This window comes from Arachis stenosperma, chromosome 3 (genome assembly GCF_014773155.1).
Source record: "Arachis stenosperma cultivar V10309 chromosome 3, arast.V10309.gnm1.PFL2, whole genome shotgun sequence".
Lineage (NCBI taxonomy): Eukaryota > Viridiplantae > Streptophyta > Magnoliopsida > Fabales > Fabaceae > Arachis > Arachis stenosperma.
In genome coordinates, this window is record NC_080379.1 from 3,526,303 (window position 1) to 3,582,170 (window position 55,868).

A 55,868-nucleotide genomic window follows, 5' to 3' on the forward strand; every position below is an offset into this window, starting at 1 on the left:
GTTTCTTTGATTTATTTTCTAATTCATCAAATGTGACTAAAAACAAAATAATAAACTTATAATTAATATAATATAATATTAGAATTAATTTAAAATATATATACATTTTTTAGTCTTTTTAAGATATACATGAATCAGATGAAGTCGAGTTTGCCTTGACTCGAACTCGACTCTAAATAATGACTTGGACTTTTTTTGAGATCCTTATCCGACTTTAGACCAAATACAATCATGCCAAATTAGCTCCCAAAATATTTAAATTCAGACCGGATGTTCGAGAAGACCGAGTCATATGCACCCCTATATATTGTAATGTTAATCTAAATTTCTTTTGAATTTTGTTAACAAATTCCCTTAAAAATACAAAAGTAAAACTTTTTTTACAGAACAAAAATAATTTAAAAATTTGAACAATATTAATTATTTACTCTTAGCATATTTGTTAGAAAATCTCAATTTTTGTATACAAAAATATTAATTTTTGATAACTATGTATAAAAATTTAACTCGAAAAATTACTAATTAACATGTTTTACATACAATTGGAACCCCCTAATGCAGATCTATAGTAAAACCCTTCACAATAAGATTTCAATTGTGTTTTGTGTCTTTTATCAAAGACTGATAAAAGACCCACTTGTCTGAACAGTTTACAAACTTCAGGTTGCGCCCTTAAATTGAGACACTAATTAAGGAAAATCACTATTCAAACTTGGTGGGGACGTTAACCAGTTAAACTTGCAAATTGGGCTAAATAATCCTCAAGCTTAAATTATCATGTCTGCATCATTGGATGGTTGGTGGCCATTAGTTAATTAATACTATCAATATTCATTAGGAGCGTTCATGGTCCGGCTCAACTCGAAGACTCGGTTTGATCCCAAATTTTTTAGGGATCAATTTGGTGTGATTTTATTGGGTCTAGGGTCAGGTAAGAGTCTAAAAAATAGATTCGGTTATTATTTCGGGTCGGATCCGGGCCATAGTTCGGGTCATCCGAACTCAATCCGGTGATCCGGTCATCATACACAATTAATATTTTGTGTTATTAGTGATAGATGATGGTTATTCTTATGTGGAATTTAAGTATTGTAAACCTTAATATTTGTGTTATTAGTCATTATAAGACTATAAGTTAATATTTTATGTTTAAAATACATAAGACTTTAGATTAATGCATAATATTATATTATTTGTATTGATTTAAATATTTGGTGTTATTAAATAATATTAGTATTGATTTTGGTTATACTTTAATTTTAAGAAATGGTTGGTTCTTGTTATATTTTTCTATGTGAATTTTACCATATTAAATAATATTTGAAGTCTTGAAAATTTAGATATTTTCACATGCTAACTTACAAAAAGATAATGTTAACAGTCCGATTTTTACCCAATATAATCGTGATCCGAAAATGTATAAGTTTCATCGGATCTAGGGCCAGATTCAAGTCTAACAAATAAGTTCGGTATATATTTCAAGCTGAGTCTAGGTCACATCAAATCCGATATATATTTCGAACCAGGTCTAGATCACATCAAATTTAATTTCACTCGACCCATAAACACCCCTAATATCCATATTCCACCGTCATAGATTTGCTGTATCATTAAAATGAATAATCAGATTTCAATAATATGGTCTTTCCGACAATTCGCATAAAAATTAATTTTTGATGAGCGCTGTCTCAAAGAGTTTATTTATTTTTTATAGTCAACACAAACTAAAAAAAAATGAGATAATGGATTATGCAATAAAGTTGCCACTAAATCTCGTGATATTCACGTGATGATCCACAAAATCACATGTTCTTTCTTTCTTGTGCAAGTTCAATTATATTGATGATTTGGTGAGTTGTGCTAGTTCATCCAGGTAACTTATTTTACACATCATTTTTATCCATAATTTAATTAATTTTTCCCCCTTCTTTTTATCCTCATTCCAAATTCACTCTAAGATTAGATCAAAATCAAAGTTATATAATCAAGATGAAGAATAAAAATGCATGGGTCTTATATGCTCAGCAACATAACTACATATAAGCTGTTTAACAAGAACATATTTAAAAGATAAGAAGGGTGCACTTTCCACAAGAACATAGAAGAAAGATATACATGTAATAGCTGCAACTACTGACAACTGTATCCAAACTATAGGTAAAAAGACAATCCTATCCTGCATGTGTTCACAAAATTAAATATGCCAGATCAAAGCTTGGCAAGTCCAATGATGAATAATCAGTTACATATAAATATACAACAAGCAATAGTGTCACAAAGGAAAAATATTAAAAAAGATGCAATAGTTGTTTTTCTAAATACCAAAAATAGAAAGACCTATATGGCTCACTTTCTAACTGTTTAATTGGAATTTACCCAAAATAGCTACCTCGCATTCTTATTTTTCTGTGATTCTAAGTTTCTAACTCTTCCAAAAGAATGAAGCAACCTGCAGCCAATTAACATCATTAATAGCATAATCTTACATTTCAATTGATGTAACTTTACTTATTAGAGCTAGATGGCCTCAGAAGATAATCCTGATGTAGAGAAGCAGAAAAGAAATTATTGGCATTGAAGATTTTAGCTTATTTCTAATTTCTGATATGCTTCAAAAGATTTATCACATCTAAGACCACTTTTAAAGTGATTCTTTACCAAGTTATTGATTTAGAAGACAAAACAAGTAAAGTAATTGATTGTGATTCAAGAGACAATGAAAGTTTGATAAGAGGATGCTCTTACCTACTAAATTTCATTCATCCACTTTCAAAACGTGGATGATAATTTCATTGGAAGATCTGTAACTAATGCCTCCAAGTGGCACCCAAAGCACTTCAGGAATTCACTGGATACGATAAAAACAGAAAGCATAAGAATGTAATCATCAACTCGTACACGTAAATCCATTTTCTTTTTGCCATGCAAGTATATAATTTTTACATATAAATGCTGTAACGATACGTCAGAAGAATGTCAAAGAACCTTCGACATTCGTCGCATGGATCTTCTAGGCAGGATTCTTGCAACAGTATTCTTCATGCTCCTTAAAATTCTTGTAACAGGTGTGCCACTTGAGGCTTGAATTTCAGAGTCACGTTTTCTCTTTTTGCAAAGCTTCATTTTAGAACCCTGATCATCATAACCTTGGCCAAATTTCTGAACTCGATCATCTAACTGGGAGCATCTGAAAGCACAGTATCAATATGCTCAATTGCATGAAAGCTTTTAAAAGCACCAAAAAAGTTTCAGAAAGAAGAGTAATTACAATGAACTCTCCCTGCCATCCACACTCATCCCCACCTGCAAACACAATGGTTATTTATCATACTACACATAAGTAATACACACTCAAAAACAAGTCAAGAAGCTTGTAAAGGATCATCAAAACTGTCTAAGTTTCCAATAAAAGTAAATTTCATATTTTGGCATATACCTTGTTAAAGGTGTATTTCTGTGCAAATAATTATAATCCTAGGCGGAACATCGAGCAAACATGGAAATTTTTATTAAAGCTAATTAGCTACAGCACAATAGCCATCAAAATATATTTTATGTGGTAATACCAAAAGAAAGAATTCCTAAGTTGAAATAATCCAGCCACAACAAACCTAATATACCATTTCGACCCCAAAAAAAGAAAATCATACGACAATACACACCCTCCCATGAAGGCTAGAGAAAGCACTATACCCATTCTTCAGTTAGTGCTGCGAAATTGTTCCCATCAATAGCTGGGCCACATTGTTCTGTATCTGAAGTATTCTTTGGTTCACTTAAATCCAGGGATCCATCATTTTCACAGAGTGAAACTGAAGGATATTTATGACAACTTGCAGCTTCTGAAATTTGTAGCTCCATAGAACTGCTTAATGAAGCACCTGGACACACCACCCCTGGGTTCACACAGCAAGAATCATTTAGCAGATCACAATCTTGAAAACATTCATCGTCAGGCTTTGAAGATTGATATGCCAGTGTCCCCAGATCTGACAGTGAGTTGCCAACAGAATCACAAAGTGACTTGAAAGGAGTACCAGTAGCATCCGAATAAAAGAAGGCCTTAGACGCATCTTTAGCACAAGATTCAGCACCAAAAATAAAATTGCTAGGTACACCATAACTTTCTTCAGCTGAGAGAGTGGACTGATCTTGCATCAAGTTATTTACTACATTAACATCTGGTTTAGCTAAGGCAGAGCATTGATTTACCTCCTTTGAATTAGCTGCTGCTTTCACATTCATGCTGCATGGAGTTACTGAATCCGATATTAATGGGCTTTTAACTTTATTCCGTTGGTCTAACTTTACAACACTATCTTTTGTGAATTTCAAGCTTGAGGAAGATTTAGCCAGTCCATTATGAGCATCAATTTGGACAGGATTTGCATCCCACAAGGAACATCTTTCTTGTGTAGCGCTCCCTCCTAAGCAAGCAAGATCCTGCCGGAGACTCCAGGACTTGTTTCCGTACATAGTCTCACGTACTTGAACCTCATTTCGAAATCTGTTAGTCCAATCTGATGGGGATGAATTTAAATCAACATGAAGATTAATTCCCTTTTCTGACCAAACACAGAACTCAAAAGAAGAGGGAGTAACTTCAGCAGCTTCTTTTATTAAAGAAGCAAAATCTTTGTCTACATAAGGTTCACCTGCTTCTACAGTTCCACGATTGTTTTGATGAAAGTTCTGCACTAAGCTCTCTCCCATTTTACCTGGGCGAAAATCAAATCTTTTCCCTAGCTATATATTACTATTCTGCAGAGACGTTTGATATATTCTACAGCAAAACTTCCTCCTGCATTTGCTAAAATGATTACATAAGAGATGCTCCAAAGGATTGTACAAAGAAAATATAAAATGCAATTAAAGATGACACAACTCTACCACATCATCCACCCTGAAATGGGAAAAATATGCAATCTATATTCATCCTAAACTCAAGCATGATTTTCAGCTTCCAAACGGTTAAGTACAAAATTAAATAAGACTAAAAGACTGTCATCTCATAAGACTGTCCTGCTGTATAATTCATACATTGTAATTGCAATAAATCTACCATCCCTTCAAATGCTCTAAAGGAATTCTAGGAAACTTGTCACCCTCACCGAACCTTCAAATTCACTCGTAATTCATTATACCCTTTCCCGGTCCTAACAACTCCATCTCATACTTACGATAGCCAATAATTCCTACTAACATTATCACAACACAGCAGCAACATACACACAAACACGTTATAGACATTGACATAGCTCCTAGAACACTAACACACTGCAATTGCAAATTCCCCCCTTTTTTTTCCAGTTCTGTTTTTTACTGTGTCTTAAATTGTTACTACGAAAAAGTAAAAACTAACATACATCCAAGTACACCTGCCAAATCAGATTTTCCTCTTAAAGAAGAGAAATGAAAACATAAGAACACCGTGTGTTCAAATCTATCTTACGAAATCTGAAAACAACAAAAGCATAGAACAAAAAAATGCAGCAACGAGAAGCAATACCTGATCGGAAACCTTACTGAAAATGTGAGCAGAAAACAGCAACATAAAATAAGGAAGAAAGCGGAAAAAAATTGAGGAGCTTTAGGATCTTCAAGCTTAGCTTAGAGAGAGAGAGAGAGAGAGAGAGAGAGAGAGTTGACGCAAGGAATGGAGCGAAGGAGCCGAAGAAGGTTCCAAGTTCAAATCTGAGAGGGTAGTAGTGGCACTTTCGTAAATAATGGGTATATTTTGGGGCGTTTCTGAGTTTGAATGGTTGCGTTCCTGTGCGGACAGACCTACTGAAAGCAGCATGGCTTTACGATGGGTACGGCTCTGGCAACGGGACACGTGTCACAGGTCAAGGGTACGCATGAAACGAATGGATAAGGCTACGTAGTTTCCCAAGTCAAGCGTGTTCCCATGCAAAACGAATTGTGTTCCACTTTTTGTCTTTTACTCTTTTTTTGGGAATTTGGAGTTGGATAATGCATTCTGCTTCTGCTCTTCAAATGTTTGAATTTCGAACACCAGCTCCCTTATCCCGTTTTGGTATCTAGAAATTTCCCCGTCATAAATAAATAAAAATGTCCAGAAATGCTTTTAAGTATAATTTGCTTAAACAATTTTCTTTTTCATTTTCAATTAACAGAAGGGTTTATTGTTACAAAAAGGTAAAGAAAAAATAAGAAAATGTTTCTTCAGATTCTAGAATTCAGAATTTGAAAATGCCTTTAGTATCAAACATCAACCAGACGCTTTGGCCGAGTGGTTAAGGCGTGTGCCTGCTAAGTACATGGGGTTTCCCCGCGAGAGTTCGAATCTCTCAGGCGTCGTTCATTTTTTCTATTAATTTATACTTTCGAATAAATTTTTTTTAAACAAATATAAAGCTCAATTTATAATGTGCATCAACCTATCAACGCGTCTTTGAAGAAAAGTTGTGTTCAAGTTACGTCGCAATAACTTTATATAAATGCTAACCAATTTCAATTAAGAAACCAAAGACGCGTAAAAGTAAAAACTAAAAAGTGACTCAAAATAAAATGCAGCTCTACATAACTCTGATCCCACTACTTTGCCCCTTAATTTAGAATAATAATGGTTTCTAAATATCAATACATATATTAGATATTTAAAAAACATGGTTATTTACGTTTATGTTCATGTACCATGGTTGTCAACTTGTCGAAAATATTTATTTATTTATTTAAGCCACAAATATAATTTTGGTTTCTTATTCACCACGAATAATTGCATACGTGAGACGTGACAAAATACAATAAAGTAGTTATTTAGTAGTTACTTTCAATTCCTCTATATATCATCAAATAAATCACCCTTCCCAAATTTAGAACAAAGGAAGAATAAACACCTCAAATTCCCTATCCCTAGTAGTGATCTTCTTGAATGCCAAATATTTTGCTCCCTATTTTCCTTCTTTATTTTTAGTTCACAACCTCCTAAAATCTCAATTCATATCCTCTCTTTCAATTTGGTACCAAAACAAATTAGGTCTCCTCCTCCTCCTCCGTCGCCTCCTCCTCCGTCTTCCTCCTTCCTCTCCTTCGTCGTCAACTTGACAAATTACTCCTTTAGGAAGTAACAAAATAATAACATTCATAAAATTATGGATTCGGCCGAACTCCAGCGCGTTTTTCAAATGTTTGACCGCAATGGAGACGGCCGAATCTCAAAAAAGGAACTCAACGATTCTTTGGAAAAGCTTGGGATCTATATCCCGGACAAAGAGCTTGACCAAATGATCGAAAAAATCGACGTTAATGGAGACGGTTGGGTGGACATGGAAGAGTTTGGCGAACTCTACATGTCTATAATGGACGAACGCGAGGAGCGCGACGAGGAGGAAGACATGAAGGAAGCCTTCAACGTATTCGATCAGAACGGAGACGGTTACATCACGGTGGAGGAGCTTAGATCGGTACTTTCTTCCTTGGGGCTGAAGCAAGGGAGGACGGTGGAGGAGTGCCGGAAGATGATAATGAAGGTGGACCGCGACGGCGACGGCATGGTTGATTACAAAGAATTCAAGCAGATGATGAAAGGAGGAGGATTCAGTGCTCTTGGTTCAGATTAAATTAAATTTCTTTTCCAATTTTCGTCGTTAATTATAATTAATTAGCCTCTTAATCTCTCTTTGCTACCTTCTTTCTCTCTAATTTCTCTGTAGACTCTATATATAATGCATGTAGTTTTAATATGTATTGCCATGCATGCACATAAATACATACATTTGGGTTTTCAGAATTCAAGTCGTAATTCATCGTGGTTCCAAAACTCAAATCCCATCCCTTGTAAATAATAAGTTTATGTTATCTTAGGTTATATATATTATACATGTGTGTATGTGAAAGAGATTTGATATGATATGATATAATAATCTATACTTATTTGTGGTATTTTTAATTTTTTTTAACTATGCTATGTGTACATATATTAAAATTAGTAACTAAAATTAATTATTAGTATAAAATATATATTAAAATATAAATAGTTAAATACATATTAAAAATAAATTAAATAATAAATATATTTATTATATACAAATATATTAGTAGTTAATTTTAGTGACTGATTTTAATATATAAATAATATTTTTGTTTCAATTAAATTGTTTTGTTTGATATCAAAATATAAGATTTTGTTAGTAAATATGGTTGAAAAATGAAAAGGTAAAAATTAAATATCTCAATTTCCCTTTATTAATACACTCATCATGAGATAACGACCTTTGATGGTCTTTCTTTTTTTAATATATGTATTTCTTTTAGAAAAATTATTTTCTTTTTCTAATTTTATTTCTAGGTCTAATGCTAATTACACTCAATTATATTGTCCACAAATTTAAAAATTCAACAAATATATAGCTCTAATTAAACAATGTAATTTTTAAGTTATTCTACATAATTATTAAACTAAAAGAATTAAAATCAATATTAATATTTAAAGTACACAATAATCATATATCATATTTTTTATTCTATATAAAAAATAAACCATACGAATTATATGTATATAATGCTGACATAATGAAAGAGGATCGAAACGATTCTAATACCATTTATTAACATTATTGAAAATATTGCTAAAGTATTTTTATAAGAAAATTTTATTGAAAACGTGATAAAACATAAAAAAGAATTTTTGTTTTTAGTTTTAACTCTACAATATAAAAGAAATAGAAAAAGATCATCTAAAATGCATTTGAATTTAAAATGATGAATCAGTACTCTTGATTTATGAATTTATTTTTATTATCAATAAATTCCAATAATTTTAGGGGTATATATATATATATAATACGAGATATTAAATTTGTTGATAATAAAATAATGTCTATTCATACATTTTTAGCAAGAACACAAATGATAATTGATAAACTAAGCATGTGATTAAGGACATATGCTCAGTAAGTAAAGTCAAATCATGTTTGAATCCCTCGATAACGTTTTATATTAACATGCTCAACCACTGATTAGAAACATATACTATAATTAAAGGACATTACTCACTAGGCAACTCTGATTTTTAATTTTCTATATATATCCTCTGGTCTCAATTTATACTATTTAGGATGTTAAGAATATATAAAAAGATGTAATCTATTGTGTGATACAGAGCACCAATTAATTAAACAAAATGAAAGCTCTTATATGATAAAATAAAATTAAAGTTCATATGACTTGAATTTATTTGAAATCTTGCACGAGCAGATACCCAAATATTTACATCAATATAAAAAATACCTATAATTTGAGGGTAAAAAAAACTGAATCAATATTTTTCATTTGCTTTCTATTTAACAATTTAAGAAAATAATTGTTTTTTTTTTTTACAATATTAGATATATTTAAATATTTTTCTTATTTAAAAGTAGGAAGAAAAATCAGGAATATATATTATTATTCTTACTGAGTTATTGTATATCTAATGTTTGTTTATAAAAAATTATTGAATAAAAGGTTTTGTCTACGAAAGATGTTTAAATGTAAATGAAAGTATCAAGTATTAATGGATATCAATGATATTACTATATTCCTATAATTAATTATAAATACATTACTTTTTTGTATATTCATTATTAGAATAGAATATTATACATTTTAATTTAAAAAAGATATTATACATTTTAGATCAAGCATTATATTTTTTCAAATCAATTTCATATATTCAAAGATATATTTTCTTTTTTCTTTTTCCTTCTCTCCTTTTGGGTAGATTATTCACCATTATATATTTGTTACTCATGCTAACAATTTACATAGCAATTGCTACAATCATTGCTTCAGAGATTTTTCTCTAATGGAAAACAATGACCCCGTTTCTCCGGTAATTCTTTGATGTTACATAATTTTCTCTTTACATACATTCCATTTAGATAGATATATACATTAACCTTTTATTTATTTTTATTTTATATTTTTTCTTCACAGACTTGTGTTGTTCTCAAAGTAGTGAATCTCCAATGTTGTGAAGCTTGTCCTTCCAGGGTGAACAAAGAGCTTAAGAAAATTAAGGGTATGTATATACATATAAACATGACACTATGATTTATAACTTTATGCACTTCTTTTTCTAATGACATATGATTTAATTAGTCCATCAAATAATGGATGATCTTAAAAGCTAAAGATATGTAAAGACATGAATTAGTAAAATTTTTTGAAGATGTGTAAATTTTTTTAGAATATGTACACATAACATTTTGGAATTGCTAAATTATGCAGGAGTTACTGATGTCCAAATGAACAGAGAAGAGGGACTGGTTAGAGTTTTTGGTGAGGCAGATTCTTCAAAACTCATCAAAGCAGTGAAAAAGGTTGGAAGAAAAAGAGCAGTGATTTATATGGAGCCTAAAGATCAACCTACTGAACCAAGCTGCACCTGCTTAGAACACACAAAGAGCACAAAATCCAAGAACTCAAGCATCCCTGATGTCACAAAGAGCACCAAACCCAAGCACACAAAGGCGAGTGCGAAACATGATGATGATGATTCTGATGATAATTGCTCTGCTGATGCTGATTTTGGTGACGACGATCTGCCTCTGCCTCCACCATTTAGTGATCATGGAGCTCCTTCAAGGTCCAATAACCATGTTGCTTCTAATGCAAGCTATCATCATTATCCTCAAAATAATCCAATAATGCTAGGTACCAATAATGGTGGTGGTGGTGGTTATTTTCAAGGGACAACATTTCCTGTGCCTGCATATATTAATACATATGCAAGATTTTGTAATGACTACAATGAATGTGTTCCTCCTCCAATGGGCTATGGTAGACCACAACAACCACCTTATCAATACAGTTACTATCATCATCAACAGCTTTATCCACCACAACCACAGCCGCAGCAACAGGCTCCTCCTCCTCCTCCTCCTCCTCCTCTTCCATGCTCATATTATGGTGATGCTAATGGATGCACCATATCATGAGCTCTGCTACTTATTATATAGTTGCTTCTTAGTTCAATTCTATATTCTTCTAATGTTTTGGCATATATCCTATGGTTTGATTTTGACCTTTTTTTAGGCAGAGAACTACCTAACTAAGAATATGACATTATTTTGTATTTAAACTACATTTTAATCTATGACTTCTGCATTTTTTTTTAATGAAAAATTTGTCGTGTGTGTCTGAAGTTTGTGGTGACTTTTTGGTATATACTTTAATTTAGGGGTAAAGTTTTATATATATATTATTTTATTTATTTTGTGATGTCTATTTGAAAGATAAAATATATTTTATTTGTATTTTTATTTTCTATTACCATTTTCAATGTTTTTTATTTTCAGTACTAAAAATAAAAATACAAGCTGAATACATCCTAAGATTCCCATAAGACATGGGAGTAAGAAAATAAATAGTGAAAAAATACATATAGAAGTAACGATCATGTAAATAATCAACAAATTCATTCTAATGATAACACCAAAGGAAAAATGAAACTAAAATTCAGAAAGCAAATATTAGGATTATATACTTGAGATCCATTCTAATGTCTTAACCATTTTTAATAGTAGTAAACCCAGTTAGCAATGGATGGTTGAAGTTTCATTGATTACTTCACTCGTTGCAGCAAAGGAAATCATACATAACAGTTTAGAGCAAATCAATTGATGGAAGCTGAGCTAAGGGAGAAAACATGAACATGGATTGGGAGCACAACATGCTCATACAAGTCTCATTATATATACAAAATAGATTAATCATTACTAGACACAAGAGTCAAAGCCTTGGATCATGTTTTACAAACTCATTAAAAAAATGGAACAATTCAACTCTACCATGGCATTTGAATGCCTCTCTTGAGTAATAATATCATATTTCTGGCACAGCTCCACAAGAATCAACTCAGATGAAACCAGGCATTGACAGTAATTGGCTTTCTTCTTCTACCAATTAAAAGTGTCATTCATTCGTAGCATAAATAAGAAAACAATACAATGAATTTCATTGCATGAGAACCCCACCAGACATCTAAAGCAGGAACAGAGAGCAAACACCCTAGGGTCAGCAATTAGCAGAATACTACTAACATTGCACTTTGTATGCTTTGCATCGCAGTATTTTTGAATTGACGGTTGGTTTCTGTGTTTCATCCGGGGGGAAATTATTTAAAGGGTGGCTAATTGAAAGTTCAATTGACTTTGTTCTTCTTTGCTTTCCATCTCCTTTACATTGTCTACTATGTGCTGTATTTTCTTCGATAGGCTCTCGTTATACTCGTCAATGTGCTCGAGTATCAATTCAAGATGTCTTTTGTAGGTGGCAGACCTCTTTTTCTCTGCTGTCAACTGCTGATTTAATTCCCGAATTCTATCCCGTTCGCCCTGGAAAATAGTATCAGAAAACAAAGAGGTAAGTGGGGGAAAATAAGCTGAAAACATGTGAAAGAACCAATATTATCCTGAAAAACTTCATTCTGAAATAGCCTGATGCTAATCTCCAACATTTAGCTTAATAGTGACATCATGATCCATCCAATTTGTCATTTCTAATCAATCTGGCATGAAGTAACTGTGAAGATAACTAATTTAGTAATGCATAGCAATGGAAGAAGGAGAACTGACCGGATACTGTTCGTAGATGAAATCCCTTCTGCCACCTCCTGGACCAGCAAGAGGATGTGTGTGTTCCTTTACAAAACGTGTAACAACCCAGCTACCAGATTTTACTTTCCTTACCATTATCATTGCCTTGCAACCAACCCTTGTCTCAGCCCTTTGCCGTATAACATTTTCACGCTTGTCAGTCATCCTGTATCCCTCTTTGTTGCAGACAAAAATCCGCCCAATAGCAGAATTATCGATCCTTGATCGAGAGAGTTTACTAACACGTACGATGAATCCAACACTCGTGGCATATGCATTGTAGAATGCATGTGCCTCTGCTTCTGACTCAAACTCCTGTCCCACATAAGGTTCAACAGGTGAAACAATTGGGACCGGAAGTGCGGGAACAGCTAGGGTTATGGCCCCTCCAGCAGAAACTTGAGTCACATCTTGACCTTGGCTTTGAACTGACACAATAGCACGTCCATCGATGTTATTTCCATCATCACCATTGTTTCCTTCGTCGGCGTTGTTCCCTTCATCAGCATTGTTTGCTTCATCTGCGTTGTTTCCTTCATCGGTGCTACAATCGTCAGCCATGGCAGCATTTTCTATTGCCTCCCCATTATTAGAGCCATCAATCTCAACCTCCACTGCAAGAACATAACATATATGCTATAAGATTTTCAGAGCCAAGGAAACATTCTACAGAACAGTGCATAGCATAAAAAACAATGAATGAACATGTAAAGAAATAAAACCCTAACCCCAAGATTGTTCTTTTTCTTCTTGATATTAAGAAAAAGCTTACAAACAATAAGGGAAAAATTAACACAATTTGGTTTAAAACAAGTTCTAGAGCAGAGAAGTGACTAATAGAAGAGAAACATGAAAATCACACCGAGAAATTTGCAAATTAATTCATTCCTCCACAAACAATCAAAATAGATCAAGCACTCTGCACCAAAGCATGACTTTCGCATACCCTTTCAACAATCCTTTCTAAAAACACCAAACAATAATGATTCGATTGCTTTAAAGCTCAATACCAAATTCCCAAACCACAAAAGGGGGGAGAAAACCCTCAAATTCTATCGGCATCAAAATCATCAACAGAATTTCCACATCAAGAATCAATAAACAAAATAAACATAAAAAAAAAAAACAAACTTTACACCCTAAAAACGAAATTTTTTAAGAAAAAAGGAACAAAAAAAAAACTTACTCAGAATTAGATTAACGTAGAAAACCGAACGTGACACCGCTTGTGTTAAGAGCTGCAAAGTGAACACAGCGAAGTAAAAAAGGAATAGAATTGGGGGAATGCGAGGCATATATGGACCCTAATTGTCTCTCCACGTGTCTTATTTCTATTGGAGAATCCATAATATAAAAGTCAACTTTTTTACATTGACTCGTTGCTTTGTTGCCACGTTTTCAATGAAGTGTACGCTGGGCCGTAAGATTAGAACCCGAACCCGATCCAATACGAGTGGGTGCACCACAAAGAAAGAACACACGCAGTGCACAACACAATAAGCTGCTTCTTTCTTCTTCATCATTGTCTTCTTCGAATTCCAACCATGGCTACCTCGTTGTTCCGGAGCATTCGGAGAACTTCCTCTCTTCTCAGATTCTCGTACTCAACTACCTCCTTTTCGGTTTCTCCCAGGTTTCTCTATCATTCCACGTGCTATTTTTTTTTTAAATTGTTATATACATGTTTCGTCACTTAACAGTCTTATACTAACCCCAGAAGGGGGAGAAAAAAAAATCATTCTTTTTAGCTCCTGGAAACTGTTATGAACAATTCATTGAATCCCTTAAGTTGGGTTAGCTTGTTTTCCTTGTTTGGGGTTCTAAGTTGGGGAAAGTTTATGCCTTTGAATTGAAGCGTGAATTTGTAATGTGTGTATATATGAGCTATTTTGTGCTGACTGCTGAATCCCTTGTGTTCTAGATCAATTTTGCTTTTTGCGATTTTGTGTTGTGGAAAGTTTAAGGCATTTAATTGATGAGTTAACTTGTAATATGTATCAGTTATGTTTTTTTTTTTTCTCCTAATTCCTTTGTGCTCTAGGTCAGTTGTGAGGTCCCGGATATCGATTTTCTTGCCGTTTAGGCAATGCAATTCAGTTGGGAAGCCGAGTTCGTGGTGGGGTTTCAGAGAGTTGAGCTATGGCACTGTGAACTTGGTTATATCGGAAGGGAAGACCAAGTTTGAGGCTTGCGAGGTTGAGCCGCCAAGGAAGGACAAATATAAGACTAAGAAGAAGCTGAAGATGCAGAGGAAGAGGGAGAAGGAGAAGAGGAAAGCTGCAAATAGGAGAGACCCTCGTTGGCTTGGTGTCAAGGGGAAGAAGAAGCAGAAGTTTGCCAATGCAGAAGAGAGAATCAAGTGCAAGCTTGAGAAAGTAAGCACTGTGATCGGATTTCTTTCTTGCCACAATTGGTGTAAGGAAAAGAGCTAAGCTTAGTGTTGCATAGATGTGTATATTGCAATCACCGGATATGATAGAATTAAGAATGAATGAATTAGAGAAAAAGTTAAGGCTACATCTATTGTGGTGTCGAAATAAGGTAGAATCGCGCCATAAGTTATTTGGTTATACTAGATCAGATGAAAGATAGCCGAATAGGTAGGGTTAGAAGAAAACCAAGGAACCATGGAATAGCACTCCAAGTTGAATGACTTGTCTATACCATGGTTCATAATAAGACACAATTATTATATTACTATATCTATATAGCCAACCTTACCTTTGGTAGAAGTTAGAAGAGACTTAGTTGTTGTTATTGTGCAAGCCAGCACTTTTGCAAGAGCTTCTTCATTTACTCATTCCTATAAATTTTAGGGGTCTTTTGTTTTGTTGTATTGATATGTCGATCTCACAAGTTATTCAGTTTCCCTCTTTTAGGCCGCAAGGATATGTTTTAGGGGTAGAGGTTAAATTTATTAATTCATATCTTTTGCTTATTTTCCCAGACATTCTACGGAAATTTGTAATGACTCAGATTTTAATCCCAGGCCAGAATTAAGGAATCAATGCTCATTGAAAGACTCAAAAGATATGATGTTCCTAAAGCTCAGGGTCCTGTTGCCAAACCTGATGGTTTGACGGGGGAGGAACGATTTTATTTGAAGAAGATGGCTCAGAAGAGTTCTAATTATCTACAAGTTGGCCGAAGAGGATTATTTGGAGGGGTTATTCTTAATATGCATATGCATTGGAAGAAACATGAGACTGTTAAGGTCATATGCAAGCCTTGTAAACCTGGCCAAGTACATGAGTATGCACAAGAACTTGCTAGATTGAGTGGTGGTATTCCAATCCACTTCATTGGAGATGACACTATAATATTTTATCGCGGAAAGAACTATGAACAGCCCGAGGTTATGTCACCAGTAGATACATTATCGAAGAAAAAGGTATGTTTCCGTGTTCCTTTTGTTAATCTCAAATGCATTACTGAAGTATTTGTTCATCACATAAAAAAGCAAAAGCACTGAAAATGAAATTTAGTTTCTTCAACATTTTATCTACATTTTCTGTTGCAGCAAGGTGTTTTAAAGTACATAACTTTTTGCTCTTAGCACATAATTCTTTTTGCCATTCTTTTTGTACATAACATTTTATCTCCAGTCTGCATTTTCAAGTTGTGTGAAGCTGCTATTAGCTAGAAAATGCGGGTTTGGAACCATTTGTTGCTGGTTTAATGTTCAGTATGTAGTTTGAAGTTATTCAATTTTCTTTTTCAAATGTTGTTGTCAAATGTGATCTCTCGCTAACAATATCTTTTCCTATATGTTTTTTCTTGGTCTCACTTAAAAAGTGTTTGGTAAGACAACACACTTGACCATGATTGAAAAATTGAGAGAATCTATATTCCCTGATGAACATTTTGTCCAGAGTGACATTTATTTTGAAGTGGATGAAGTAATATGGAAATCTGTAGTTGACTTTTTGTTTGAACTATACATATTTTTTGTAGCTTGGAGAAAATATTCTCCAGTTTGGTATGGTTTTTAACAGATTCCATGAAGATTTATTCCTAGTTCCAGATATCTCTTATTTGACAAAAAACTCTTCTTCTAGAAGTGGTCAATTTTCAAATTTTATTTTTCATTTCTCCGCAGGCACTCGAAAAATCCAAGTATGAGCAATCTCTTGAATCAGTTAGGCGCTTCATCGCTATCGCTGAGAAAGAACTAGAGCTATATTACAGGCACATCGCACTCTATGGCAATCCGAACGACCGTAATCCCTTATCAGTTCTTGATGGCCCAAGTGGAGACTCCATCGGAAAAGGGTACCATAGGATTCATAAACAAAGTAACCCTGAGTTGATTAATGATCTTGCTGATTCCAAAGAAATGGGGCTATCAGAATCTGAAGATAATAACAATGAAGATGAAAACTTGTCAATGGATGAATCAGATTCTGAAGAGGACAGCATGCTAGATACTAGTGATGATGATAAAGAAAGTGAGGAATGTTTTACTAATTTGAAAGATGCAAGTGCAAGCTCAAGAGCTGGTTCATCACCATCAATGTCTAAACATACCTACCATTATAGTAATTGTAATAATCAATGTTTATCATCCGAACAAATGCCATGCACTATAGATTAGAGATAAATTTATACTATGCCTCAAATTTTGTATATATATGGCAATTAATGTTGGGTCTTTAAATGACAATATAAAGGTTATTCAAGTAATGTAAGTTTTTTCATTCAAAAATATTTTTGAGAAAAAAAACGCATTTCTTATAAATCACGTTGATGAACATTAAATAATAGTAATAAAAAAACTCAACCATAACTAAGTAATGTTGATAGAGTTTGGGCTTTTTCGGAGACAATTAAAGAGCTGTTTGAGAGTTGGACGGAAGTGTCTGGTCGTAATGCTGAGCAAAAGAAGTGGCTGGTAGGATTTTTTGCAATTATCTGAAATATTTGGTTGGAATTGAATGGCAGAATATTCTGAGACAGGTGTTGAGGAAATCAAGAAGAAGATGTTTTTGAATTACAGGAATGGAGTGGTGTTGATCCATTTGGTTGTTGATGGTAATGTCGGAAATGACAACAGATTACATCGTTTTCATACCATGTTTATTGACTTGTTTTTTTTGTTGTGTTTTCTTCTTTCATGCTTCACTTTATTGTGTTGGGCTCCCTTCCTTCAAAAAAAAAAAAAAAAAAAGGTTTTTGCACCTGTGTAGAGGGGAAGGGGAGAGAACAATATAATTAAGTATATAAATTAACTAAAAGTACTTATGTTCGTACCAAATATATCAACTCTTCCATTTTTTAATTATCATAAATTCATACTTATAGGATCATAGTATGTTTAAAAAGTTAAAAAATAATAATAATGCTAGGGGGCCAGCAGTTTTTGTGATTGTTAGCCATCAACTAGCCATCAATTATGATTTGATGGTGTGAGATTGGTATGAGATTTCATCCAATGGCTCACATTTCTCTGCTGGTTACATGCTGGCCCAAATTCAATGAAACTGCTGCCCCCTAGACTTTTCCTAACATAAAAGGCATCTATAATTATAATAGCTAGAATTTTCTTTAGAATGATGTCATACTACTTATTTTATTTGCAATATAATTAGATTGTATTACGAAAAAAATTAAAAGATTTGACTTATTTTAATAAAAAATTATATGTCTATAAATATATAATTGCTTCTTGTTCATAAATTGACCCGCAACTTAGCTTAATCCAAAAGCAGGCAAGGTCCAGCAACCAAAAACTAAGATCCATCTATCGGTATGTTCGACCTTATCCGCTCGATCTGGTGTTCAGAATCTAAGTACTCCTATAAACGTGTTCATGTATTTCAATATGAAATCTCAATAACCTTAGATAAAAAAGGGGAAATAACCTCCCACTAAGATAAGTCGATAAATTACTAAAGATAACTTATCTTTACTACTATATAAATACACCTCATTATCTCAAGTATTTTGCAACTCTAATTTATCTAAAACCTGTCTAAAATCCTTACTAACCTAAATATCGAAATTTCTTGTAGATACCACCCCACACATCCTTACGAGAAATTCGAAAATGTCAAATCTTTCACCTAAAGGTGTCTAGACCTTATGTTCACCCAAAATCACCTTGGTTCAAGGTAAGACTCGAAACACTTCTTGTACAATAAACTATGTTAAATTAGTTTATCTATTTTATAGTTTACTTGAATTTTTTTTTTGTATCATAAAATATTAAATTAAATAAAATAGCATGAAATTTATTTGTTTATATGTTATTTACAATTTCATACCTAGATTTCATTTAGTAGATTTATTATAGTTTAAAATAATTAGCTTGTCTTTTTAATTATAAACTTAACAAATTTTTCTTATAATTATAATATGAAATCAAGCCAAAAATAAATAAAAATAGAAAAACACATATTTGATGATATTGAAAGAAAAATTAAATATAAATATATTGAGTAAACAATTATTTACAAAACTACTACAATAATAATAGAAAAGAATATGGTTACAAATTTATAACAGGAGTTGAACTCAAGAGCATAACTTTGTCAAAAATTTACCAAAAAGGAGAGATCAATTCAATAACTTATTAGTTGCTAAATATTGATGGCAGAAGTTGGTAAAATCTTTATTGGTTACGGATGGTAAAAAAAATATTGATGGGGACATGACCATTTTAACCAACCATTGTCCAAAGAAACCTTCAGTCAAATAAACGGCGTCGTTGTACGTTTAGGGTCCAAATAAAGAAAAAAACAGCCTTCGGTCCTTCGTTTTCTCTCTCTCTTCGAACCATGGAAGCATTTGCACCCACTAAGCCCTAGCCCCTTCACCGAACAGCTTGGTCTTCGTCTGCACTATAGGTGTTCATCGTCTTCGCCTGTCTTCTGCTTGCTGTCGTTCTCGTCTGCCCTTTACTCTCGTCGTCGCCTTCGTCTGGTCGTCGAAGGTCAGCGTTGCCTGCTCACTGCTCTCTCTGTTCTTCGTTTTTTTCATTTTTTTTCATGCTCTCTGTTTCTGGGTTTCTGCTCACTGCTTTGTTCTCTCTTTTTTTAACTGCTCACTGCTCTGTTCTTCGTTTTGTTGTGTTTGTGATTTGTGTTTCTGCTACTTGTTATTGAACTGTGTTGTGATTTTGTGTTTGTAGTTGTGTTTGTGCTGATTCATCTGGTGATTCTGCTCGCCGCCTCAGATCGAAGGTTAGTGCTTGCTCATTTGTTCTTCATTTTTTTTAATTTTGTTAATGTTTTGTTTACTATTCTGCCGTGTTGCTGTTTTGTGGGTGGGTTGTGATTATTTTGTGTAGTGATGTGCTGTTTTGTGTTTTGTTAATGCATTTCTTTGCCAATTTTCTTGGCATCTTTATCTTTGTTCGGGTGATATCACCCTACCATGTTGTTATGGTTGTTCTAAAGTATGTAGGGAACTAGGATACTTTGTAGTTGTGATTTTTATGGTGTAGACTTAGCTATTTTTCTAATGGAAGAACTTTATTTTGAGTAGATGATGGAATATTTGTTATTAGTTTGGTTAATTTAATGATTTTTTCTTTTGTTTTTTTGTGTGACTATCTTAATGAGTTTAATAGTTATATAATGATTAATGAATGATGAGATTAAAGGTTATATTATATTTTGGTTGATACAATGCTTTACATTTGGAAGACATTTTAAAGTTTATGTTAGATTATAATTATGTTGTAAGGTATTTATTTATAATTTTATTATAAAACATTTTTTTCTGATTAGACTACAGTTGAACCAGTGAACTAGTAAACTAATGACTAGAACGGGTCAATGATCGATCCGGTTTTCAGAACTTTAACCCAATCAGTAGTTAGTACGGGAGAGTACTTTGCTTGATTTGGTAAAGCTTTTCGAAGAGGTGCTTGTGCTTTTTAAAAACTAAAACTCCTCATTTTGTGTTTGGTAAATCAAAACGACTATGTGCTTGTGTTCGCAGCTTTTAAAAGATCGGGGTACTTTTGAAAGCACCTAAAATAGAGCTTTTCAAAGTTGGTTTATGCTTTTTAAAATTTAAAAGTCTAATATAACCTCATATGTTAACAAATTTTCAAATTTAATGCTTACATTATGTCAATTATAGTATTTTTTAATTTTAAAAGCTATTTTACCAAACGCAATTGATGTTGGTTGTGTTTATTAAAAGCTATTTTGACTGATTTACCAAACATAAATGCTACAACTCTTAAAAAATTATTTTTTAAAAGTTAACTTTTATAGGCTAATCTTGAAAAGAAAAAGCTTTACCAAAACTAAGGGTCCGTTTAGGAAGTTTTAAAAGTAACTTTTTTGAGCTTTTGACTTATGAAAAGTAGTAGTATTAATGTCTAGTGTAATTTTCAAAATCAAATTGCAATTTTCTAAGAAGCTATTTAAGAACTTATAGAGAAGTTAAAAAAATTACTTCTCTCATAATACTATTACTTTTTATCACATTTCTATAAAATAAACATTTTTAGAACTAAAAATCCAAATACAAAATAATTTATTTATAAATTATTTTTAATATAGCTATTTATTGTTTAAACTATTTTTTCAAAAAAAAACTTAATTAAGCTGTTAATCCAAACTGGGCCTAACTCTTAGTCTTTTTTTTTAGGTTTTGTTTCTTTTGTTTTGTTATTTTTTTTTCTTTTCCTTTTTTTGGGGCTGAGGCCCATTTAGAGTAACAAAAAAAAAGATTAAAACATGCTGAACGCAGCCTAAACTCTAGCTTTTGTTAATTCGATTCCAAAGGGGAGAGAGATTCAAACTCGAAATTGCATCAATGTCTGACAGAGAAGATAGTGATTCCGACGCCCCTGAGGAATTCACAGCTCTGCAGGTCTCTCCTTATTTCACCTTATATTTCTCTTCGTTCAATTCATCAAAATCCTTTTTTGTTATTGGATAAGTAGTTTGTGCTTAATCGAAGCTTGCGCTTCATAGGGTATACAACAAGACGAGGAGATTCGCAAAATTCAAAAAGAAAGTAAAGCTAGGTATGAAACGCTTTAATGCTTTGTTTCTTTCTATGCTTACTTAAATTTGAGCTTCAGTTGTTTCCCTTCCAAGTGAAACTATAAATTATTTATTTATTTGGTTAAATCCTCAAACCATGTTCGGTTGAAATATGTGAGGTTTCAAACTGTTTTGTTTAAAAATAAATCTCTATGTAAATTCTACATATCTGGTAACATTATTTGTAAGATGAGAAGTTACAAATCCAAAGAAAGTAAGGACACTGCTCAAGCTGAAGATGATGATGTATCAGGTTCTGAGCCTCAGCATAATTCGAATCCAGCTTCAGGGTTTCTTCCAGATGACGTAATGAAAATGCTTGCAGCTCGTGAGAAGTATGTGTCACCTCTCTTTCTCTCGTGTGCAGTGTTAAAATGCATAATGGTTTAGATATGTATGTAAGAGTGCATAATTCTTTTGCAGACAAGTTTTCTTGCCTTACTCTGAAGGGGAGGAGGAGAAGGCTAAAACAAAGCCTGCCGCTTCAAAGAAGAGGAAATCAAAGAAGTCAGGGTGAGGGGGATTTCATCCTTTATTTATTTCTTTGAGCAATTAGTTGGATTAATCATGTTGCTTGTTAATTTCTAAAATTATCTATTCTGATAATGGTTTGCAGTTTGGAAGCTGTTATTTTGAGCGAACTAGGCCGTCCTCAATGTTTACAGGGTGCCTTAGAATTCTTGAAGAAAAGAAAAATGTCAGTCCAGAGATCGTCCTCTGCCTTGAATAATTCCAACAGAGCATTTCGGTTCCTTTCTAAGTCTGGTGTGATACTACAGAAGTGATCCTTTTTTCTTCTTTTCTTTTGCCAATAGGTGCTAGCGTTTTTTTTTTGTTTACCTAGACGGTATCCCCCAACCCGACAGGTTAAGGATTAATCCGTCGCAGATCTGAGCTCCATTTAAGGGTCTGTTGCTGGTCAATGAGTTGCTGCATGCACAAGACGTGGTTCGAACTCCCGACACTTGCTTAAGCGAACGAGTGATCTGACCACTCGTGGTTAGGTGCTAGCATTTCATTTGTATCTTTGATATGATTGATTGTTTTTGTACTGGGAGACTTGTCCTAACATATAGGATATCCAAGATATATTTAGTTATAGTTATTTATCCAGAGTGCTTTTTGCTCTACGGAAAAGGCTTCCTGAGCTACATTGAGATGGAATTAAGGGATAACTATGAAAGAATTTCCCTTTTAGAACAAAGCCCAAAGATATTTGAATGCAAAATAACAAAATACAACTTAAGTTCTGCTAATGAACATCTAGTGCTACAATTTTGATACTTGACGCAAATGCAACCTTAGCATTAGCAGCCCACATTAATCAATAATTCACTATTCCTATGTCTCATATACACTTGGTCGGTAGGTTAAGGTCAAGGTGAGGAGAAAGTTTCTTATATTGTCATGTATTGCTTATTTTTCCAGAAGATAGCAGTTTTGTAAAGAAATAATGGAAAGCATGATCAAATCTGATATTGTTGGAGCTGGAGCTACCAAATGGGGATAAAATAAAAGTTAAATGGAGCAAGAAAGAAGATGATACTTCCGATTCCAGACGAATATCATTAAAATGACCTCTGAATACTAAATTGTCCAATGTAAAAATGACAATATAACTTAAAACCCTTTTATGTGTCAGCTTTATCTCATTAGAATAATTTCTATAGATATTTAAAAGTATAAAAAAAATCATACTATTGTTTATTTTTTGTTTCTATTATTTCGTTGAAAATATAAATAAAATTCACCGTGAGTTTATTACTTGGTATGACTTGGTGCACTTGTGGATTTTTTTTACTGGAATAAAATAAAATAAATATGATATTACGTTATTTTCCTAAAATAAATTAGTTATATTCGTATTATATTTTAATTACATGTAATGGTGGTTTAAAACTATAAATTAGAAACATACATATATATTGTGGTTTCCAACAAAATTTTTGAATAAACACTTAAATTGGTTCTCAAATTTTAAATTGACTAATTTGTTTTTTAACAATTTTTTAATACTATAAAAGTCTTTGAAAGTTATTCACTTCAGATAGATAGATGAACCTTTTAATTATTTTCAATATAATTTTTAATATATGTTAGATAAATAAATTTTATAATAAAATAGTTAATTTTTAAACAAAAATAATATTATAATATAAATTAATCTTCTTGCAATACAATGAAGAGACCAAGTCGTGTACAAAAAAATTATTAGAAAGCAAAGTATTTAATCTAAAGTTTGTTAGAACTAATTTATTTATGAAAAAATATATATATTATTTCCATAAATTTTTGTTCTAAACCTAGATTTATGAATAAAATGAAAAACTTTGTCCAAACACAATATGGTACAAGCATTAGGATTTGCTATTTGGTTATAAATTGATTTATATGTATGTTTTTTTTATTCATAAATTGTTATTTAGAACCAAGATTTGTAAAAGTTTTTAGTTTGGTCATAAATAATTATATAAACTACAATTTATATATAATTAAAATTGGATAAAAATATAATTAATTTTATTTTAAAACAATTACATAATATCATATTATCATTGTAATTTTTATTATTTGTGAATTTCACTCTCTTAATTTAAATATAATTAAAACATTAATTTATCATCTTATCAATTTTCTCAGTTTGACAAATTTGATCCAAGACAAATATATACTTTTATATAAATTAAGTACAAATTATAAGAACTTGAAAAATATATTATTTCACATTTTTAAAATATGAAACGAGATCTATGCAATTGTAAATTGATAATGCATTTTCTGTTGGGTTATTAAGACTTGATTAATATAGTTTAGTTCTACTTAAATGGCTACACAAAACCAAAAAAAAAAATGATTTTATTAGATAAACAATAACTTTCATAAATAATAGACTTTAAAATTGGTTAAATAAAATAAAAATAAACTACCTCTACAAAAATTATAGAAATCACAAGTGAAGAAAAGAGATTTCCATATGCATAACTGCATTATTTATTAAACTTATTATCTTCTTGTATTTTTTCAAACAAAATATATATATATATATATATCAAAAAAGAAAACAAAACAAAAATAATATCTTGTCAAATTCGGAAAAAAAAAACTTTGACTTATCACTAAATAAGTGAAAAAGTAGTAAATTAATGATCCTCTAATCTTTACTAATTAGTAATTACTCATGTTTTTATCCTAATCCTCATCCTCGTTCTCCACTGTATAATGTGTATATATACAAGTAAAATTAAATAATAATAATAATAATAATAATAACTTAAGTACAGTAATTTTACTTAAATTTAATAATTAAAAATAATTAAATAATTTAACTGTTGACTAAATTCTTATCTTATAACTCCAGTGGTCAACTTCACTCCTGAATTTCCTTCTAATAATAATCTCTTCACTTTCTGCATTCCGCACACTATACCCTCCATGGCTTCCACTACCGCCCTCCCAGCCACCGGTTCCGGTCTCATCGTAAGCTTCGGCGAGATGCTCATCGACTTCGTCCCTACCGTTTCTGGCGTCTCCCTCGCCGAAGCCCCAGGCTTCCTCAAGGCACCCGGCGGCGCTCCTGCCAACGTCGCCATCGCCGTCTCTCGCCTCGGCGGCAAGTCTGCCTTCGTCGGCAAGCTCGGCGATGATGAGTTTGGCCACATGCTCGCCGGAATCCTCAAGGAAAACAACGTCGTCGCAGACGGCATCGCCTTCGATGAAGGCGCACGCACTGCACTCGCCTTCGTGACACTACGCTCCGACGGCGAGCGTGAGTTCATGTTCTATCGGAATCCCAGCGCCGATATGCTCCTCAAGCCCGAAGATCTCAATCTCGATCTCATCAGATCTGTATGCAAATCTCTCTCTCTCAACTTTCTCGGGAAAGTTTACATTTTCTTTTCATTTTCCGTGAAAATCCGGAAGCTACAGTGTAAATGGATATTGCTGAGTCGGATACAGTGGGGTCCACGGTAGATTTATCATCTATGATACGCTCAACGTTTTTCGCTAGCCTTTCGATAGATTCATTTTTCTTAAAATTGAAAGTTGAAAAAATATCACGTGAGGTGGATCACGTGGTTTTTTCTCTGTTTAGCTGTTGTGAGCTATTGCTATTCCATAGAACGCTGATGATGGCTCTGAGAAAATTACATTCGGGTTGGGAGACACTCTCTACCGCATGGATGATGGATCTACTATTTCTTTGAATCAAAAGAGCACGTGTTCGTCACGTGCTACGATGAGGTTGGAACTTGAAGAAGTTGAAACTTGAAAGTGTTGCTGTAGTCATGTAATTTTGACTTTTGCTTATTGTCTTTCTCGTGCGCAGCATGCACTGTTCATGTCATTGAGCTGCTCTCCCAGGCACTTCTGTTTTCTTAACTAAATTATTATCTTATAATATTTTAAAAAAATCGAAATTTAGTCAAATTATTTCAGGATTAATTGATTTTTCTTGTAGGCGAAAGTGTTTCACTACGGATCGATAAGCTTGATAGTGGAGCCATGCAGATCGGCACACGTGAAGGCGATGGAAGTGGCAAAGGAGGCAGGGTGCTTGCTCTCCTACGACCCTAACCTGCGGCTGCCGCTGTGGCCGTCCGCGGAGGAGGCACGGAAGCAGATACTGAGCATATGGGAGAAGGCTGACGTCATCAAGGTGAGTGACAATGAGCTGGAGTTCCTTACCGGCAGCGACAAGATCGACTATGCTTCTGCTCTCTCCCTCTGGCACCCCAACTTGAAGCTTCTCCTTGTCACCCTTGGTGAACATGGTTCCAGATACTACACCAAGGTAATTATAGTATCCACATCCACGGTTTAAAATTTAGAATTTAATGGAATGATAATGTATGTTCCATTTGAAACCAGAAATTCCATGGACAAGTGGATGGTTTTCGTGTTGACACAGTAGATACAACTGGCGCTGGTGATTCCTTTGTTGGCGCTCTACTATGCAAGATTGTCGACGATCATTCCATTCTTGAAGTGAGTGTTAGCTCCCTTAACTATATAATAGTAATAATTATAAGACTTGACATTGGCTATGTTTGAAGATTGTAACATGTTTTCCTTGTGGATTGCAGGACGAAGCAAGGTTAAGGGAAGTAATCAAGTTTGCAAATGCATGTGGGGCAATTACAACTATCAAAAAGGGAGCCATTCCAGCTCTTCCTGCAGAGCATGAAGCCCTTAAGCTCATCAATGGAGCATAGAGACTTCAGGTACATAATAGTGCTAGTAGTGTCTTTTAATTTTTCTTGTATAGGAAGGATTCTCTTTCCATTACATCTCTTTTAGTCACTTTTCTGTTCGACTTGTTTAGCTATCAATGCATTTTGGAATAACCGTCACATTTTCTTTCTTCCAAAAATTTTATAACCTTAAAAGGCCAAATTGCGGCATGAGTTTTGGCTGAAACCTGCAATTCTATGGCCACAAGGTATTCCAACCGCGCACCTCACAGATCAAGGTGATCATAGTAACATAAGATCAAAACTAAGACTCTTAATTTCCGCCCAAAGAAAAAAAATTGGACTTAATATATCAGGGCCGAAAAATTGAAAAACTCCTACTAACAATATTGTTCTTCCTTGTTTACAATTGATCCAATGTCTTAGGTAGCAATTACCATCTTTTTTTTGTTGGTGCTTTCTTGTGCAAGATTTTGGATAATCAATTCATATTTGCAGTGAGTCAATTCCTAATGCTACCACAATCATACCTGTCTAAGCTGAATTTGAATCATATGCACTGTAATTATATCTATCAGAAATATATAAACAGAACCAAATTGATATGCACACATACAGAACCAAACCAACCACCATAACAGGTATTGTACGGGGATAAGAACCTCTACAGTATGGACAATGATCATAATGAACAGGAAAAAAATTAATTCAATTCTATGCTACTATGAACTTTAAGACACTAAAATTATAGCATTTCATCAAAATCCAATAGTCCACAAAGCATGTGAACACATACTTCTGTTCTTACTAGAGAAATGTTCTCTGTACTCAACTTTTTCCTATACACCAAGCCAACTTATTCTCCTCTACCATAAGAGTGAATCCGCTCGGCATGCGAGGGACGACGATTACATATAACACAACTCCTCTTATTTTCCTCAGAGAAGTATGACCGTTACGAACATACAACTCGTCATCAAATCTAACACTGCACACTAATGAAAACACTACTACTGACCATTGTTGTGGTTTATTTATCTTAGCCTAGATCAGGCACAGTGAAATGCTCATCATCTATTTCACCTAAGACTTCGATCCTAGGCTTTTTGCTAGACATGTAAGATTTATTAGTGGCTTTAAAAGTGTATGGTGCAAGAGTGCTAGTGTGTGACACAGGAAGCTGAGGAACTTCAGCTGCAGCTAATGTTTCCTGAGGAAACTGTTCACCAAAGATACCAACATCTGCTAGCCATTCCAACTCTCCAAATTCGTCTGCTTGTTTCTGAACATATATAAGAAAAGAATAACAGTAAATTACCAAAAAAGAAAAACGTTGATATCATGAAATAATAGCATTGGAGGAATGTCAAAATTAAGTGGCTATTCGACTTTGTTTTTCCTTACCATTGCCCTCAGCTAGATAGATGTTGTGCAGGTGTATGGTTCAAACTTTAGATTTCAAAGACGATCTTATTTTAAAACATAAAAACCAAATTGGAATGAAGACAGTGCATGTTAGTACTATAGATAGAGCAAACATTTATACTTCACTGTTTAAGTACAATTCTCAAATTTAAAAAAATTTCAATCACTGAAGACTTTTAAAAGAACTTTTTTTGTTGAGTTAACATGAATTATGATGATTGGCTACTGCATGGTATTGTCCTAGATGAAAAGTTAAATGAGGTAAACTTATGAGGACATGAAAAGAAATGTTATGTCCTAATATATATAGCAAAATCACTCTTATCATCCTATCTCTTCAATGCAACTAGAATTTCAAAATAAAGCTGCCTTACTTTCTCTGGTGATCCAAACTCTGGTAAATCCAATAGTTGATCAACTGCCCAAAAGCTAGGGGGAGTGAAGCTAGGCGATTGCTGAGAAGGAACTTTCCTTGGAACTTGTTGCGCAGCTGGATTAGATGGTTCCAAGTGGCTTTTCTCATCACTTTTGGAGCAGTCATTAGAACCCAAAGCCACCCGAATTCCAGTAGCGAGAAACCGCTGGTGGTTTGCAGAAAGGCTGCCAGCTAAATGAATTGGTTCGTCGCAATCCTTACAGAAGAGTGCTCTGTCTTCGACACAGAATATGAAAGCTGGCTTATCCTGTAGTTATGAATGGAGAGAACACAATTAGCAATATTTATTTTAGTTAACAAGATCATGCATGATGAACAAGTAGCTTTTCATTTGGGATAAAAACCATTTAATTATGCCATTTAGTCAAGCAACATTTTCACCACTCATTCAACAGAAACTATACACTATTTATCAAGATGGTGTTTTCTGTTTTCGTTTCATGTTTTACCACTTCTTCCTAGAGTCCTAAAAACTGAAAACAGAAACAGAAAACAAGAACAAAATCCAAACAAACACTAAGAATTTCACATGTTAACCTTGAGTTTGTTGGGCATAAAATTATGTGAAATCACATAGTATTTTCTAACAAGCTCACATGAAAAAGTTGCAATGTTTTTAAGAATCAACTAACTTCTTTCAAAAACTTTGCTTTTCATTTTAAAAAAAAATGCAAGATCTGCATAGGCATAAAGAAATATCAAAGACTTTAGACAGTATAAGCTGTCTGGAATATGGAATCAAATTTTAAGTTACAAAATTGCAGTCTTTACCCTGAGATGTGATGAAGTTTTCTTAAATACCATCTACCCAGAAAGATTCTTAATGTAATCTCAAGACTACTACACCAAATCTAATATATTAAATCCTAAGATTTAGATCGAATGTGAACTAAAATGTTGCATGGCCTTATGTTGAATAAGGTTTTCATCTCTCTACAGTTAGCTTATTAAACAAAACACCTAGATTTCCTATTTGCTTCTCATTTCTAAATCCAAATAAACCCAAACTAGACTTGATCAAAACATCCATCACATGAATTTATATAAGAACATTTTTACATGGTAAAAAGCAAAGGATATACTTAGACATAAAAGAAAAGAAAAGAAAGATGAGGAGGGTACTTGGCAAATATCACATCTTGGAAGCTTGTTAGAGAGACATTGAAGAAGAAGCCTCTGGTGTTTGCTTGCAAGCTTGTTAGCACTATGAACCTCCACATCACATTTTGCACACAGAGCTGCTTCATCTGCACAACATATCACTGTTGCTGGAACTTTCTCACACACATCACACTGAATTTTCATTGTTTTTGTTACCTCTTTTTTCTTCCCTTCTTCCCTTCTCTTCTCTGATCTGATGCTACCCACAAAAGGGCATAATCCAAATATCAACAATGTGTACGGAACAAAAAAGATTGGATTTTTATGGAGCCACCAATAACAAAAGACAACTCGACTAGTGATGTTAACTTCTTTTTTCTGGGAGTATCTTGAAATACTTATCCCTTTTCTTTTACAAATTTATCCCAAATATGTCTCAATCTATCTATAATTTCATCCTAATCAAATCATATTATAGCAACAAAAGTGTTAATAGAGGTAACTAATGGTGGAAAAAAAGCTATTGGGACAAGTGGAAAAGGAAGGATTGGAGGAGAATCTAGCAGTTGGTGAAGGTGTTGTGTGTGAATGTGGAGATAAGGATTCTGATCAGATACTTACGTATGAAAATAAAAATCATGGAAGAAAACAAGTCCAAGTGGGGTGCCACCCTTGCCATATGTGTGGCTATGGAAGTTCTAACCTTTAATTCAGCAAGTTCTTGTGGCCACTAATGATTCTAGATATTTTTCCTTTCTACTACATCTTAAGAAATATTTTTTTTCTTAAAATAAAATTTAATCTATATCCTAAACCTTAACTGTTTTTCTACTTTTCTATTTTTTAAAATTTTAATTATTATTCGTTATTATAAATAAAAATAAATAGGTATAATATTCTTAGAAAATAAATTGAATGCATTTAAAATATATATGTATGTGTGTGTGTGTGTTTTTTTTTTTCTATTAAAGAACATGACTTAGAAACACTTTTAGTATGTACTTTAGAAATGATTATAATTAGTGTTAAAAATATCTATATGCTTGACATACCATTAATGATAAAATTTGAATCTAAAATTTTATTCGTATCATATATACTAATATATTAATAAAACGTGTTTATTAATTTATTTTTTATTAATTAAATAATAATAATAAAAAAAATAAATATGATATTAGTTAATGTGATAAATATTTTATGTTTGAATTAAAAAATTCTGAGGTTAAGTCTTAAATATTGTAAAATATTTTTTTTTTATAAATTACATATAATAAAAGTTAGAGAGATGATAATCTTAATCTTAATCTTATTTTGATAAGGACATTTTTACAAATTCATATAAAATACAATACAAAAACAATTTTGTGCATTATAAAAAATGGCATTATCATTTTCTAAAAATATTTTAAAAAGGAAAATTATACATCTTATATATAAAAATACAGTAGATATACATTAAATTATATACAAGTATTTATCCTCTCTCTCTGGAATGTGGATTTGTTTATGGGTCCCTTGTTTTTTATGAGGTGCTAAACTGTTAAATGTGCTGTCTGGCATGAAGCTGGAGCACCTATCAAAGTGTTGTGTACATATGGCTGATAAAATGCATCAAGCTTGGAATGAAACTCACATGGTCCATAATTTTACATCAAATTTATTTCAAGGATGTATACAACATTAAGGACAAGGTTGCTATAATTTCTCCATAAATTATGGGTATAAGTTTCTTTTTCATCAACCATCATTCTTTAACCTTTGAGAAAAATTCTAAATATGTTTTACAATATTACTTTTCTGTGCTTGCTTTTTCCCCATTTTAGTTGAAATATACAATTTTTCTATTGAGAAAATATAAATGTATGCACAGTCATATGGATATTCTTCTTATCATTTGAATTGAGTACAGAATTATTGAAATATATTTTGGCACCTTATTGGTGAATTCCCACCCCCCACAAATTTTGTAGCATTGTCTATATATGTAAGTCAAACCTAAATTAAATTAAATATATAGAATGAAGATTATATTATATGTTATCGAAAATCAACTATCAAAATTATTATTTATTTAAAATACATATTAAAAATATATACAATAATATATATAAATATTTTTAAATATATAATAACTAATTTGGTAACTATTTTTATAAAGTAGTAAGTAGTTGGCTATCTACTTTTAGAGGTTCTCTCTTCCCACTATTGCTTGCTTTTTGTAGGTTCACACATTGTTAAGATTTAAGAAATCATTAACCAGATTTTGGCAAGTACCACATTATTCTAATACGCAGATAGATATTAATTTAGGTAATGTTGCACACTAACCATGATCATTAATTCCTTGAACATGCCATAGGGCCACATATAATAGTGTTGCCGGTTACAACATTTAAAGTTTAAGCTACATTTCAAATTATGCATCTTAGCTTGCATTATTGGTGATACATTATTAATATACACCTTGATTACTAATAGTACTACTATATCTTCAAAGTTCAATATGAATTTAATTATGTTATACGGGCATAAAAATATTAACTATTAAATTAATTATTATATATTTGTATGTAATTATATACGTTATTTTATATATTTTTAATATATATTTAATACGCGTGGCTAATTTAATGATTGATTAATATAGTATACACAGTGTGATTTATATAAATTATGTTAATACATCTTACCAAGACGTCCAACTATCACAATTCTTTGAATTAGATTAGTCAAAATATAAATAATAAAAAAATTATAATAATATTTTACATTCAACTGATTTCTAATCAAGTCCAACCAAGTGATTTAAAGTCACACGGCACGCTATTTATAACAAACGTAAATTTTCTCTTCTTCATTCTTCTTTAACATAAATCTTTCTTTTTTTTATTTTTGTGTTTTTATTTGATTATTGTCACTTTCTCTTCAGATTTTTATTTTTTTTCTTCAATTTCGTTGGATTCTTATTTGATTTTATTCTTTTTCTCTTCAAATTTTTTATCTGTATTTATTTTTTTGAAATCGAATAATATAATTAAAATCATTAAGGTTTTGCGTATTCTAAAATAATGAACAATTCAAATTTAAATCAGTTGAATGAGAGCAATTTGGATCATTCTTCTGAATCGAATCAAATAGACAAAATTTGGATCGTTCTTAATTTTATTTAGGTTTATTCTTCAACAATTTTGAATTGAATGAAATGGAATGGAATCTAATGCAATTAAATAAAGTGATAATGAATAATTTTATTTTTCTTTGTTAAAATCAGTGTTGTTTATGAACACAATTTTCGATTCATTTGTTATTACACAATGCTATTGTTTTGATAATATTTTGGTTCATTCTTCAACAGTTTTGAATTGAATGGAATTTAATGCAATTGAATAAAGTGATAATAAATAAATTTTTTTTTTTTGCTAAAAAACTTGGTTAATACTTATTAGTAGTATCAAGTGAATCTCAATTAACATACAAATAAACCAAAATTAGTTCATATTTAAACAAACAGTCAAAAAGACTCAATCATCAACAAAACACACATCGAATTCGTTTTTGGATCCAAATAAATCTCAATTAAACTAAGAAATGAACCGAAATTACTTAAGGAATAAAAATTTTGGTCAATACTTATCAACAGCATCAAGTAAACGTCAATTAACACACAAATGAACTGAAATTAGTTCAAATTTGAACAAACAGTCAAAAAGATTCAATCGTCAACAAAACACATCGAATTTATTTCTAGATCCAAATGAACCTTAAATAAACTAATAAATGAACCGAAATTATTTAAAGAATAATAAATTTGGTCAATATTTATCAGTAGCATTAAGTGAACCTCGATTAACATACAAATGAATCGAAATTAGTTCAGATTTGAATAAGCAGTAAAAAAGACTCAATCATCAATAAAAAATAAAAAAATACATCAAATTCATTTCTGCATCCAAATGAACCTCAAATAAACTAAGAAATAAATCGAAATTATTTAATAATGACACCAGAGATAATCAAAACCAATAAAAATATTAACAAAATATTAGTGTTGTTGGTGATGACGATAATAAAAGAGAAAGATAACGAAAAAGGAGAAAAAAGGAAGAAGAAGAAAAAGAAGCGATTGTAGTAAAATGGTTTTTCATATTCGGACATGTGTACACACTCTTTTAATAAAAGTGATTTTTGTTGGTATTGAACTATTAAATTTAGATAACAATAAAATTTAGATGGGTAACGAATCTGAAAAAATTATAGTAAAATAATAGACACAATCCTTTGAGACAAACCATAATCTCACAACTCTGCTAGGGAGCGATTTTCTATTGAAGTAATTTACTTAGGAGGTTGAGACATGAAATATATTATCCCTAAACAAACATTACAATATATATATAAGCCTAATTAATCACTAATATTTCGTTACATAATTGCCCTTTTTGTGCAACCATGGTATGAAACATCTCATGATAACAAGAAAAGAAGATGGAAAATTCATAGTAACCCTATAAGCCCTTACTCCAACCACTCTCCTCCTCTTACAAATTCCAAAAACAACTCCAATTGTAGCTTCATGAGCTTCCTTCATTGACTTCTTCAATTTCTCCTTAATGCCACCATTTTTATTATTGTTGTTATCATTGTTTGGTTCCAAGCTCAAATGGTAACTATTGAGGAATGCACGCCTTGCATGCCAAAATTCATGGCCACGTGTACACCACCCTCCATGATCAACTAATTGCAAGCTATTATTAGGTGCTTGTTGAAGTGAGTTATCATTGGAGTTTGCATGAAAATCGTTGGACATGGAAATGGGACAAACTTTGGAATTTCTCATTAGGTATATTGTTAAGAATGAAGTATGTGATTTATGAACATTTTGGAGCGAAAATGTTGGTTGCTACAATAGGATTTATATATATGTATAGATCTACATATGAACCATTATTTATTGATTTATTCTTTTTATTGATTAGCTATGTTTAGATGAGTGGTTAAACCATAAATGAAAAAGGCATTGTTATGTTGAGGTTAGTTACTACTTTTGTTGTACCCAATATTAACTAATTAAACCTTAAAAGTTTGATGTGAATATAAATATATATATAATATTCTTGTCTATTAGACACTTTTGACAACCTGTTCTTGTTATTATAAAGATACTAATAAAAATATACTATTAGTTAATTTTTTATTATAAAATTAAATTTTTTGAAAGAATTTTGAATTTAGAGTTATGATATATGATTTAAAATTTAAAATTAATTATTAAAAATATTTAAAAAATTAACTGATATTAGCTGAAAATAATTAGTTCTCTATTGAACTCTATCTCTATATAGTCCTTATCAACTTATTTAATTAATTTATACGAAGATGGATGGCAATGAATCCTCAAAACTTTTTTAGCGTGGGTTTTGGTTATCCACATTAATATGGAATGGATCATGTAAAACGATAAATATCTAAAGTTATTTTACAATAATATAATATTTATAATTTATACATATAATATTTATAATTATATATTTATTATATTTAAAATTATATAATTATTTTAATAATAATTAATATATATTAAATAAAATAATTTTAAATGATTTAAATTATTTTTTATTGTATCTCAAATATTATTGCATGTAAAATGATTAATATATTTTCATAGTTACTCTTAACTAGCTAATTAATTAGTAAGATTTTTTTTACGATATCCTCTAATCTATTAGAGCAAAGACTAATCCATTATTAAACACGGGAAGTTATTAAACCAAAGTTAAGTAATCCCGCTAATTAAGCACTCTAGAAAGATATTCATCATTTTGATCTAAATCCATTTCTTTTCCCTTTTTTTCCCCCTTAAAATCTCTCTTTTTTTCTTTGTAGAATTTAGATTATCTCTATAGTGAAAAAATAGTAAAGTAATAAAGTAAAAAATTAATTATTATTAGATTTTAACTATTATAAAATGTATATTTTACTATTTTAATTTAAGAATAATTGATTTTTTATTTTATTAATTTTTTTACTTTAAAAAAATTTAATCTTTCTTAACTTTATTACTTTACTAATTTTCTTATTTTATAGAATCAAAATTTTTTAAGTTCTTCATAAATTGAAATTTTAAGTTATGGCTTCTGGACAATGATGCTTCTATTTTAACCACACTTAAAAATGGTTGTAGCACACTACTGTTCAACATTTTCATATAAACAAATTAACATCTTGTAAATAAACAAGAGAAGAAAACATTAGTAATGAATGTAGCACATGTTGAATGGACCAAGTACTATATATGGAACTGAATTCATTCCGTTAAGGCAGATCATTATCCCTCTTTTGGGGAAACCTGCCGACAGAGATTTACATTTACTCGTCAAATGCTTATAAAAATCCAATGCATAAACTTTCAACACTTTTGCCTGAATAAGAAAAAAAATATTTTTTTATTATTTTTTCTTTTTTTTTCATGACTCATAGTTCAAGTTCCTTTACAATAAAGAAGTAAAATAAAAGTGAGAATTTAATCGCTATTCAATTAGTATAATAAAACTTACACATGATGTAAATTATAAAATTAATAATGACTAAATTATAATTTTTTTTATTTTAGAAGTTATTTTTTGGTAGCACTTAACATATAACATGGGTAGAATAGGTGTATTTAGGGGTGGTAATATGCACCCTGCTATTTTTGGGTACCCATCCTGATTTAATTCGGTCGGGTAGAGTTGCCAATCCGATCCGCAACAGGTAGGATAGTGTGTAGATAAGGTTCTCGTACGAGTTGGGTAGGGTTGCCGATCCGATCCACAGCGGACAAAGTAAGGTGCGGATAGGGTTCTCGTGCGGGTCGGATAGGGTTCGAGTTGAACCTGAACTCTATCTGACCAACCCGCACCCTATATATGTATATGTCATATACATATATAAAAATATGTTTCAAGTGGATGTTGAACCAAAAACTTCTCACTAAATGCAAAAGATTTTTAGTCATTAAGAGAAAATAATTAATTGATAATTTAATACTTTTTTATATAAAAATTAATTTTATTTTAAATTATCAACAAGTTAGATAATAATGTTGTATCTTTTTTGTAACCTGCAGGTAGGATTGGATACTCACGGATTAAGAACGAGTAAGGTTAGAGTTGTGATATTCTCAACCTGTGGATAGAGTAATTCATTAGGGTTTATAATATACGTGAACGTCCTAAATGTAAAGAGTGAATGTGAATGTCCTAAATCTATGTAAATTGAATTCATATAATTCGATTTACCTTCCTTTCATGTAAATTGAAGTAAGCTAATTCGATTTACTTTGGTTTCATGTAAATCGAAGCCATTACATTCGATTTAATCATACGCCTATAATTCAAATTTTGATGATTCGTGGGAGACCCTTAATGCATGTAATTCAAATCAATATGATTCGATTTACACATAAAATCTAATCATGGTTAATCGAAAATAGTAGATTCGATTTACTAGCAAAGCAAAGCGTGTGATTAAATCGAATTTACTTAATTCAATTTACATTAGGACCATGTGCTATATAAATAGGATCATAACATGGAGTGTTGAATAGAGGTAAATTCACAATGGCTAGTGAAGAGATACGATTAAAAACAAAATACGAACGGGTATAAAGTTTACTGATAAGATCTGTTGAGTGTCTTTATTAGACTTTTTACGAGCCTTGTTGATTTTCAGAATTCCGATTTCTATTATTCATAATGGAGTGGAGTACGACTCGTTTGTAACAGACAGTGACGAGGATCTGCAAGTTTTATTTCACTGTTGTCGCCAGCTTTCGGAGGTGAAAATCCCTGAACTATTGGTCAGGTTGTGGATGTGATCTCTAACTTAGGAGGATCGAACAGGAATCATCAATAAGTAGCAATGGCCAGTTCAACACATGTTGTTGTGTCTTCATCTATGCATGTACTGGCAATTGCGGGAAATTTGGTGGCATTTTCGTCTTTCGCAGCTGATCTACACCCCGATGAGATTACGGAAATAGGTGCTAATATGAATAATCCTGTTATGATCTCAATTTCTGGAAAGATTGGAGAACCAGATGCGGTGGAAGACGTGTTAGGGGATGATGATGATGTGGAGTGCGCCATGATTGATGATGACAACGATCATGACATAAGGAGAAGTATTCCTGTTGGGGTTGGTGGAGAATCAAGCTCAGAAACTCAAAAGTATCCCACCGTACTTTTTGACTCTAGACTTAGATGCCATGAGACAGCAGGGGTTCCTGGATGTAGAATCTAGTTTTGGGACCAGAAATTCATAGGACACCGCAGGTTTAGCTGAGTTCTAAGTCGGTCAGCAGTTTTAGAATAAAGAGAAAGTTGTCCTATGTGTGAACACTTATAACATCCGCCGTGGAGTTGAGTACAAAGTGCTAGAATTGGACGATGCCAAGTACTACAAAAAGTGTATGGAGTTTAGAAACAGCTACAGATGGTTGATTTGGATCGCTCTACGGTAGCAGAAGGGTATCTGAGAGGTCAGACGGTATAATAGACCTCATACATGTATGTCTAGCCACCTCGATCTCCAGTGATCACAGAAAGCTTGATTATCATGTGATATCTACTTTTTTCCTTCCTATGATCAGAGTTGATGCGGCTGTGTCCATCAAAGTTCTGCAGAATACAACGGAGGCACATTTTGGTGCAAGACCTACATACAAGAGGGTGTGGTTGGCTAAGCAGAAGGTTGTCGCACATATATATGGGATTGAAAGGAGGCTTATGATGAGTTGCAAAGGTGGGTACTTGGTGTGCAGCAAGGTTGCGAGAACCGAACCGGTCAATAAACTGGTGAGGTCACTGGTTCAATGGTTCACTGGTTCGATCGGAGTTTAACCGGAATTCAACCGATTTAATTAAATATTAAATAAAATTATTAAAAATCCTAAAAATAATTTTAAATATATAAATTCAATAATTTATAACTTAATAAAATTTAAAATTTCACATAATAAATTATCCATAACTTAATATTAGAGGTTCACAAACAACTTCAAACATCAAAGTTTATAGCTAAACAAAAAAAACGCACATAATAACAAACTCATAATATTTTACATTCAAAAGAAACAATTACTAGCAAGTTTTCAACTAATCAAAGGTACAACTCATCAAAAATCATAATTATCATTAAGTATTCCAATATCTCCATCATAAACAGGTAATCCAAAGCCACCATCATCAGAAGTACCACCAAAAGAAGCTGTATTTGAAGAATCAACGACATCAAGCAAATCCACATCTCTTCCATCTAATACAATAAAATAAAAAACCAAGAAAAAATTAAAGTTATAACTTTACAACAGATATCTTTAGTAAATGAAATAAGTTTTGCTATTTCAATCACCTTTAGGATATGAAGGCATAGCATTATCCGTGTAAATTAAATTTTCAATGCCTTCGATGTCTCCATTAGTAAATTCAGGATCATCTTCATCCGCCATTACCCAAAAATCTACTGTTTCAATAATTTGAATGTCAATTGGATCATAATTCTTCTTCTTGCGATGCATTCTAGATTGAAGGCGTAGATTATAAGTCACATAAACAATGTCACTTAGCCTTTGATGCTCTAATCGGTTCTTCCTCTTTGAATGGATTTATTCAAAGAGGCTCCAGTTCCTCTCACATCCGGATGATCAAGATGTTTGATGAAGAAGACGAATCGCCATTTTTTGCAAATTAGGAGCACTCCCACTGTATAGCCTCCACCATTCACCTAACAGGATATGAAAGTCAAACATCAATTCTCATTCAATATTTAAAAAACTTTCAAAGTAAATTGAATATAGAAATATAATAACCTACCAGGTTCGAGTCTCTTAATTGCTTTCAAAGCACTTTCCCTTCCAAAACTTTCTTTTCGATCTCGATACAACTGTATTTCTTGCATTGTGGCAACTAAGTCATCGCAAAGAGTTTCAATATCAAATAAATCAAGTAAAGACCTTAAGATATTTGCCTTCTCAACAAACCCCTCACTATAGAAGCAATCTGGATTTAAAAAGTATGCTGCTGCATGGAGGTCACGCTTCAAATGCTTATCCCACTGCATTTTTAAGATACTTGCATAAGGTGTGTATGCAGCTTTTCTATTTCTAAACATTGTCTTGATAGCAATTTTGGTTCTTTGCATGCCCTCATACACGGATCCCAGAGAAGGTTTCTCATCAGCATCAACAAGCCTCAATAACTTAATAAGAGGACCAACAATCATCACAGTAGTAAGACAATCATCCCAAAACTTACTATCCAAGATAATTGAGCTAACCATCTTTCCATTGACACTCTTGGATAATTTATGAGAAGTGAAATATTTGTCCACCACTAATGTTTGCAAGTCTTTTTTATGATCATATATACTTTTCAAAGTAATGAAAACGGTAGCAAAACGTGTAACTCCTGGTCAAACAATTTCTTTCCAATCTTTTCTTTTTCTAAACTTTGACAAGAAAATCATATGATTATAAACAAACACAGTCACTTTTGAAGCATGAGAGGCAAGGTCAGCTATGTGAGGAATACTTGCTATGTCTTTCAAAATAAGATTGATGTAGTGAGCAGCACAAGGAGACCAAAAAATGTTTGGATACTTTTCATGAATGAGTTTTCCAGCAGATACATAATTCGCAGCATTATCAGTAACCACATGCACAATGTTACTAGACCCAACCCACTCAATAACCTCAGCAAACAATTTAAACAAGGTATCGGCAGTTTTTATCATATCAGAAGCATCAACAGACTTAACAAATGACATATCAGCAGGACAATAAACTAGAAAATTAATTAACGTACGCTGCCTTTGATCAGTCCAGCCATCTGCCATCAGTGTACAACCAGTGCTTTTCCACGAGCTCCTATAGCCTTCAACAAGCAACTGACACTCCTTCTTAAGATTGGCCAGCAAATGAACTCTCATTTCATCATATGACGGTCCCTTGAAACCAGGTCCAATTGCAGCAACGCCGTCCAAGGCAGGTTGAAAGTAAGGCGATTGAATTGCATTGAATGGAATCCGTGCATCAATGATCCATTTTGCAAGCCCCAAATTAACCTTGTGCACTACTTGTTTATTGGCCAAGACACTTTTCAAAGTTGGTTGAGAGCCTGGCGTAGTCCTTCCCTTAAAATAACTTCCAATTGGAGTAACAGCAATCGCTCTTCTCTTTCCTTTGTCTCCCATTGTTGCAGGAGCCGGAGGTTGTACAGGATTAGGCGCTTCACATTCTTCTTCTGCTTGTGTTTCCACATTATAACAATCACTTGTAAATTTTCTTTTTTCTGCCTTATTTTTTTTGTTTTCCTCCAAAGCCTTTTGAATTAAAGTTCAACATCTTCAGTTACTTTGTTACAAACTTTAATTTGTCAAGGAATTTTTGCAAGATGATATTTCATTCTATATATCCCCCCTCCATTGTAAGTATTCAAGCAGAAAATACATGTATATTGAGTCTTGTTATTTTTGTCATACTTCACTATAAAATATTGCCAAGCTAGATCAGATTTACCTCCAGATGAACCAGCTTGAGAATCTTGAACAGCATTATCTTGTGGCTGTGGGCTATTTTGTGATTGTTCCATCTGTAACAATCAGAAAATCAAAAACAAAAAATAACCTCAGAAAACCATGAACAAATAAGTAATTCAGCAACCAAAATCATGAAGCAGCAAACAAATAAATCATGAACAAATAACCTCAGAAAATCAAAAATCAAAATCATGATTCCAGCAAACAAATAAATCATGAACAGATAACAAATAAATCAAAATCTTGAATCCGGCAAATAAATAAATCAGAAAATCATGCACAGAATATCAGAAGGCAGCGAGGAGGAATAAGTAAATAACAGAGTATTACTTACCGGCGGCGAGTAACGGCGACGAAAGAGGAGGCGAGCTAGGCGACGAAAGAGGAGGCGAGCTCAGCGACGAAAGAGGACGGGTGGTCAAAACCGTCGCTGCTGTGGTTGCGGGATGCGGTGGCGATGGCGGTGGGCTGCTCGATTGGTGGTGGTGGTTATGCGACTGCAAAGAGAGGAAAGATAGTTGCTGTGGATGCTGATTCCTCTTCTGGGTGATTACTGATTAGGGTTCAGCTTCGTTTACATTTAGCCTTTCTTTTCTTTTTTCTTTTTTCTAGAGACAAAACGATGTCGTTTAGGGGTTTTACTTTCAAACCGAAAACTTGCTAAAAAATCGAACGGTTCTGCCGGTTCACCGGTTAATCGTCGGTTCGACCGATTTTTTCATCGATTTTTTGCCAAGCGATTTCTGGCCTTACCCGGACCGGCTAGGTGACCGATTTCTGGTTAATCCAGTTGAACCGACCGGTCTGATTCGGTTTTAAAAACCATGGTGTGCAGATAACGATGTCAGGTAGTATTGCAGTTCTAAAGATGAGTCCTGTGCAAGTTGGAGGTCAGGTTGACAGGTCATCAGCGTTTTTCCACCAACTTTTTTGGTCGTTCCCACCGTGCATTGAGGCATTCAAGTACTGTAAGTTATTGGTCAGTATTAATGAAACCCACTTGTATGACAAATATGGGAGAACTTTGCTGGTTGCAATTGCTCAGGATGGGAATTCTAATATCGTTCCCATTGCTTTTGCCTTAGTAGAGGGTGAAAATGCGGAGTCATGGTTGTTTTTTCTGTCTCACTTACAGCAACACGTGACTCCTCAGCCTAACATTCTCATTATATCGGATAGGCACGACGGAATCAAGGCCTCCTTGGAGGCACGTGATGGTGGATGGCTTCTGCCAGCTGCTTATCATGCATTCTGTATTAGGCATGTTGCAGTGAATTTCGCGCTGAGTTTTTAGGGAAAGGATGCCAAGAGGTTTCTAGTCAATGCTGCTTATACGAAGATTGAGGTCGAGTTTGATTATTGGTTTGACATCTTCCAAACCGAAGACCCATCAATGTGTGACTGGACCAATAGGATGGAAGGTATGCGTCTCAGGCCACCACCGCTCGACAAATGCACTGACCAGTGGCTCATCCAACCTAAACTGGTGGTCGTTGAGCCTGGCGAGATGGGCTAAGCCAACTATCTGCAGGTACAGTATAATCTTGTCATCTAGGGACGTACTATGCTGCCTTCTCATGCTGGTGATACATCGGTGGGCTGCACGACGATGAAAAAAAAATCTCTTAGAACCATGACAATTAACAAACCAATCCACCAAAAGAACATTAAGTAATGCAGACCTTTTTCAAGAAAATCATATCCAAGTTATATAAAAAAATCACCTAAAGTAGACAATTCTATTAAAAATAAACTTTAATGTAAACCAAAGTTGTGAGAACCGGACCGATCATTGAACCGGTCAAATGACTAATTCAATGGTCCAACCGAAATCGAACCTTGGTTGAACTGGTTTAATTAAATATACACTAAAATTATATAAAAATTCAATATATAATTTTAAATATACAAAATTTTTCTTGGTCCCCCTGGCCCTGTTCCTCCAAAGGCTTCTTTTTTACTAAATTAATTGGCTAAGCTACATTCACAACTAAAGTTTTTTGTTTTATTTTAATTAAAATTTTCAAACCAGATCAACAGATACTATGAAAAAAAGAAAACTGCATATCTAATTAAAACAAAAATTTCATGTTTCTACAATGACTTGAAATCCAAAAAGAACAAGAATATATAATTAATAATACCTCAGATCCAAATCTGACATACTTAATCAGAACTAGTTAAAATATCAACACTATAACAGCATGAGTTTGAGAAGTTTGAAAAAGTTGCTGACTAAATTAATATAACAGCCTCATTTATGATGTTTAAGTATTATGTTAATTTTCCAAAGATCCACTCTGTGTTATGACATGTCTTTTTTATTTTTGAAATTTTAAACAGTATCTATACTTTGTAGAAACATAACACCTATGATCAATCAATTTGATCTCTTCGATTTCAGCAGTAACAACTATATTGCCATAAGCCAATTAACAGCAGTGTGGGTAGTGCTGATAAATCGCAACTCGCAAGGCATCTGTATGTACCTTTTCAATATTCTCGATCATGACACCCTTAACTTCAGAGACCTGATTCTGAACCTTGGCAAGCTTGCTTATCTCATCAGGGTGATTGGTGCAGTACTGCATATGCTCCTTCAATTTTAGCTTGCACCATCCAAGCAAAACAAAACAACACAATTTACACAAATTCAAACAAATCAACCTCCATAATCAATTAGTCTCAATTCTCACAACAGTACAAAACACAAAATTACCCAAACTCAAAAAATAACAAACATATATTAACAAAATTTACCACTAAACAAAATTAAAATGCATAAAAATAACAAATATAATGTTCTACCAAAAAAATCAACATTAACATATATTTTTATTGTATGAAACGAATTTAACTCAGAAAATCATTTTGTGATTGCATCTACCAAATCAGAAAATAAAAAACTAACAAAATTAACCATCAACAAAATTAACTTAAACAAGCAGCGACAATTCAGAATATTAATCTCGGCAACTCAGAACCACAAAATCAGTATTATACTAACTTTGTAACTCAAAATACTGAAAATAGTAAACCCGGCAACTTAGAATCACAAAATAAGTATTATTAAACAAATTTGAAAATAAACAAAAATAAATTGAAGTACCGGTAGCGAGGGAGAAAAGAAGTGACGGCGACGACGAAATCCGAACTGACAATGACGAAGAAGGGAAGTGAGCTTAAACAGAGAGAGTCAGAGAGAGAGGTCGAACAAGGAAGTGAGCTCGGACAGAGAGACAGTGAGTTCGGACAGATAACGACCGACGAACCCAGCAATCCTTCGCGATGGCGACACCTGGAGCTCGACGTAACCCTTCGTGCGACGGCCAGGAAAGGAGGAACGTCGAGAAGATGGAAGAGTAGACTTTTCCACCGACGATAATGGCACCCACGTCGAGGAGAAGGGTTCGGCGACAAGTGTGAGTGATGGGTTACGAATGGTGGCTAGTGGATGGTAGGCTGGTGGTTGTTGGAACTTCAAAGAAAAGAGATGGAGTAAGGGGATCAGGGGACATATTAGAGTTTTTTGAGTGAGAGAGGGAAGAAAAGGAAGGGGTTGGGCTCCATGTTTCAGCTTCAGCTATTTTTTTTTAAGAGTTAAAACAACGCCGTTTTGGTGGATTTTGGAAACAGGTACTTTTTAAAATTCGACGGGTTCGGCCGATACGACGGTTAACCACCGGTTTAACTGATTTTTTGCAACACAATTTTAGAGTAGACATGATCGGCAGATGATCGGTTTTCAATTAACTCGATTGAGCCAACCGGTCTGATTCGATTTTCAAAACTATAATGTGAACTATATTCAACTATGGACATATAACCTAACATTCAATAATTTAATTAAATTACATTAAATCAAATTAAATTAAATTCTAAGCGTACATAATTAATCTAATATTCAAGATGTAAATTGTAAAATTAAACTAAATTAAATTGCATTATTTTAAACTCTAACATTTAATGATTAAATTAAATTAATTTTAAATAAATTAAATTAATTTAAAATAATTAAATTAAACTAATTTAAATTGATTTTATACAAATTAAACTTTTACAAAATTAATTTTAAATAAATTAAAATTAACCTAAATGACTGGCCCATTAATCTGACATTTAAGAACTAAATTAAATTTAAAAAAATTAAACTAAATTAAATTATTATCAAACTTTTGCTGTGTATTTAATCTAATATTCGAAACTTAAATTAGATTTACTAAACTCCAAAAAAAATTCTAACCTAATTAATCACTACTATCACTCCTCCACTTTGTATTTGTATTTTTAAAATTCTAACAAACTACTAAATAACTACTCTAACTATCATGTGTAGTTTAAAAATCTTAATAACACACATAATGGGATTTTAAGTGACTTAACCTCATAAACAATTATTTATTTTTTAAAAAAATTAAATTTCATTCACTAACCTCTTTATGGATAGAACTAGTAATATGAACAGCACCGTCCAATCAATAGATATGATTTAAGTCGTTTTCCACAATTTGAATATTATGATTTTTTTTTTACTATGGCCTAATTCAAATTCAATCAATTTGAATTACTATAAGCACAAACCATGGGTTTAATTCGAAGTATATGATTTCTATTTACTATGGGTGAATTTTAAACATTACTAAATCAAAACTAGTAAATTCGATTTACGTATAAATCTAGTAGTAGCTAGTCTGAATCTACTTAATTTAATCTATCATTATAATGACTAAATTGAGTTTAATCAATTTATTTTATATATAATTATAAATCAAGGCATGCACGTAATGTTTCTTTTTTATGAGGTTTATGTAAAATTGATTGTGATCTAGTTTCTTTACGTTATTTGCCCACAAATTTATTTGTTTTGAAGCCAATCGAAGCACTTTTTTTTTTTAATCAAAGACAGGAGATTCGAATTTGCGACTTCTTAATTGAGTATAGAGAGATTATGCCATTTAAGTTATAACTCATTAGTACTCAATCGAAGAACTTGGAGAAAGGAATATATTAGATATACATGAATATAAGAATTGAGAATTTTTTGTAACATTCACTAATAAAATATATAAAAATCTATATAAAAAAATTATATATTTATATATAAATATATATTATTTAATTTATTTTTAATATATATTTTATATTTTAATATATATTTTATATTGACAACTAATTTAATAATTAATTTTTAGTGTATAAAGAATTTGATTGTAAAATATAAATTTAATTTTAATATTATTTATAAAAGAATTTTATACAATTCTTTTATAAAATTTATATATTTAGATAAATTTTTAAGTAATAAATTTAAAAAATAATTAATTTTATTGATATACAATACACAATTAGTCATCTTACACCGATTGATCGTTGAAATTAAATTTATAAAATATTAACTATCCAATAAAAATGATAGAAATTGTTAACTCCTGTTATTTGCATGTAGGTATGTTTGGTTCAATAATTTTTGCCAAGAATAAAAATAAAATAGAAAATAGAAAAAAGAAAAAAGAACGAATGATGTCATGAAACATTGCACTAATAATGTATCGAAATTGACATGAAAGGATAGAACATAGAAGATAACTTATTATTTATTTATTCTTTTACATAAAATATGTTTATGTACGTAATTATTTTTTTTAAGTTAGGAGTGACACTTAAATAATCTGATACTTATAAATAAAAAAGAAAAATTATTTTATTTGAGTTATAATTTATTGACATCTATATAATTATACTTGGATTGAAATAAAATAAAACATAAAAAATTGTTTTTCTTTTAAATTGTTGATATTGAAAAAAAAAATCTCGTTAGAGAATCAACAAAAATATAGCTAACTTAAAACTAACTAATTAAAAAAAATCATTATATAAAAAAATTCTACTAACTTAAATTTTTTAATTTTAAAATTAAAAATAAAAAGTAATTGATCCCAAATTAATTATATCTTAATTGGTTCTTAGACTTTTTCAAAAAATATATATTTTTGTGAATTATTGTTTGCAGTTACTAATTTACGGCGCCCTAATTTACTATAGTCATGAAAAAAGCGTAGGTCATCAAGCATCATCATTCCCAAATCGAAGAACTCAAATCGTCTAGTAACTCAACAGGTGAGAGAATCTACTTCCCAAATTGATCCATCCCTTATTTTCTTCGACCAAAAACTCTTTTTTTAATTTATTTTAATCCTTTAAAATTTAAATTTTATCTTAGAATATAAAGTGTGATTTTTTATTTTAAATAAATTTTTTTTTATATTTATCCTTCGTCCCATCTATAAAATTACACTTTATTAACTAAAATTCAAAGTTTAGAAAATCTAAATCCTATCTCTACAATCGAAGAACGGTATAGCATTTCACTGAATTGAATTGAACTTGTTCAGTGTTACTCCTTGTCCTTCTCCCAACACAAAGATACAATCTTTATGCTCTCTTTCTCCCCTGCAATTCCCTTTTTGTGATGAATTTCTTGTTTCTACACTTGGGTTCGCAGATTTTACGTTTTATCCTTTTTGGGAGCGTAGGTTGAGGAGAGTTTGTTGTCTTGTTTGATTGTAAAATTAGCTACCCTTGTAGCTAAGCATTTGATTTAGGGATTGTATATTTGGTTGTGGTCTCAATAGTTTTTGGGAGCTTCTGATTGAAGAGACTCTTTTTATCTTGTTTGGATTGTAAAGTAAGCTACCCTTTCGGCTGAAGTTTTGATCTTTGGGAAATTGCAAAAGTGTGGTTGGAAAAGTTAGGAGCTCTGGGAAATGGGGAAGCCTTTGTTCTATGAGATCTTGGAGAAGCCAGCAACTAGTTGCATCATTGGAATATGCAGTGCTATTTGGTTCTACATACAGAAGAAGAATATTGGATACTCACATGTTGGTCTGAGCTATGAGACTGTCATTGAAGGGCATTATTGGAGGATCATCACCTCTGCATTCTCCCATATAAGGGTTATTCATCTTGTTTTTAACATGATTGAACTTTGGTTTCTTGGGGGGGGCGGTAGAGGAATTAGGGCACTTGGGTCTTGGTGTTGAATACTATTTGCAATACACACTTGTATTGGTTGTTTTATCAGGGTTGCTGGTTCTTGGAATGTACCACATATTGATTCAGAGATTTAAACTCGAGTATTTTCGCCGAATTCCAGCTGTTGGTTATTCGTGTGTTGTATTCGGGTGGCTGACAATTCTTGCTGTTAAGCAGCCTTCCTCAAAGTTGGATCTCTTTAGATTCTTTTTGCTTCCAATCAGATTGGCACCGTTTGAGTCGCTTGTTTTTACTTCGATTATTGACCCTCGGGCAGGCTTCCTTGGCCATTTATCAGGAATTGTGATTGGATATGCTATAGCATGGGATTTGATTCATGGTATGAACAATTACTGGGCACTCTCCTTGTTGGGTTGGATCATACTTGTCTTCATCTTGAGCTTGAAGACATCTGGTGCTGTTGACTTCAGCTTCCTTGAGATCGAATCCGTGACTGATCCATCCTTATCGTCGGTACGGTTTTTGGGATCAGACAAAACTCACTACTAAAACTCAAACTACCATTTGTAGTATAAAAATTTTAATAAGCGACTTAACATCACAAACAATTATGTATTTTTTAAAGAAATTAAATTTTCATTCGCTAACTTCTTCATAAATGAAACCAGCAATACGAGCAATGTTGTTTAACTAATGGATATAATTCGAATCATTTTTTATTTCTACAATTTGAATGTTGTGGTTTTTTTGGTTTAGGGGAGGAGAGAGTTCGGTGAAATGTAATTCGAAACAAAGTGAGTTCGATTTGCTTATATACGAATATATATACTAAATCAAATTAAAGTTAGTAGATTTTATTTTTCACTAGTATACGCATGTAAATCGAATTCACTCAAATTAATTTACTATGAGCACAAATTATGGGTCTAATTCGAAGCATATGATGTCAATTTAGTATGGGTAAATTTTAAGCATTATTAAATCAAAGTTAGTAGATTTGAATTTATGTATAAATCTAGTAATTTAAATACATTTAATTCAAATTATTACTATAATAACTAAATCAAATTTAGTCAATTCAATTTACATATCATTATGAATCAAGACATGTACGTAATATTTTTTTAGAATTCATGTAAAATTGATTGTGATATAGTTTCTTACTTTCTTTACATCATTTGTCCACAAATTTATTTGTTTTGAAGCAAACTAAAGTACTTGGAGAACAAAACATATTGGTTATTGGATATACACATGAATATAAGAATTGAGAATTTTTTTATAACACTCACTAATAAAATATGTAAAAATCTATATGAAAAAAATTTATGTATTTATATATAAATACATATGTTATTTAATTTATTTTTAATATATGTTTTGTATTTTAATGTATATTTTATATTGATAATTAATTTGATAATTAAATTTTAGGATAATTTATTGAAATAAATTATTTGGAGAAAAATTTTATCCAAATACAACTTTTGAAATGGCAAGAGGCAAATGTAATTTTTCATATCTCTATAGAAACCGCTATTGGCAGTAGCGGTTTACATGGGTTAGCATTTTACACAGAAACAGCTATAGGCAATAGCGATTTCTGTTGAGTGTGGCATGTGCATAAACCGCTACAAGTAGTAGCGGTATATGTGTTGGGTGGCGTGAACGTAAACCGCGGGAGGCAGTAGCGGTTTACGTTGAGTGTGTGTGTGTGTGGTGGTTGGCTATATATACCCCTCCAAGGCATTGAGGTAGAAGAGGAGTGCCATTTCTCACAAATGGATGGTGTGAGAGTTTTCTGGCTCTAGTGCATTGCTCTAGAAAAATTCAAAAAAGCAAAAGGTACGGTGTTAAATTTACGGATAGAAAATCGCTTACTATTTTTATCTGGTCGTCGAGTAAGTTGGCAGAGATAAAACATAGCATATTACAAAAGTTGGGTGTGTGTGGGACAAAGTGGGTAAAAAAATTGTTCTATAAGATTTTTATTGTTGTTGTGTCAGCCGGTGTGAAATATGAGACATTTGTGATAGGGTCCAATGAAGACATGCACGTCTTGTTTCACTATCAGCGGAGTTTTTCGGAGGTTAGAATACCCGAGTTGTTTGCGAAGTTAGAAGATGGCTTCGACAGCTTTGGGGCTTTGGCGCCGAACCCTCAGTCGATGACGATGGGTGGTGCCTCAACGTTGATGCCTGTGGTAGCACTTTCAGGTCCGATCCCCGATCCTTCACGTGTTGCCGCTGGTACTGATGGTGTGCCTTGTGGTGTTCCTGATTTTGAAGTTGAGGCCGGACCGGATCTAGTTGAGAATGCGATTCGGGACGATGATTCGGATGATGAGCCGGTCGACATTGTTGGGGACAATGATGATGCTATTCCGAGCAATACACATACATCCCATGGAGCTTCGTGTTCCGGCATACAACAGTATCCTCCACACTTGTCAACCTTAAACTTGGAAGCCATCGGCCAATAGCAAAACGTAGAGGCAACCTTCGCGGGATAGGGCCTGCATGATGCGACTGCTTTGACAGAATTTCAGATTGGCCAATCTTTCCAAAGTAAGGAGGAAGTTGTGCTAAATGTAAAGGATTACAGCATCCAGCATGGAATTGAGTACAGGGTGGTGGAATCAAACCATCTCAAATACCACGGGAGATGCAAGGAGTTTGAAAAAGAGTGCACGTAGATGATTCATATCACGCTGCGGCAAAGGAAGAGCACGTGGGAAGTTAGGAGGTACAACGGACTGCACATGTGTTTGGCCACATCGATATTGAGTGACTACAGACAGCTTGATTATCATGTCATGTGCGAGGATCTTTCCATTGGTCAGATCTGATGCCTCGATTACGATTAAGGTGTTGCAGAAAGCAACGGAGGCAACCTATGGTTTCAGGCCTAGCTATAGAAAAGTATGCATGGCGAAGCAGAAGGCAGTAGCACAGATCTACAGTGATTAGGAGGAGTCTTATGGTAAGCTGCCCCGTTGGATCCTTGGGGTGACATCCACCATGGAGGGTACAATAGCTATGCTGAAGACCTCTCCGGTTAGAGCGGGTGCTCAGGTTGATGAATCAACAGTTTACTTTCATCGTCTTTTTTGGATATTTCCTCCATGTATTGAGGCTTTTCGACACTGTAAGCCGCTTGTCAGCATCGACGGTACACACTTGTATGGCAAGTATGGAGGGACTTTGTTGTTGGCTATTGCTCAAGACGGAAACTCGAACATCTTGTCCGTTGTGTTTGCACTTGTGGAAGGAGAAAATGCAGAGTCTTAGGCATACTTTCAATCTAACCTGAGAAGACATGTGACTCCACAACTGGGTATTATTGTAATATCTGACAGGCACAATGGCATCAAGGCTGTACTGGAGGCACCTGATAGTGGTTGGTGACCTTCCCATGCTTATCGAGCATTTTACATTCAGCATGTTGCCGTAAATTTTGCTATTAGTTTCAAGGGGCAGGATACAATGTGGTTGCTGGTAAATGTTGCTTATGCGAAGACAGAGGCCGAGTTTGACTATTGGTTTGATATAATGAGGACAGACAATCCGGCTATGTGTGATTGGACAAACAGGATGGAGTATGAGAGGTGGACACAACACAAGGATGGTGGCAGACGATATGGTCACATGACGACCAGCATATCTGAGTGTGTCAACTCTGTTTTGAAAGGCACCAGAAATCTACCAGTGAAGTCATTGGTGAAGTCGACATATCTACGACTTGCATAGTTGTTTGTTGTTCGGGGTCAGACGGCAGAGGCACAGCTTGGATCTGGGCACTGGTTTTTCCAGGCGCTTGTGAAAGCCATTGAGCGGAACTTGAGGGATTCAAGGTGCTTCACAGTGACACTGTTCGACAGGCATCAATCTGAGTATACCGTGGCAGAGACTACTCCTACATGTAACTTCTCAGTGGGTACCTATCGAGTTTCTCTTAGGAATCGCACCTGCGACTGTGGCCACTTTCTGGCCCTGCACTACCCCTGTTGCCATGCAATCGCATGCTGTGCTCAGTCGCGGCTAGATTGGGCCACGCATGTTGATGAAGTTTACAGCATGTCTGAGGTATTCAAGGTGTACCAGATGGGCTTTGCACTTTGTATTCCAGAGGGACTTTGGCCGCCATATGATGGACCTACTGTCATCCTTAACCCTAACATGCGACGGGATAGAGAAGGGCAATCGCAATCCACCCGCATCCGCAACAACATGGATGAAGGTGACTCTAGTAGACCGAAGCGATGTGGCCTATGCAGGAAACCCGGCCACACTCGTAGGAGTTCCCCTCAGCGAGGTTCGACGGTTGGGTCCTAGGATTAGATGTTTTATTCACGTTGTATTAGGTTATGTAGCAGTTGTTGTTCATCTTGGTTATTAGTTGTGCTATCTTAAATGTTTTGAACTCGCATTAGTATGTTGTTATCTTGTAACGATTTATTTGCTTTAGGTCATATTAGAACTTTGTTATCTTGTATTAATGTATTTGTATTTCCTCAAAACTAAAAACAGTTGAAGAGGCATGCAACAGATTTATAAAACCAACCATAGATACTTAAAAAAAGATAGGGTCATAAAGTCGTACCTAATAAGTTTGGAACATAACTCCCGAAATAAACATGAAGTCATAGTGCTGGAAATAAATAAATAAGATATGCGGAATGCAACTACTAAAACAATCACAAAGACAACGATCTAATCATGACCATCATCCTGAACATCGTCCCCGAATGCACCGAGCAGATGAGAACCTGTGCCACATCGAGGAGGACGCTTCACTCTAGTAGGTCGGTGGGGCTCCTGTGCAACATCGTCAGCCGGACGGTCCGCTCTAAATGCAGACTGGGGTGTCCCTCCCATGGTGAACCAAGTGTCATATGGGCTACCTGCAGGCTCGTTCAAGTCCACCACATACTTTCCCTGATAGTCCGGTGCCTGATACTCTGGTGCCTAGATCTGGATGTCTAGCATCTGTGGATGGTAAGATGGGGCATCGGATTGGATATCTGGCATCTGCGGATGGTAGTCAGGTGCATCAACCTGGAACTGGGACTGGCCGTCATCCTCCCGTATGATGGCCGCAAACTCTGCATAGAACTGTGAACTACCTATCTGATCATCTATGTCCATGGTCATCGTAGTCATACCGAGATCAGCATACATCTGTGCACTGTCATGGAATGCCTGAGAGCTGCATCCAGCCGTGAATGTCCCGTCCCCAGCCCCAGTCGTCGTGTCCCCGCTAATTCCACTACCAATATGAGTATCACCCCCAGCCCCCTTACGTCTAGCACTGGCCCAACGAACACGATGCTAACCAATCCCTCCGTCGTCCTCACCTGCATCATCCTCCCTCATCTTATCATCTAACCATCGCCACTCCCGACTTGTGTCCCGGGTACCAATACGACGGCTTCTCTTGACATGCTTGTTGTCCGGCATGTCGGGTAACTGTGATCTCCGTGGCGCCTATGACGACCCTCTATAAAAGGCCTCTGCCGGTATCTTCACGTGCTTGGGATCCATGATTGCAGCTCCCGGGGAAAGGACCCTGTGCGCCTCGCAGTGGTACCAATCTAAGAACTCAGCGGAAGGGCCTGGATTAGGCACTCTATTGATATCAAGGACGGAATCAAGTTTGTTCTACCAGTGTAAATGTTAGAGCTGATAGTAAGGGGAACCACCTATCACCGTCCCTCCCGTCCTTAGCATGTAGCCAGTCTATGTTCAAAACCCCCTCGGGAACATGCTGCACCCCGCCAAAATGGTAGCTGCTCTCCATAACTGACAATGCTCCTCCGTAAGTATCTCAAGATGGACCACAGCAAGTACGTCGAGGGCAGAGTAAGTCTCCCATACAATCTGCAAAATTTAACATCCTCGAACATTATAACAGAATGTGTATATATATATATATAGTCAGAATGATGAACCCCAACTAATGAAACCAACCACAAACATGACACTTACATCTCGAACGATCAATCGATCTAATGCAAGGTGATAGTTTATAACCCTTTGCTCCTTGCCATCGTTTGGTGGTAAGTATACGGCTCATCTGAACGATAGTAATCGGTTATAAAATGAATGAATTACATGACATATCAGATTTTTCAAGTTTCAAACAAATAAAGAATACCTGGATGCCAACGGAAACGAAAATTCCTCAAACCCAGAGGGCTTCAACGAGGGAAACCGCTAGAATATCTAGCTATGTAAGAAGTGAAGAGGACCCGTCAAGTTGGTAACATTTCTATTCGTCACCCGACACATGCATCGATACAACTATGCCAAAGCGGCGGACCCTCAGCTATAACTCTCTATGTCATCAAGATTCGCCATAAAGGACAGCCATCGTATATAAACCCGGTTCGCACTCTTGTCCCCAAATAACTGAGTGGATAACAATATCATCATATAGGCACGTGCGTATATGCGAACAGTATCCTCAGTCGCATCTGCTGCTGATAACACCTTGAATCTCTCATGGAGCCATGTGAAGTGGACTGTCATCTACTTGACCTTATTCGGTGGTGGCAGCTCACCGAATAACTCCTAAAACCATTTCCAAGATGGTCGGCCTTCCTCTATGAATTTTTCAAACTTTTCCAGGCAACCACTAACGGCCTTCCCATCGACAGGCAACCCAAGCTGAAATGTCACATCTTGCAGCGTCACCGTGCACTCTCCAAAAGGCATAAGAAAAGTGTGCCTCTCGGGGCGCCATCTCTCAATGGATGCATTGACCAAAGGCTCGTCCAACTAGAATCAGCGGCTGTTTAGCCTGGCCAAGTGGTACAAACCAACCCTCTCTAAACAAGGGATGATCCTATCATGCATAGGCATATTTTGTTGTCACCTCACACTATAGATACACCTACTTGGCTACACCCAACAGAAAAGACATATACGAAGCAATTAAATTCTACTTTCTACAAGGAAAAATCCTATCTAATTACACCAAATAATTAAGATATACCATAACCAAACAATGAAACAATTAGACAATTAAACTATTATTCAATTAACAAATCAAATTGTTAAATATTTAATTTATTAAATAATTAAAAAATCGGTTATAAAATTAAAAATCGGTTTTTAATCGATTATAAAAAATAAACACATTTTCGACAAAAATCGATATCTGGCCCAAAAAACCGATTTCTTAAAAGAAACCTTTGGTAAAAATCGAATATTTAAAATTAGACTTTTAAAATAAAATCTTTTAAAATTTGGTTCTGGATTTATTTAACCGCACAAAAATCGATTTTCAAACCAGTTTCGTTTTCCTTAGCCAATTTTGAAAAGCATGGATATGGTTTTAAATTTGTTTAGTTGAGTTAGTTAACTAAATTGTGGTTATGATTTTTTAACCGGTTATCAATATTTTGATTTTTGTATGTACACCCCTACTGCATTCTACACCCTAATATGCAAAGTCTAATACTCAACTATAAGGGTTAAATTATAAATTCTACATTCTACACCCTAATATTTAACAAATGCTAATGCTAAGAAAA

The 55,868-nt window shown here is 33.5% G+C and overlaps 9 protein-coding genes, 1 non-coding gene and 1 pseudogene across 16 annotated transcripts; 7 read left to right on the forward strand and 4 right to left on the reverse strand.

The window, feature by feature from the left end:
- Positions 1–1,983: 1,983 nt before the first annotated feature.
- Positions 1,984–5,662, reverse strand: LOC130967711 (uncharacterized). 3 transcript variants are annotated; one of them, XM_057892700.1, is made up of 7 exons: positions 5,510–5,662; positions 4,656–4,801; positions 3,694–4,520; positions 3,269–3,303; positions 2,944–3,187; positions 2,746–2,848; positions 1,984–2,449 (listed from the first exon to the last, which is right to left on the reverse strand). In XM_057892700.1, the coding sequence occupies exons 2-5, from the start codon at positions 4,711–4,713 to the stop codon at positions 2,977–2,979; spliced, it is 1,131 nt and encodes a 376-aa protein (XP_057748683.1). In that variant the 5' UTR covers positions 4,714–4,801; positions 5,510–5,662; the 3' UTR covers positions 1,984–2,449; positions 2,746–2,848; positions 2,944–2,976. The 3 variants fall into 3 exon arrangements, with proteins under 3 accessions (XP_057748683.1, XP_057748680.1, XP_057748682.1); XM_057892697.1 differs by having other exon boundaries at positions 1,985–2,449; positions 3,694–4,801; XM_057892699.1 differs by having other exon boundaries at positions 1,989–2,449; positions 2,986–3,187; positions 3,694–4,801.
- Positions 5,663–6,239: 577 nt separating this feature from the next.
- TRNAS-GCU (transfer RNA serine (anticodon GCU)) lies at positions 6,240–6,321 on the forward strand. The gene has a single exon. It is a non-coding gene; the product is annotated as a tRNA-Ser (tRNA).
- Positions 6,322–6,813: 492 nt separating this feature from the next.
- On the forward strand, positions 6,814–7,636 carry LOC130967923 (calmodulin-like protein 3). The gene has a single exon (XM_057892975.1). It carries the CDS (start codon positions 7,116–7,118, stop codon positions 7,581–7,583), a length of 468 nt encoding a protein of 155 aa, XP_057748958.1. The 5' UTR covers positions 6,814–7,115; the 3' UTR covers positions 7,584–7,636.
- A 3,935-nt stretch (positions 7,637–11,571) lies between these two features.
- On the reverse strand, positions 11,572–13,933 carry LOC130965947 (protein FAR1-RELATED SEQUENCE 4-like). Its single transcript, XM_057890703.1, has 3 exons — positions 13,789–13,933; positions 12,582–13,216; positions 11,572–12,341 (listed from the first exon to the last, which is right to left on the reverse strand). The coding sequence occupies exons 1-3, from the start codon at positions 13,895–13,897 to the stop codon at positions 12,126–12,128; spliced, it is 960 nt and encodes a 319-aa protein (XP_057746686.1). The 5' UTR covers positions 13,898–13,933; the 3' UTR covers positions 11,572–12,125.
- A 145-nt stretch (positions 13,934–14,078) lies between these two features.
- LOC130968025 (uncharacterized CRM domain-containing protein At3g25440, chloroplastic) lies at positions 14,079–17,265 on the forward strand. The gene is made up of 4 exons (XM_057893101.1): positions 14,079–14,235; positions 14,644–14,977; positions 15,592–15,993; positions 16,702–17,265. Exons 1-4 carry the CDS (start codon positions 14,147–14,149, stop codon positions 17,194–17,196), a joined length of 1,320 nt encoding a protein of 439 aa, XP_057749084.1. The 5' UTR covers positions 14,079–14,146; the 3' UTR covers positions 17,197–17,265.
- A 2,075-nt stretch (positions 17,266–19,340) lies between these two features.
- Positions 19,341–23,226, forward strand: LOC130969572 (uncharacterized). Of its 4 annotated transcripts, none has more exons than XM_057895359.1 (6): positions 19,341–19,533; positions 19,732–19,783; positions 21,536–21,588; positions 21,861–21,942; positions 22,031–22,120; positions 22,224–23,225. In XM_057895359.1, the coding sequence occupies exons 4-6, from the start codon at positions 21,917–21,919 to the stop codon at positions 22,390–22,392; spliced, it is 285 nt and encodes a 94-aa protein (XP_057751342.1). In that variant the 5' UTR covers positions 19,341–19,533; positions 19,732–19,783; positions 21,536–21,588; positions 21,861–21,916; the 3' UTR covers positions 22,393–23,225. The 4 variants fall into 4 exon arrangements, with proteins under 4 accessions (XP_057751342.1, XP_057751339.1, XP_057751341.1 ...); XM_057895356.1 differs by lacking the exon at positions 19,341–19,533 and adding an exon at positions 21,344–21,431 and having other exon boundaries at positions 21,797–21,942; positions 22,224–23,226; XM_057895357.1 differs by lacking the exon at positions 19,341–19,533 and adding an exon at positions 21,344–21,431 and having other exon boundaries at positions 19,758–19,783; positions 22,224–23,224.
- A 1,777-nt stretch (positions 23,227–25,003) lies between these two features.
- On the forward strand, positions 25,004–36,975 carry LOC130968270 (fructokinase-2-like). 2 transcript variants are annotated; one of them, XM_057893451.1, is made up of 5 exons: positions 25,004–25,453; positions 26,067–26,399; positions 26,477–26,593; positions 26,692–26,829; positions 36,870–36,975. In XM_057893451.1, exons 1-4 carry the CDS (start codon positions 25,040–25,042, stop codon positions 26,818–26,820), a joined length of 993 nt encoding a protein of 330 aa, XP_057749434.1. In that variant the 5' UTR covers positions 25,004–25,039; the 3' UTR covers positions 26,821–26,829; positions 36,870–36,975. The 2 variants fall into 2 exon arrangements, with proteins under 2 accessions (XP_057749434.1, XP_057749433.1); XM_057893450.1 differs by lacking the exon at positions 36,870–36,975 and having other exon boundaries at positions 26,692–27,374.
- On the reverse strand, positions 27,488–30,333 carry LOC130968271 (B-box zinc finger protein 24). Its single transcript, XM_057893452.1, has 3 exons — positions 29,783–30,333; positions 28,599–28,907; positions 27,488–28,081 (listed from the first exon to the last, which is right to left on the reverse strand). The coding sequence occupies exons 1-3, from the start codon at positions 29,963–29,965 to the stop codon at positions 27,839–27,841; spliced, it is 735 nt and encodes a 244-aa protein (XP_057749435.1). The 5' UTR covers positions 29,966–30,333; the 3' UTR covers positions 27,488–27,838.
- A 3,238-nt stretch (positions 36,976–40,213) lies between the features above and the next one.
- Positions 40,214–41,391, reverse strand: LOC130970196 (uncharacterized). The gene is made up of 2 exons (XM_057896192.1): positions 41,319–41,391; positions 40,214–41,043 (listed from the first exon to the last, which is right to left on the reverse strand). The coding sequence occupies exons 1-2, from the start codon at positions 41,389–41,391 to the stop codon at positions 40,214–40,216; spliced, it is 903 nt and encodes a 300-aa protein (XP_057752175.1).
- A 6,272-nt stretch (positions 41,392–47,663) lies between these two features.
- On the forward strand, positions 47,664–48,939 carry LOC130970586 (RHOMBOID-like protein 13; annotated as a pseudogene).
- Positions 48,940–51,351: 2,412 nt separating this feature from the next.
- Positions 51,352–52,665, forward strand: LOC130970222 (uncharacterized). Its single transcript, XM_057896235.1, has 3 exons — positions 51,352–51,614; positions 51,798–52,050; positions 52,102–52,665. Exons 1-3 carry the CDS (start codon positions 51,352–51,354, stop codon positions 52,663–52,665), a joined length of 1,080 nt encoding a protein of 359 aa, XP_057752218.1.
- Positions 52,666–55,868: the final 3,203 nt, after the last annotated feature.

Bases quoted from the DNA above. Each gene is read 5' to 3' on its own strand.
- LOC130967711 (XM_057892697.1), bottom strand. From the start codon at position 4,713: ATGGGAGAGAGCTTAGTGCAGAACTTTCATCAAAACAATCGTGGAACT. The intron at 3,304-3,693 runs GTATAGTGCTTT...TTGTGTTTGCAG, and splicing joins CAGCACTAACTGAAGAATGG to GTGGGGATGAGTGTGGATGG. The intron at 3,188-3,268 runs GTAATTACTCTT...CTGTGCTTTCAG, and splicing joins GATGGCAGGGAGAGTTCATT to ATGCTCCCAGTTAGATGATC.
- LOC130967923 (XM_057892975.1), top strand. From the start codon at position 7,116: ATGGATTCGGCCGAACTCCAGCGCGTTTTTCAAATGTTTGACCGCAAT.
- LOC130965947 (XM_057890703.1), bottom strand. From the start codon at position 13,897: ATGCCTCGCATTCCCCCAATTCTATTCCTTTTTTACTTCGCTGTGTTC. The intron at 13,217-13,788 runs GTAAGTTTTTTT...ATGTTCTTGCAG, and splicing joins CTACGTTAATCTAATTCTGA to TGGAGGTTGAGATTGATGGC. The intron at 12,342-12,581 runs GTCAGTTCTCCT...ACTATTTTCCAG, and splicing joins TCATCTACGAACAGTATCCG to GGCGAACGGGATAGAATTCG.
- LOC130968025 (XM_057893101.1), top strand. From the start codon at position 14,147: ATGGCTACCTCGTTGTTCCGGAGCATTCGGAGAACTTCCTCTCTTCTC. The intron at 14,236-14,643 runs GTTTCTCTATCA...TTTGTGCTCTAG, and splicing joins TCCTTTTCGGTTTCTCCCAG to GTCAGTTGTGAGGTCCCGGA. The intron at 15,994-16,701 runs GTATGTTTCCGT...ATTTCTCCGCAG, and splicing joins ATACATTATCGAAGAAAAAG to GCACTCGAAAAATCCAAGTA.
- LOC130969572 (XM_057895356.1), top strand. From the start codon at position 21,797: ATGAGAAGTTACAAATCCAAAGAAAGTAAGGACACTGCTCAAGCTGAA. The intron at 21,943-22,030 runs GTATGTGTCACC...ATTCTTTTGCAG, and splicing joins ATGCTTGCAGCTCGTGAGAA to ACAAGTTTTCTTGCCTTACT. The intron at 22,121-22,223 runs GTGAGGGGGATT...AATGGTTTGCAG, and splicing joins AGGAAATCAAAGAAGTCAGG to TTTGGAAGCTGTTATTTTGA.
- LOC130968270 (XM_057893451.1), top strand. From the start codon at position 25,040: ATGGCTTCCACTACCGCCCTCCCAGCCACCGGTTCCGGTCTCATCGTA. The intron at 25,454-26,066 runs GTATGCAAATCT...TTTTTCTTGTAG, and splicing joins ATCTCGATCTCATCAGATCT to GCGAAAGTGTTTCACTACGG. The intron at 26,594-26,691 runs GTGAGTGTTAGC...TGTGGATTGCAG, and splicing joins ACGATCATTCCATTCTTGAA to GACGAAGCAAGGTTAAGGGA.
- LOC130968271 (XM_057893452.1), bottom strand. From the start codon at position 29,965: ATGAAAATTCAGTGTGATGTGTGTGAGAAAGTTCCAGCAACAGTGATA. The intron at 28,908-29,782 runs GTACCCTCCTCA...TCATAACTACAG, and splicing joins CAAGATGTGATATTTGCCAA to GATAAGCCAGCTTTCATATT. The intron at 28,082-28,598 runs GTAAGGCAGCTT...ATATATGTTCAG, and splicing joins AGTTTGGATCACCAGAGAAA to AAACAAGCAGACGAATTTGG.
- LOC130970196 (XM_057896192.1), bottom strand. From the start codon at position 41,391: ATGGAACAATCACAAAATAGCCCACAGCCACAAGATAATGCTGTTCAA. The intron at 41,044-41,318 runs GTAAATCTGATC...AAACACAAGCAG, and splicing joins TCAAGCTGGTTCATCTGGAG to AAGAAGAATGTGAAGCGCCT.
- LOC130970222 (XM_057896235.1), top strand. From the start codon at position 51,352: ATGGAGGGTACAATAGCTATGCTGAAGACCTCTCCGGTTAGAGCGGGT. The intron at 51,615-51,797 runs GTCTTAGGCATA...TTTTGCTATTAG, and splicing joins GTGGAAGGAGAAAATGCAGA to TTTCAAGGGGCAGGATACAA. The intron at 52,051-52,101 runs GTGAAGTCGACA...GTTCGGGGTCAG, and splicing joins ATCTACCAGTGAAGTCATTG to ACGGCAGAGGCACAGCTTGG.